General features: G+C 37.9%; 2 protein-coding genes across 4 annotated transcripts in view; one reads left to right on the forward strand and one right to left on the reverse strand.

The window, feature by feature from the left end:
- Positions 1 to 10,926: 10,926 nt before the first annotated feature.
- On the reverse strand, positions 10,927 to 37,376 carry drd4a (dopamine receptor D4a). Its single transcript, NM_001012616.3, has 4 exons — positions 36,919 to 37,376; positions 27,879 to 27,991; positions 20,639 to 21,213; positions 10,927 to 12,500 (listed from the first exon to the last, which is right to left on the reverse strand). Exons 1-4 carry the CDS (start codon positions 37,159 to 37,161, stop codon positions 12,289 to 12,291), a joined length of 1,143 nt encoding a protein of 380 aa, NP_001012634.2. The 5' UTR covers positions 37,162 to 37,376; the 3' UTR covers positions 10,927 to 12,288.
- A 27,580-nt stretch (positions 37,377 to 64,956) lies between these two features.
- Positions 64,957 to 72,089, forward strand: part of cdhr5b (cadherin-related family member 5b) — a 22,325-nt gene continuing 15,192 nt past the window's right edge. The window contains exons 1-9 of one of the 3 annotated variants that reach the window (XM_017354261.4): positions 64,957 to 65,157; positions 65,817 to 65,998; positions 66,468 to 66,530; positions 66,642 to 66,731; positions 66,844 to 66,933; positions 70,345 to 70,446; positions 70,567 to 70,749; positions 70,915 to 71,005; positions 71,094 to 71,191. In XM_017354261.4, the coding sequence (XP_017209750.2) occupies positions 65,076 to 65,157; positions 65,817 to 65,998; positions 66,468 to 66,530; positions 66,642 to 66,731; positions 66,844 to 66,933; positions 70,345 to 70,446; positions 70,567 to 70,749; positions 70,915 to 71,005; positions 71,094 to 71,191 (981 nt within the window). In that variant the 5' untranslated portion in view covers positions 64,957 to 65,075. The remainder of the gene's footprint in view (positions 65,158 to 65,816; positions 65,999 to 66,467; positions 66,531 to 66,641; positions 66,732 to 66,843; positions 66,934 to 70,344; positions 70,447 to 70,566; positions 70,750 to 70,914; positions 71,006 to 71,093; positions 71,192 to 72,089) is intronic. The other 2 variants (XR_012400180.1, XM_021470603.3) reach the window with 2 other exon arrangements.

Genomic DNA, 72,089 nt, shown 5'->3' on the forward strand with positions numbered 1-72,089 from the left:
CCAAAAATACCCTCGCGAGAATCGATATGTCTGGGTCAAACTGAACAACATTGCAGAAGTTACGTCGTTATTTACCTCACGTATCATTTGCGTTCGTCTTCCGGCGTCATACTTTATCATCTTCAAATGTGTTTAGATAAGTTAATAAAGAATAAAAATGCCTCTAAATCACCTGTGGTATCTGAAATACCAATAATAGTTGTTCTAGTATGTTATTAGGACATAACGTCATCTGACTAGCACGTTTGCCTCAAGTTATTCGCGCCATTTATGTTGGTTCTGTTGTGGCTAATTCTCATGAATACGTTTGTGGCTAAGGAAAGTTGGATTTGTAGACATACTGTATTGGTAAGTGGCATGCTCACTTAATCTTCTCGTAAGTAAACTAGAAGAAATACTACTTTAAAACGTTTTTAGATTTATTTTCTATTATTTTTAATATAAATGCACCTTATTCATCAATGGTATCTGAAATGCTAATATTTGGTATCTGATACAGTATTCGCCTGACTAGCATGACCTGATTTTTGGCGCCATGTATGTTAATTTGGAATTACATGTTTGTGGTTTTGTTAGTTTTTGTTTAGTTTTTGTTTTTAGTTTTAAACTTTATTACTCCAATTAGTAAATTAATAATAATCCAATTTGGGGCAATTCATTCCCTAGCCAGGCTGGGACCCCAGCCAAAACCAGCTATGTCCAGCTTAAACCAGGCTGGTCAAGCTGGTTTTAGCTGGATTTAGCTGGTCATTTTCCAGCTTGACCAGCTAAGACCAGGCTGGAAATGGCTTGAAACCAGCCTGGAAGTGGCTAAACCCCTCTAAAACCAGCCTGGTCGACCAGGTTTAAGCTGGATTTTTTAGCAGGGTTCCGACATGGTGTTGCTCCACATAGCCAACAGTATAACGAGAATGACACACTTAACACTATAAACATCAACACTTAACAACAGGTACAAAAAAACCCAATAATAATCCAATAACTACATTTATAATGTAACCTAATTGCTTCAGGCACAAAAGTAAATTTATAACGATTTGTAGAACATCTTATTGTCCTTAGTCGTCGACCAAGGGGTATACACTCAAAATGTTTATTTAGGTGGTGTGTGCTGTCTTCTATTATTTAATGTGCCATCCTCAACACCTGCTGTTTGTAATAGTATGCAAGACTTCGCAGGGGAACTCCCAAAATCTTTGAGCACAAATTAACGATGCCTTGAAGACGATTCTTGTTTTTTATCGACGGTGAAGAAAACCAGCAAATAAAGGAAAAAGACAAAATACTTTCAATAAATGAATTGTAAAAGGTCTTAAGAATAACTTTCTCTACATTAAAAGAGTTGAGATTCCACAATAAAAACAATCTTTGATGAGCCTTATTAATAATAGTATGTGTATTTTGATCAAATTTCAACCTGTTGTCAATTATTGTTCCTATAGGTACCTATATTCCTCCACAATCTCGAGCTGTGTGTCATTGATTAGCACCCTTTGGAGAGCAAATGTTTTTTTTTGCCAAAGTTAATGAGAGTTTTTTTTTTTTTTTTGGTTTTTGACACATTCAGGTCTAGTCTCCTTTTATTACACCTTGAGATAAAATAATGCAGGACTGAACCATATTCCTGGTCTGAGTGAGTAGGAATTCGGTTCAGTCCTGCGTGATTTCATCTCATGGTGTGATAAAATGAGACTAGACCTTAGGAAGATTAATTTGGAGCTACATAAAGGTAAGTAGACACATTCTTTATCTTTTCCTAAGTAAATTAGAAAACACCCAAGTTAAAATGATCTACCTTCTGTGTAACTTTCTAGACTTATTATCTGCACAGACAGAAGATTCGTTGGATAGAGACAAGATTAATTAAATATCAAGTTTAACAACTATAGTGAGACGCGATCCAGCAGCACATCCTTGATAATCTGTACGACGTGCACTGCTCTCTGGGGTTTTGTGCTCAAAGTACCCAATCAGGGTTCAACGCTAAGGATTTTTTCTACTGATCTGACCGGGCCAGTGAGTTAGATTTTTACTTGCCCTGCCGAAATTTTTACTGGCCCCACCAAAAAAAAAGAAGGGAAGTTAATAGCTTTTTTTAGCCACATATATTAAATGATGTGTCAAAAATAACGTCTGTGAATCTAGCATTTCAATACTTAAAAAAGTTAATAAATGGTTAATGAGCAAAATTTTAAGTGTTATGCAAACAAACAGAGCCGTATGGCAAATGTGGAGGGGTTTCATTGCAGTTCGAAATTATTTAACAAAAGGTGGCTGACTTGCCAAGCTGACGGCAAACTGTGCAAAACATCACTTCATTTATTTGTCGTGTTAATCCCACGTAAATGTCTGCTTCCAAGACGTCAGGAACATGACATTTTCTTTTAGCCTTATACTGTGATGTTGTCACCATGTTGCCGTTTCTTCGTTGTACTGATTGTCACCAGGTTATGGGGAAAAACAGCATGCTCAAAACATCGAGAGGAACCGAAAAGCAATATAGTATCTATGACATCACAGAGAAGATAGCATTTAAAGACTTAAAAACACAAACTTAAAAAGCACGCAATTGACAAAAAGTTGCAGGCAAATTAAACTTTAGTGACAAGGCAGCACTGTCCCATTCGGGCCAGTAATGACCCTGTCTACTGTCCCAGGTGTCTCTCACGCTGGCCCTAGGCCACCGGGCAGTCCTTATTGTTGAGCCCTGCCCAATAATACCCAGCTGACTGCTCAAGCTCAGATGCGCTTGTATGCTGCAGCGCATGCCTTTCTGTGTGGTCACGTGATGTGCGTTTTCAGCAATATACTGTGGAGAGAGGGTTTTTCAGAAATGCTAGATGAAACGCCAGTGTGAACGTGGATCGTTTTCATCCTAAAATGCCGTTTTAAAACTAAGATGTATTAGTGTAAGCGGGGCCTAATGTGTAATCTCGCGAGCGGGTTGCTACTGCAACGGGGGCGGGGCAGAGGATCGCAATGCCGGCTCAGCATCGTGATGATGGCATCAACTGTCGACCCAACCCTACTAGCAAGTAATTAAGGTGGCCGTTATTTACTCTTGTGACTCGTGTTGTAGTTAACGTTAGTTCATCGTTAGTACGTGCCTTAACTTATCATTAATTCATATTAATGTTTAGTTTACATATGAATACATCATTATTTATGTACTGTTATTGTAAAGTATTACCGATAACTCTCATGAGAATGCGTTTGTGGTTTAATGAAATTGGATTTGAAGCAGCATTAAGGTAAAAAAATAGACATTTATCTTCTTGGAAGTGAACTCAATTCACTCCCTTTTGTGTTTAACTTTATATTTAACTTTTTTTTTCACACACCACAGCAGGAGCTCTTGGAGAAACCGGATTTTTTCTTTCTTCTTCTTGTTTCTGACGAAACCTGTTGAGATGTGACATTTTCACGAAAAGCTTCTTTCTTTTTTTTTTTTTGGCATTTCCTTCAAAGGCCTATTCACCAATGTTATTAACGAGGGCCGTTTTAAGCCCTTGCTGCTGGTAAATTGGGTTTTCTGAAAGGAGATTCCTGTGTGTAGAGTCTATTTTGGGAAGCGGTGGTGACCCACGAGTAGGGGAATGACAGGAGGGTCGTTCTTCAAGGAAAGAGGTAAAAAATATAACCTTTTCATACATCACAGAATAAAAGGATTCATTACATTATGATTTGGGAAAAACCAAGGAGGATCCTAACAGAGGTTTGGAGGAGAAGCTGTTCTAATCACAACTAGTAAATAGTTGGTTTTAGTACCATAGTATTAACTGCAACCATAAACAGTGACTACGTTTGCATGGATATCAGTAATCTAATTATTTACCTTAATCTGAATAAGACTATAATGTGATGAAGGTGTTTGCTTTTTGAATGTTCATTTCATGATACTGTTTTACATGTTATAGCACATATTTTGATTAATGCCATTGCGTCACTGCATTATCCACGTTTCCTCATGTAATTTAATGGTGTTTAATTTTTAGCTTCTCGACTTGTATTTATTTACTTATGCTTCAACACCAGCCTTAGACATTTGGGGTCGTAACATAAATTGGGGGCTCATCCGGGATATGAACCCAGGACCTCTAGTTTTTCCTGGTAGGAAGAGGTCAAATTTGAATTTTTACTGTTGATCATGAGTTACAGTGCAAAAAGTTTATAGATTTTATTTGGAGTATAGTGTGAGAGTGTAATGCTGCGTTTACACCAGATGCTGAAGGGCGGATAAATCGCGCAAATCGCTGCATGAAAATTTTGAGTTTACTCACTTCACACGTCAAATCCGCTTCATTCGCGCATCAAATTCCCCTAAGAACAGACGCGGATTCGCGTGATGGGCAGGGCTTCTGTCTGCCCGGTGACTCTAGCTTCATTGCTAAATAGCTCGCATGGATTTTATGAAGAAAATAACAGTGTTTATATGTTTTATGAAGGCTGAAAAACAGTGCCGATACGTTTTGGGCCGTGTCTGAGTCCACTACATTCTTTCAGAGGTGCATCCAGCTCTGTGAGCTAATAACTCCTCCAGAAACTTAACCTGGATGATGGAGGCTTTCAGCGGTGCTTCTGACTGAGCCGAGCCCAGTTTGATGAACTTTTTGTCGGTGTCAGCTGTAGGATTTCCCCCGGGACACCGACAACAGGCGATACGTCACAATCATGCCCCCACAACAGCAAGCTCCTGATTGGTTAACGCGGCGCGAATGTCCGCTGAAGTTCAGATTTTTGAACCTGAGTAATTTGCGCGAAACGCGCGTCAAGCGTGTCAAACGCACAAAATGCTCAAATTTGAGCCGCATGTATCACGCCATTCGCACCACGCAATTCGCGTCATTTGCGCCGCTCCATTCACACATATTGCGCCGCAGGATGTCTATTCGCACGTTTGCATTGACTTAACATGTAAATCACTTGCGCTTGACACGCGTTCCGCGTCTGGTGTGAACGAGCATAAGAGTGTTTGAGAATATCAAAATAAGCAGCTCTGGGGTCCGGTCTTCGTATGTGGATTACTCAGTTAGCTGGATTTGGTTATTGACGATTTGACACAATCCAGGATCGTTTTGTTCTTCAAAAATGATCCGAGACTTGTTGTCATAGCAACAGTTCTGTTAGCTCATTTCATATAAACAGGATTAGATCCGGTCAGTTCAAGCAAAGATAATACTGAAAGTATGTACCGAATACTGATATTTTCTTACAGTAGTAGTAAATAGTAAATAAAATAGTAAAATAAATAGTTTTTACAGTAGGAAAATAGTAAATATATTTTTAAAGTTATTAAAAAGTTATTAATAAAACTTGTGCAATCTGCAATCCAAAATAAAAGTATAAAGACTGCCACCTGGTGGTTCAAAGAGAACATTTATTGATATGAACTTTTAGATCGCTTTAGTACAATTTGTGTGTAACAGACATGCACAATATGCGACTTTTTTTTTTTTTTTAAAGCAATAATACATATGCAGTCATGAACATGTTTTGCCAGCTAATATGATGGTGATTTGATGTAGAGATCTGTGCGGGACTAAATTTTGAATCCCGCTCCCACCAGGTTTTAGCCCAAACCCGACCGCTCCCGCTTATATTCAGCATTTGTTGTCCCGCTGCCCGCCCCACCCTGTTTTCTACCCACCGAGCCCTGTTCCCGCTAACGAACGGGGGGAGAACAAAACCGAAAACCACCCAGCTATACAGAGTCCAGACAGCCTATAACAAGCTGTCTGTATAAACACACACACACACACACACACAGCAACAAACAAGCTAAACGCAGCATCACGCTGTCTCATTCACTCACATACCTACGCTCACTCGCTCACTCTGGAGTCGGGAGCTATATTGCTAGACGGCCCGATCCCGTCCAAAATTAAACCAGTTACCGAGTGCTCCCGCACTTTATTTGGAAATTTATTCCCGTGTTGCAGAAATCTGATCAGGTCCCGCAGTACAGCCGCGGGAATGCAGACCTCTAATTTGATGCTTCACAAAAGTTGCAGACACCTTTACCAATATCAAAATGCTTTTGTAAACATCCAGTTATTTCTTACACCGATGAAGAAACCGGCTACTACAATACTATGACTACTATAATAAAGAAAATCCACTCTAACTGTAAAACTAAATAAATTGATAAATACTCTTGACACATGAAAGTGTAACGCCTGCAGCCCACAACAAAGGTGGAAAGTTATTGCGTATCATTTTTAGCTAACCGTTTACTATGAATTTGATGTAATTTTGCTCACATGCATAATTGAATATTAATCAGATGATGTCATTACGCTGCTGTGCTGTCAGCCAATCGTTGCATTGCATGACACATGCAGGGTTCATCCAGACATTTTAATCTGCCAAATCATCTTAGATCATTTAAGCGAGGTACGAAGAACAGACCCCAGCTCTCAGAACATAGTAAGTGTATTTATGCACACATAAAGGGTTAATACTCCAACAGATGATCAGCTGTAAAAATATCTAACAGAAAAAAAACACCAAAAATCAAGACAGCATAATTAAATGGCGTCAAGGCTTTGCAATCAAAAAAAGGTTGCTATAATGTATGTCAATGGGGCAAAAACAGCCCCCAACATAACGAAAGAGATGTCAGTTTGAACAATCCACAAGGTTTAATAAACTAAGTCTACCTTGAAGAAAGTAACGCCTCAGTTTTGTCTCCTAAAGAGCAATAATTTGATATGGAGGTCATATAGAAACTAAAAAATGGTTATAAGGAGGTGCATATGCCACATTTGTGCTCATGTTTTGGTCATTGTCAGAATGCTTGACTGTCTTACAGCTGTCTCTGGTGTTGTTTGACAGGTCTCCGTCCTTTTTCCCTATTTGGAGAGAGTGGGCGGAATGAACCCGGACAGGCTGTGGTTTTCTGAGCATAATAAGTTTCGACGTGTCTCATTTTAAAAGCATCAGGAAATGCCCCCCCCCCCACCGCGCCACAGAAGGACACACGTCACCATCTCTGCATGACCTTCGTATCTTACATCCTACTTTTAAGGTAATTACATTTTAATGTTTTTGGAATAAAAAAAAATTCCTTGCATAAATAATGAGGGAGGACATATTAAAGAAGAGGTTGATGACATTTCATCGCAACGAATACCTGCTTAGTCATGAGCATGCGAGGAAAAGCCCTTGTTATGTAAATCTGACAGACTGTAAATAATTGAGTGATGGAATATTCTTGCTTTAATAATGCACATACATTTAATTACCTGCTGTCTTACTTTCCTCTTGGTCATAGGTTTCTGAACTACAGCCTCTTTGTATATTCAGCAAGGCTCATTGAAACCTTTGAGATTACTACTCTATGATCAACTCTTAACTGAAAAAAGTTTTAATTGACCAAAATCAGCAAGCTTATCATTGACAATGTGGATTTGGCAGTTAAATTAAGATGTTAATTGCATAGAAATAAACATAAGAACAAAAAAATCCTATTAATCCTAAAGTTCTTGCAAAAACATTTTTAAAAAATGGCGACAGTATTTAATTCCAATGGTTTAGTATCTACATTGGAGATTAATTTGTGCTTGAAAATAAAATGTTAATTTCAAAAGTTCACACTCAGCTGATGGTTGATTATAAAGTTTGTTTGGCATGCTGTCCCGGGAGAGAGCACTGAGCTCATAAGATCCTCGAGCCCGGGGCTCCCTCCCATTTGCAAGGCTAGAGGGGAGTTTGAGCTTAGGCAGATCTTGAGAACTCCCTTGCTGTAGTAGCTAGTGAACAGATAGTGATTGCTTTTAAGCGATAACTACTTACAAGGAGCATGTCTATGGTGCCGATTTGGATTAGTTGATTACCTTAAGTTGCATGTTTTTGGACGGTGGGAGGAAATCGGGAAACAGGGGAAATCCACGTGAGCACAGGAAGAACTTGGTAAGGACTAGAACCAGTGACGTTTTTGCTGTGAGGCAGCAGTGCTAACCACTGGGCCGCTGTGCCACCCATCTAGGAAAGGAGGAGGAGTAGGGGTAGAAGGGGGATTCTTCAAAACGAAGATGGCTGTTAAATGGAACTCAGGGTATTTATAGTGGCTTAGGGATTGCCCGATTGGTGAATCATACAGGAGTAATGATGTAATGGTGGATCAGCTGCAAAAAATCATAAGCACGTGATCATCTTCAAATTAATTATAAATAAACTTTACTTATTTTCCCAGAGATGGCTGGAAGGGATATCAGCAGACTGTGCTCTAGGCTAGTTTTTAACAGCAGATGATGCTCTAGGCCAGTTTTTAACAGCAGACAGTGCTCTAGGCTAGTTTTTAACAGTAGATGGAGCTCTATGCTAGTTTTTATCAGCAGACTGTGCTCTAGGCCAGTTTTTAACAGCAGACTGTGCTCTAGGCTAGTTTTTAATAGCAGATGGTGCTCTAGGCTAATTTTTAACAGTAGATGGCGCTCTAGGCTATTTTTTATCAGCAGACTGTGCTCTAGGTTAGTTTTTAACAGCAGATGGCGCTCTAGGCTAGTTTTTATCAGCAGACTGTGCTCTAGGCCAGTTTTTAACAGCAGACAGTGCTCTAGGCTAGTTTTTAACAGTAGATGGAGCTCTATGCTAGTTTTTATCAGCAAAACTCTAAGCCAGTTTTTAACAGCAGACTGTGCTCTAGGCTAAATTTTAATAGCAGATGGTGCTCTAGGCTAGTTTTTAACAGTAGATGGCGCTCTAGGCTAGTTTTTCTTTAGCAGACTGTGCTCTAGGCTAGTTTTTAACAGCAGATGGTGCTCTAGGCTAGTTTTTAATAGCAGATGGTGCTCTAGGCTAATTTTTAACAGTAGATGGCGCTCTAGGCTATTTTTTATCAGCAGACTGTGCTCTAGGCTAGTTTTTAACAGCAGATGGCGCTCTAGGCTAGTTTTTATCAGCAGACTGTGCTCTAGGCCAGTTTTTAACAGCAGACAGTGCTCTAGGCTAGTTTTTAACTGTAGATGGAGCTCTAGGCTAGTTTTTAACTGTAGATGGAGCTCTATGCTAGTTTTTAACAATAGATAGAGCTCTATGCTAGTTTTTATTTGCAGACTGTGCTCTAGGCTAGTTTTTATTAGCAGACTGTGCTCTAGGCTAGTTTTTAATAGCAGACTGTGCTCTAGGCTAGTTTTTAATAGCAGACTGTGCTCTAGGCTAGTTTTTAATAGCAGACTGTGCTCTAGGCTAGTTTTTAATAGCAGATGGTGCTCTAGACTAGTTTTTAATAGTAGATGGTGCTCTAGACTAGTTTTTATCAGCAGAAAGTGCTCTTGGCTAGCTTTTATCAGCAGATGGCGCTCTTGGCTAGTTTTTAACAGCAGATGGCGCTCTAGGCTAGTTTTAAACAGCAGATAGTGCTCTAGGCTAGTTTTTAACAGTAGATGGCGCTGTGTGTTTTACAAATATCTGTACTTTAATTGCATCCAATTTCTTAAAAATACCACCTGTAACCTAAAATAATCATTAATAAAGTTAAGAAAGGTTTTGTGAATAATTAATCACATGGCATAAAAGCCAACATACATGACCGAACCATACATGACTCTTCCCTGTGAGCTTGTGAGTGTATGATCAAAAACTAGCCTTGACAATGGACTTTTTACTAGGTGGCATTTATGTAGTAGTTCACACCATGTTGAATGTACAAAAATGTATAACTTTTTGTCTATTGTAATTTATCTGTGTCTCCTCCATTAAAACTCTCGTCCACAATCTCATTAGATTTAGGCATTTTCCCCAATAAAAGTGAAAAACAAAATTCTACACATATTTGTATTAAAAGACATTGACTCTATTGAACATTGAATCTCTGCACGTCTTCACAAAGTAGTTGTGGTCTGTGAAAAAAACATTTATTTCTCAGATGAAGGTCAGTGCAATCAAATACAAAATGAACGCACTAACATTGACTGTTCATAGGCTTATGGGTCACCGGATGAGCTCGTTCACGTATTACGTTAAGCAGTAATAGCAAAGAGAAATCATCGTAGATGGCAGACGTTCCACAGACATTCCTGTCATTAAGCTTCAAAGCATAAACCGGGCCTTATCCAATAAACACTAGAGGAACAAAATGTGTAAATTGTTCGTAAAACTAATTTTAAATAGTTCTATTTGATGAATGGGAATATCATACTTGTAGTTTATGATTGCGAATTATACAATGCTAGCTTTACACGGATGTTATGCTAAGCTGCGGTCACATTAGAGTTTGTGCATGCGAAATTCTGTCTTACAGTGTTGCGAAAAAGGGCGGGATTAAACAAGATAATTAGACATTAAACAAGTTTAAAGACATTAAAGATTGGTCTATGTTTTAAATTTCTGTACTGAGAGGTCATGTTTTGATCTTCGCTTGGTCTCACGCAGTCACATGATGCGATTCTGGAGGTCAGATTTCATCAAGCTTGAACTTTGCAACACAACGGCTCGTAAACTTGTCGCACGAGCTTGAATTTCCAGTCTGCCACATTCGCATGCGTTGGAATGGAAGTCTATGGGGCGAAAAGTGCAGTGCGATCGTGGCTTTATGTCGTAAATAAATACAATGCAACAGTTCGCATTTACACGTTTGGAAATATGACAATTAAAGAGTTCAAAGACACGTTTTAACATTTTCAAAAATTTGCATTTGTATTTTGTAGATGGCGACGTCACATTGTGTATGTAGTAGATTTTATCAGAAAATCAAGTTTTTGCGGTACTGATTACACAATTGTTTTAAAAACATTTGCCTGCAAAAACATTGTATTTTGTATGCTATACCAGTAGATGGCGATGTCACTATGCATGTAGTGACATTTTTCACAAAATCAAGTTTTTGCGGTGCCGATAACACAATTGTTTTCAAAAAATTGCCGACAAACACATTGTATTTTGTTTGCTTTATCAGTAGATGGCGATGTCACTGCACGTATTGACTTTTTTTTTTTTTTTTACAGAATCTATTTTTTGTGGCGCCAATACCGCAAATGTTTTTAAAAATTTTGGAAGCAATACCAGTAGATGGCGATGTCACTGTGCACGTGGAGAAAGTTTTCACAAAATCAAGTTATTGTGGTGCCGATAACACAGTTGTTCTCAAAAAATTGCATACAAAAGCACTGTATTTTGCATGCTATACCAGTAGATGGCGACGTCACTGTGCACGTAGAGAAAATTTTCACAAGATCTAGTTTTTGTGGCGCCGATAACACAATTGTTTTCCAAAATTTGCACACAAAAACATTGTATTTTGCATGCTATACCAGAAGATGGTGTATCACTGTAAATGCAATGACATTTTTCACAAAATTAAGTTTTTGCGGTGCAGAAAACACAATTGTTTTCAAAAAATTTGCCGACAAAAGCACTGTATTTTGCATGCTATACCAGTAGATGGTGATGTAACTGTGCATGTAGTGACATTTTTCACAGAATCTAGTTCTTGTGGCGCCAATACCACAATTGTTTTCAAAAATTTGCATACAAAAATATTGTACTTTGTATGCTATACCAGTAGGTGGCGATGTCACTATGCATGTAGTGACTTTTTTCACAAAATCAAGTTTTTGTGGCGCCGATAACACAATTGTTTTCAAAAATTTGCCGACAAAAACGTATTTTGTATGCTATACCAGTAGGTGGCGATGTCACTATGCATGTAGTGACATTTTTCACAAAATCAAGTTTTTGTGATGCCAATAACACAATTGTTTTCAAAAATTTGCCTACAAAAACATTGTACTTTGTATGCTATACCAGTAGGTGGCGATGTCACTATGCATGTAGTGACTTTTTTCACAAAATCAAGTTTTTGTGGCGCCGATAACACAATTGTTTTTCAAAAATTTGCAGACAAACACATTGTATTTTGTATGGTATACCAGTAGATGGCGATGTCACTGCATGTAGTGAAAGTTTTCCAAAACTCACATTTTTGTAGCGACAATAACAATTGTTTTCAAAATTTTGCATTTGCAAACCATAAAAACACCATTGTTGGATAAGTGAACAGCAAAATACATTGTGAACGCGCCTTTTACAATACAATCATTTCATGAATTCACGCGTGATTTACGCATTTCACTCTGCTTGTGTTTCTTAAATAAGGCCCTTTGATGTCAGCTCTTGAAATGTAAACATACAAAATTAAAACACACAGTAAACACGTAATGGCAGCAAACATCTTAGTGCATTATTATCTCACAACATGCTGTATTTACACGCAAACGTTTTTAGTTCTTGTTTATTTACACATTTTTTGGGTATGTTTTGTTCGTAAACCCTTTTAGCATGCTCAGGCTAGCAGCAGCCAGGCAGCGTCGGCAGAAACTTCCGAAAGAACTTCCTGAACTCCGTGTTAAAGACGGTGTAGATGATTGGGTTGATGGCGCTGTTGACATAACCCAACCAGGTCACGATACTGGTGACGCTGCCAGGAATTTCGCAGTCTTCGCAGAGAGCCCTCATAGTGTGCACTACGAAGAATGGTGTCCAGCAGAACAGGAAGGCACCTGGAGACGAAAGAATATCAGGTAAGATTCAACAGATTGATATGAAGGTACAGACTGAGAGTGTTTTTTGCATTCAACAGAGCAAGGAATTTTTCACAGTATTTCCGATAATATTTTTTCTTCTGGAGAAAGTCTTAAAGACTTAAAGAATAAAAGCAGTTCTTATTTTTTTTTTAAAGATTCAACAGATTGATATACAGACTGAGAATGTTTATTGTATTGTAAATATACATGTTTCTTATTGGTTTTGCTATTGATTATCATTTATTTTATTTGGTTGAATCAGTTTCCAAAAGGATATTGGTTGCATTGAAGTGTTCTCACTTTACCCTTGTCCACTGTAAAGTCATGAGGTAAATTGTAGTTGGTGTTAGTATTATTCATTCATTTGCCTTCGCTTTAGTACATTATTTATCAGGCGTCACCACAGCAGAATGAATCGACAACTATTCCGTCAAATGTTTTACACCAGGGGTGTCAAATCCAAACTTGGTAAGGGCCGAACTGAGTGTTGTGAATAAAGTCAGGGGCCGTACATACACATTTTTAAAATGTATTTATTGGAGAAAATAAAAGTGTATGAACAACTCTAACATCTTTATAAACCTTCATTAAACCACATTTATTAAAATAGTAAGGTTTTATATTTAAATTTAATTTGGACTGTATTTGTGTCACAGCATGTTTTATCTCTATCAAAACATAATGCAGCATAAAACAGTACAGTCGGCTAGCATAGAACAGTCTACTTTAAAAACAATTTCATATTCAGAAAAACTGATGATAAAACAAAAAGCCAACAACTGATATACCACAAGCAACTGATGGCAACTGATATTATTGAACTGATTCTTTTAGCCTTAAAAAGGCAACCTAATCATGAAATGATTCATGCCCACTGCTGATGCCTACAACTGAACTTGTGGATTTCAGAGGGGAAAATAATAAAGCAATATATTTATTAGTAGGCTATTGTAGATAAATGGTGGCCTGTGTAAAAAAATCAATGGTAAGAAATTGTATTATTTAGATTATTTTGCTCTAAAGGACACTTGCACTGAGCTTATATGCCAAACCTAAAAAAAAAATGGGATTTTTTAATTCTTACCAGACACTCTGCATTTTTTCATAGAAACAATCTCATCTACTCTAGGTGTAATGTCCCTTGCCATGGCTACTTTTATTACAGACATAATCTGGTGGTCTGTGAGGCGGGATCTGTCTGATGTTTTGGTCAGCTTCATTATAGAGAACATTTGTTCACATGAGTATGTGCTTTCAAACATAGACGTTGAAGCGAGTAGGTTGAAGCTCGACAGCACCTCCCGTGTCTTAATATTGTAATTGTCACAGACCTTATATTTAAAGCGAGCGCGGGCCACTTGAACTTTATTACCAAACCTTGTTGTCGGGCCTGATTAAATGTTTTGACGGGCCGCATTTGGCCCGCGGGCCTTGTAATTGACACATGTGTTTAACACAGAGGATGCCCTTCTAGCTGCAACCCAGCACTGGTAAACACCCATACACTCTCATATTCCCACACACATACAAAATGGCCAATTTAGCTTATCCAATTCCCCTATAGTGCATGTGTTTGGACTGTGGGGGAAACCGGAGCACCTGGAGGAAACCAATACTTTAACACTGGAATGAAGCCATTGTGACGTCTGTTCACACCAAACATGGTAACTATACAGTTCTAGTGTATAGGAAAGTCTGCAACTATGATAATATTGAGACAAAGGAACAGTATTAGTGGTTTGCCGTCTAAATAATGAATGTTAAAATGCTGTTGTCCGTTTGTATGTGCGCAAATATAGTTATGGTTATTTATGAACAAGCCTTAAGTCTAAAGGTTTGTCTCTACCATTCATTCAATCCTTTTCCTTTGGCGTAGTTCCTTATTTTTTAGGGGTCGCCACATCAGAATGAACCGCCAACTATTCCAGCATAACGCAGCGGATGCTGTTTAAGCTGCAACCCAGTACTGGGAAACACCCATACACACTCATATTCACACACTCATACACTACGGGCATTTAGTTCATCTAATTTCCCTACAGCGCATGTGTTTGCACTGTGGGGGAAACCGGAGCACACGGAGGAAACCCACACCATAACGGGGAGAACATGCAAACTCCACACAGAAATGCCAACTGACCCAGCTGGGACTCGAATCAGTGACCTTCTTGCAGTGAGGCGAAGGTGCTAATCACTGAGCCACCCCACTATAATTCTAAAGTTATCCTTTTCAGTGACTTTCAGCCATCTTTCTCTCCGTTCCTCTCACTTCTGACTGATGACAGATCTGTGATAGCCAGCAGGAGCAGGACAGATAGGTTGCCAGGTCATATTTCATATGCCTCTGATAACAGCACGTCTGTCTGCATCCTCTCAGAAGAGATGTGAATCGAATATTTGATATCTCTGATCTGCTGAGATGATGCTGATGCCTGCTCAGTCGACAAATTTAGTTTAGTGAAACGACTCACTGCCTCCAAAAATGTAAAAGTCTGGAAAGCGAAGAGGACGGGGCGAGGAGATGTTCAATGTGGCGAAGCGTAAATGTATGGAAGTTTATTACCTCTGTGGAATAAAAAAGTAATTACATTTAGTTTCCTGCAAGATTATATATCATAACTCTCTAGATAAAAATATTCTAGGTAAAAAGGAGAGAATTGCAAGAATACACGAATATATAACTTGCAATTGCAACCTGGGATATGCTGTATAAGTAAAGTCAGTCATTGATTCTCCTTCGGCTTAGTCTTAATGTCAGAGGTCGCCACAGCGGAATGAACCGCCAACTTATCCAGCATATGTTTTACACAGCGGATGCCCTTCCAGCCACAATCCAGTTCTAGGAAACACCCGTACACACTCATTCACAGACATACACTTCACATACAGACAATTTTAGTTTATTCGATTCACCTATAGCGCATGTGTTTGCACTGTGGGGGAAACCGGAGCACCCGGAGGAAACCCACGCCAACACGAGGAGAACATGCAAACTCCACACAGAAATGCCAACTGACCCAGCTGGGACTTGAACCAGCGACCTTCTTGCTGTGCGGCAACAGTGTTAACCACTGTGTCACCCTTGATTGTGCATATATAACTTGCAAGTCTAAGATATGCTGTATATCCTCCTGAGACCCAAAGAATTTTTTTTTTTTTTTTCTGTGATTTCCTACATCTTTTGGGTTAAAAAAATCCTACAATTTATAGTTTTTACATTTTGTTTTTATTTTAAATTTTACAAAAAAACAAACAAACAAACAAACAAAAGCCATTTTTTTCCTTTTGTATTGACATTCCTAAAACAGTTTAGTCTGAAAGAGAGCCGAACTCACAAAAAAAGAAGAAAAAACTGTGATGCTAATCCAAAACATATTTAACATAAAAGCGATTTAAAACTGATTTTCATTCTCTAATTGTCTGATTGTCAGACTTTAAATCAGAGTCTCCCTCAACTAACTTATAAAGAATCCTCTCTGCTTCAGTTCTGCCCTCTACAACATGCAGTCATTAGTTACATTAAGATGGTCCTGGTGTCCACTATAGTGGACATTTAAAAAATAATGATATTTTGAAAGAAAATGAATGAATGAATAGTATTCAGCTTAAAGCGACATTTCAGGCCCATAGCCAGGGGTGGTGGTTCGGGTGGTTCGGAAGACCACCCCTCACTGACAAAGGTCCGGAATTTGACCCATACATGAGCTCATTTGTCCTATTTTGACTGTTATTCCATAATAAATTGTGAAAATAACTCATCGAAGAAGGCTTTAAGACCAAGCAAAATCCTATGTTGGCTGTCGGTACAGAATTTGGAACGCTGAATTTGGCATCCCAAATTCTGACTGAGGAAAGTTGAATCTGCTGGCCAGTTTATTTGCCTAATAAATGACAATAGGCTACAGTTTATAGTTTAATACTTAAACAGTCTCCTCTTATTTTCGAGTGATATATAATGTTATAAATTTGTATTTTAAAATTAAGTATTGCTTTCAAATTTCTTTATTCTAAATATTTGGAAAAAATATTTTGGTACATTAAAAAGTGTGGTTACTGTGACCATCCGACAAGCTAATTCAGCTAGAAATAATGCTTAAAATGTCACTAAAATGCAATAATTAAATAGAAAATGAGGCAAATAACTGCAAAAAGGTCTACTTTTTGAGTAAAAAGGCTGGCTACGGGCCTGCTTAACTAGGTTAATTAGGCAAATTAGGTTAATTAGGCAATTCTGGAGACAATAGGAAAAAATTATTGTTTAAAATGGTTAATAATGTTGACCTTAAAATATTTTTTTTTATTTATTATAATTTTTTTTTTAACTAAAAACTGCTTTTATTCTAGCTGAAATAAAACAAATCAGACTTTCTCCAGACTAAAAAAATATTATAGGAAATACTGTGAAAAAAATCCTTGCCTTGTTAAACATCATTTGGGAAATATTTGAAAAAGAATCACAAGAGGGCTAATAATTAAATATTCAATGATGTGAACTATCCCTTTAAAAACACGATTAGCCACATGCATTGTGGGAATCCTGACCTTTATCTCTCTTTCTCTCTCTCTCACCCTCTTTCTGGTCTGTCCTCAAGCTGACATGGGCTGAAAGGGATTGACGTGTGGTTAGCAAAGTACAAGCACGTCTGTGACACGTCTCACAAGAAGCCGTGAAGAGGATCAGAGCTCGTCTTAACGTGACGCTGCCCTCGACTCAACTGAGGCTTACGTCATAATCCGATTGGAGGATTGGTGAGCGATGATTAGCCAATGAGGGCCAAAGGAGTTCCTCGTTTCAGCACACGTAGGAACTGTTTGTAATCACTCCTCTAAGCCCAGGTTAGGAGCGAGAGGCTTTTTTCACTTTGTTTTTTCACTCAGAAAACCTCCAGACAGACATGAACAGAAAGCAGAGGTGTTTTTATGGATAAATCAAAGCTACTATTAATAAATCCAAGGCCTTAGTGTACATAAATGTGGGATAAATGAAAAGAGGACTTGAAAAACGTACCTGGATTAAGTGTTAACGATGGCATTTCTTCTAAATTTAAAATATAAAAAAATGTATAAAATACTATAATAAAATATGAGTAGTCAACATGACCGCACGGTGGCTCAGTGGTTAGCACTATTGCCTTACAGCAAGAGGTTCGCTGGTTTGAGCCCTGGCTGGGTGATTTCTGTGTGGAGCATGTTTCCTCCGGGTGCTCCGGTTTCCCCCACAGTCCAAACACATGCACTATACAGTTGGTAGTGCTGTGCAATTAATTGAAAATTCGGTTTTGATTTCGATTTTGTCGTCTAACGATTATAAAAAAGCATTAATCAAGATAAATGATTATTGCATCATACACCGCCCCCTTTCCAGTTGTACACATTTGTTGCTCTGCAAAGCTCAGTTTCACGTGAAAATGACTGAAAGCATGTGCTGTAGTGTAATGTTTGCAGCACAGGATGCGCATCATTCATTGACGTACGTTCAAATCATTCATGAATTTAAAAGCGCGAATGAGATCGCACGCTGTTGTGTGTGCGCGCGCTCAGCCTCAGAGACGAGCAGAGCACACACATCTGAAGTCATTTTAATGTGAGCGATATAACGGTCAAGTTGAGAATCAAAAGACTTGTGAAAGAGAAACCATAAACAGAACCGTACCGCTCTTAAAGTCACAGCGCCCAATAATCCTGCTGCAGACTGTTTTCGTTCATCAACATTAATCATTAATCAACATTAATCATTGCATTAATCAATACAATTATGACCAAAATAATCGTGATTATGATTTTTCCCATTATCGAGCAGCCCTAACAGTAGGTGAATTGAAAATTCTAATCTAAATTGAACATAGTATGATAGTGTGTGTGAATGAGTGTACTGGATTGCGGCTGGAAGGGTATCCGCTGTGTAAAACATATCCTGGAATAGTTGGCGGTTCATTCCACTGTGGCGACTCCTGATAAATAAGGGACTAAACCGAAGGAAAATGAATGAATGAATGAAAATAACTTAAATTTAACATCTAAGACAGCCATTTATTTATTTATTTGATATAATTTTCAGTTCTATAACTCGTCACATGCTACAGAAGATAGTCCAAAATGATTAAAGATTAATTAACTTTCATCTATATGATCGTCAGTTTTAGTTACCGAAAATGAAAGATAGTGTATGTGACGCCACATCCGTTAACTTTCAGGTGACTTAATTTTAGGCCGGGACACGACAAGTCACATCACAGTTGAATTTTGTATGTGCTAGTTCTATGGTGTCGGCTCTAACTGGTCTAAATTCTTTTCTTCCTAATTTCCAACATTTTTGCACATAATTTTTTACCTATTTCAGCTCAACCTGAACAGCCCTGCAGAAGTCAGAATAAACCACTGTTGTCCAATTAACTTCCTAATTAACCAAACTTACCTAGTTAACCTAATTAACTTAATGTCTGTTACTCACCGCCATAACCCCCCCCCCCCCCCCCTTTTTTAGTTTGTGATTGCTTCCCCCAACCAACCCCGTCTCCCCAGCTCTACACTTTGTCATAGCTGTTCCTCCACCCGCTCTTCAGTTTGTAATAGCTTAGCCTCCCCCCGGTCATCAATTTGTGATGCTTTGCCTCCCCCCGCTCTTCAGTTTGTGATCGCTTTTCCTCACCCTGCTCTTCTGTTTGTAATTGCTTTGCCTCCCCCTGTTCTTTAGTTTGTGATCGCATCTCCCAACCAACCCCATCTCCCCCGTTCTGCAGTTTGTGATCGCTTCCCACAACCTCCCCTCTTCAGTTAGTGATCGATATCACCCCCCCCCCCCCAATTAAGCAAATAACTGCTCATTAATGTGAAACTCTGAATCAGCGTCTCATTTCGGAGTCTGCTACTGTCTGCTAGGTCTCACTTTGATCATAAGCCCCTTTCACACATACAGACCTTTCCGGAAAATTGCCGGCAATTTTCCGGAAAGGTTGTATGTGTGAACAGGTCCTTTTTGAAAATACCGGTAAATTCGTTCTGGCTATTTTCCGGAAAGAGAAGTTGTAACATTACCGGCAATTTGCCGGAATGCTGCGCTGTGTGAATGCAGAAGGAAGATTGCCGTAATAAGCGCGTCCACGTCTAGAACGTGCTGACGTGAGACGTCTGCTTTAGCCAATCACAACAGTCAGACGCATTTACGTCCGCGCGGTTTATGAGAATAAAAACCTTTGAATATTTTTCCAGACACATTTAGCTGCTAGAAGTTAGTCAGATCACGTTTATATGTTCTACTTAATGCCAACTGTGTAAATAATCATCGATGAGATGCTTATGATAAGCCGTTGTTTGTTTACCTTCAAGCTTTGCGTGTTCCTGTGAAACAGCCTGTGAGCGCCTGCACACCCACATATTATGAACATCTCGACATGCGAAAGTGATCCTGCGAAAGTTGTTCACATTATTGATCATCCACAGAGTTTGTAATTTAGTCAAATGTTTACAAATACAAGCGCAGCCGTTTAAAGCTCATTTGTGGTGAATCATGTCAGAATTTACCGGTATTTTGGAATGGATGTGTGAATGCTCTTTTCCGGAAAATTTCCGTAACGTCCTCGCCTGTGTGAACAGCGCTTTTTTGAATAACCCGGTAAAGTCGTTCCGGAAATTTTCCAGATATTTACCGGTATCACTGTGTGAAAGGGGCTATAGACTCATGCTTTGAGAGCCTTGCTGACCGAATGAATGAAATACGCGTTTTTTAAACAAGGCAACCCGGGGTGCTGAAATATGATTGGCTAAATTGGTATTGGGCAGGTTAAAAGGCCAAAACCAAAACAGACGCAGCCATTCTTGCAGTAATGCACATTTTCAATAATATCTGGCTTCAGCATTGCTTTTCAGATAAACAAGAATGTTCACGTAGCATGTGTGCTAAATATCCGCAAACATATTATGGTATTTTTATGCTTTAGAAGAGTCAAAATCCTACATACAGCACCTTTACGCTGAATACTAGTAAATCACTGGTAAAATATCATGATGTCAAAGACAAAAATTTTTTTAAAAATGTCAAAAAAAAAAAATGGAGGAGAGCAAAGAGTTTTCCCTTCACCTGTATCTGATTATAAACCCACAACCAACCAGCGCACCTACTACAACCGGAAGCACCCTCATGGCTTTCCTCTCTCTGCCGTTGATCTTGGCCCGCTTCCGTTGCCGGTTCTGGTTTTGATCCTGATTGTAGCCTCCTCCAGGATACGCCAACATGGACACAGGATCAGGACTGTCGGGATCGGGATAGTGATCTTGGTCCAGCTCCTCCAATGTAATGTCTTTCTCTATAACAGGCGGGAGCGGCGGCGGCAGGCCAGACAGCGGCTGGAGCGACGCTGCGGCCTCCTGAAGCTTTCGGCAGGCCTCCATGTTGCTCCTTAATTTAGCTTTCCGAGCCTCTTCCCAGTTCCTCAGGCCCCGGAACATTCCGCAGTACAGGAGCAGCATGATGGGGCACGGCACGAAAAACGAACAGACGGAGGAGTAGATAACGTAGTTGTTGTCCTCCAGCTTGCATTCGCTGTGGTCCCGGTTGGGGACGTTGTTGATGCCGAACATCACGGGGGAGGCCACGGCTAAGGCCAGGATCCACGTGGCGGAGAGCAGGACAATCTGTCGCTGGTCCACGTGTTTGCGGTTGTAATTTAGAGGGATGGAGACGGCGATGAACCTGGAGACAAAAAGATGTAAAAAATATTTTAATGTAACAAAGACTGAAATTTAACATGAATTTACACTGTTTGTACCCATATTTTATGGTAGTCCTTCAGTTTGCCCCTTATAATGTGGGTAATTCTTTCCAGTGCAATGTAATACGACAAATCTTTCAACCAGTGGTCAGTGGATGGACTTTCTATATTCTTCCAACAGAGTGCAATCAAAAGACTTGCAATAACATTATTATTATTATTAATAGTAGTATTAAAGGGATAGTTCACCCAAAAATGAAAGTTCTGTCATCATTTACCCAGCCTGTATTTGTTTGTAAACCTTTATTAGTTTCATTCTTCTGTTAAACACAAAAGAAGATCATTTGAAACATGTTGGAAAACTGTAACCATTGTCTTCCATAGTATTTGTTTTTTGTTTTCTAGGGTTTGTCTTTGGCTGTAATTTAGTTTTCATTCATTCATTCATTTTCTTGTCGGCTTAGTCCCTTTATTAATCCGGTGTCACCACAGAGGAATGAACCGCCAACTTATCCAGCAAGTTTTAACGCAGCGGATGCCCTTCCAGCCGCAACCTTACACTACAGTCATACACTAAGGACAATTTAGCTTACCCAATTCACCTGTACCGCATGTCTTTGGACTGTGGGGGAAACCGAAACACCCGGAGGAAACCCACGCGAAGGCAGGGAGAACATGCAAACTCCACACAGAAACGGCAACTGAGCCGAGGTTCTAACCAGCGACCTTCTTGCAGTGAGGCGACAGCACTACCTACTGCGCCACTGCCTCGCCCCATTTAGTTTTCAGCTTTCTTCAAAATATCTTCCTTTGATCGTTCATTTTCATTTATTAGGGATCGCCACAGCGGAATGAACCACCAACTATTCCAGCATATGTTTGTCACGTAAGAATCCTACTGTGAGTGAAGACGTTTAATGAAGTACAACTGAATATCATAACGTGCTCAAAAAGAGACAGAATGTCCAGAACAGATCCAAATGAAGACGTCATCCGACGGTCTAGGCTAGAGAGAAAACCTGGGCATTACTCAGACAGGAACATGAAAACCAACAACAACGGACTGATAACCAGCAGTGAAACACAGACTGTTATATAGCCTGCAAAACAGGCATCAGCTGGGACTCTGATTAGGTCAGCTGATCAGAACGCACGCTACCATTAAAAGGTAAACAGACACACTGACCACGCCACACGCCACAACACATACATCATAACTTACAGGAAGAACAAACAGACCCATAAACCATGACAATGTTTTACACAGTGGATGCCCTTCTGGCCGCAACCCAATACTGGGAAACACCCATATGCTCTTATATTCACACACACACACTCATACACTACAGCCCATTTAGTTTGTACAGCTTGTCTTTGGACTGTTGGGGAAACCAGAGCACCAGGAGGAAACCCACACCAACACGGGGAGGACATGCAAACTCCACACAGAAATGCCAACTGACCCAGCTCGCACTCAAACCTGCAACCTTCTTGCTGTGAGGCGACAGTGCTAATCACTACGCCACCATGCCGCCCTCTTCCTTTGTTGTTCAGCAGAAAAAGAAACTCTTTGGAATCACATGAGAGCGAGTAAATTTTCCATTTTTGGGGGTGAACTGTCCCTTTAAGACTGTCCCATCACAACTTCTATTTCTTGTTGACTTTTTAACCAACGATGAAACTTTCCTGACCCTGATCAACAAGCTTCATGTCATCATTAGATGCTAGTAAAGCCACCAGGCGAATGTCTTATTCGCTTATTGAGTGTTGACCCAATTATGTGTTGACCCGATATTCCTCTGAACCCTCGACTGCTAATCAGATAATATTACTCATATCCAACATGTGTGTGTGTGTGTGTGTGTGTTCAATAATGTGATTCAACTGAACAGAAGATATATGTGGACCTCAAACACTCTCAGGAAGATATCTAGGTTAATTATAGTTAACTAAAACCCTAAAACAAGACTTTATAGTTATATATAACAAGACTTAAAATGAAATTATATATATATATATATATATATATATATATATATATATGTGTGTATATATATATATATATATATATATATATATATATATATATATATATATATATATATATATATATATATATATATATATATATATATACTTACCGGCCACTTTATTAGGTACACCTCTCCAACTGCTCGTTAACGCAATTTCTAATCAACCAGTCACATTGCAGCAACTCAATGCATTTAGGCATGTAGACATGGTCAAGACGATCTGTTGTTGCAGTTCAAACTGAGCATTAATGTGGAAGAAAGGTGATTTAAGTGACTTTGAACGTGGCATGGTTTTTAGTGCCAGACGGGCTGGTCTGAGTAATTCAGAAACTGCTGATCTACTGGGATTTTCACGCACAACCATCTCTAGGGTTTACAGAGAATGGTCCGAAACAGAGAAAATATCTAGTGAGTGGCAGTTTAATGGGCGCAAATGCCTTGTTGATGTCAGAGGAGAATGGCCAGACTGGCTCCAACTGACAGAAAGGCAACAGAAGCTCAAGTAACCACTCGTTACAACCGAGGTCTGCAGAAGAGCATCTCTGAACACACAACACATCCAACCTTGAGGCAGATAGGCTACAGTAGCAGAAGACCACAACGGGTGCCACTCCTGTCAGCTAAGAACAGGAAACTGAGGCTACAATTTACACAGGCTCAGCAAAATTGGACAATAGAAGATTGGAGAAACGTTGCCGGCTCTGATGAGTTCTATTTCTGCTGCGACATTCGAATGGTAGGGTCAGAATTTGGTCTCAACAACATGAAAGCATGAATCCATTCTGCCTTGTATCAACAGTTCAGGCTGGTGGTGGTGGTGTACTGGTGTGGGGGATATTTTCTTGGCACACTTTGGGCTCTTTAGTACCAATTGAGCATTGAGTTAACGCCAACGCCAGTATTGTTGCTGACCATGTCCATCCCTTTATGACCACAGTGTACTCATCTTCTGATGGCTACTTCCAGCAGGATAATGCACCATGTCATAAAGCGTGAATCATCTCAGACTGGTTTCTTGAACATGACAAAGAGTTCACAGTACTCAAGTGGCCTCCACAGTCACCAGAGCTCAATCCAATAGAGCACCTTTGGGATGTGGCGGAACGGGAGATTCATATCATGGATGTGCAGCCGACAAATCTGCAGCAACTGCGTGATGCTCTTATCTCAATATTAACAAAAATCTCTGAGGAATAATTTCAGTAGCTTGTTGAATCTGTGTCACGAAGAATTAAGGCAGTTCTGAAGGCAAAAAGAGGTCTAACCTGGTACTGGAAAGGTGTACCTAATAAAATGGCCTGTGAGTGTATACTGCATTATTATTTTTTATTTATAATTTTTTATTCCAGCCAAATCAAAAGTAAATAAATAAGGCTTTCTCCAAAACTAAACAAAAAAACAGGAAATAACTGTAAAATACTGCCAAATATTAAAGTTTGACTATTTTGATTTTGCTATTTAATTTACTACTTGTTTTTTATGAACTAACCTCCTCCACAAAAGCCCCATATCATCTCCATATCAATCATAAAACCCCAAAGTGCCTTTATTATTGTCCGAGCGTGTTTGTAAATGGGAGCTTGAACCCTGCGGCGTCCCACAACTCATGTTTCACACAAATCGCGCACAAAGCGGTGGTTGTGTATCCGCTCTCCACACTCTGCTTTTTCATGCTGTTTTCGCCCACTGTTGCGTTCACAGCCTTTCCCTGCATAACAAGATTCCTGCTGTTGTTCCTCCAGAGCCCGAGCTTAGATCTCATTAATCTCTCCAAACACCTTCTGCTGAGCCACACAGAACGCCAGGAGGAACTTAATGACCACCAAGCTTGACTCCTATCGCCGGGCCAGAGACGACAGGACGGGCTCAAATGAGGAATTCCTGCAACTCAAAGCCAGTTAGTGATTCCGCACACATTTGTTCTGTCTCCGGCTTTTCTTTTAATCATAGCAGGAAGCCACTTTTTATTATAAATGCTATTTCATCGCGCCTTCAAACAGAGCCACAATTAGGAAGGTAACCCGCTGTGACCCTTAAAGCTCGCAAAGCGTGAGGCTCACAGTGCAGAAATTGGTGCACTGCATGAATTTGGTTCATCGATCCTTTGGTCACGATTCCCTTGAGTTCGAGGATTTGACTTGAAAGGGCTGCTTTACTCATTTTTATGTCTGCCTTGCAAAAAACACAGACATACATTAAACATTCAGACAGCGTTACACCAACTCTGGACCAGAACTCAAGTGAATTCTGGGTTGCTGCTATTTTTGCATTATTATGGCTATAAATAAACAAAAAATGGGTACAAACTGCTTTAACATAGTATTCATTCATTTTCTGTTCGGCTTAGTCCCTTTATTAATATGGGGTCGCCACAGAGGAAGGAACCACCAACTTATCCAGCATATGTTTTACGCAGCGAATGCCCTTCCAGCTGCAACCCATCTCTGGGAAACATCCATACACACTCATACACTGCGGACAATTTAGCTTTCCCAATTCACCTGTACCGCATGTCTTTGGACTGTGGGGGAAACCTACGCAAACGCAGGGAGAACTTGCAAACTCCACACAGAAACTCAACATAATATCTAATCAGCAAAACCAAAATCAGACCATTTTTAAAACTAAAGTTTGTTGTTGCTCGTAATACATGCAATTAAAGTAAAGTTAAATCATAAAAGAATCTATCGGAAATCCCACATGAAAAAATACTATGGTCATTTATACAGTGTTTTAAACCATGTTCTAGTAAAACTCTTGAATTAAGCTGTCAAGGTAATTCTGTAGTGGTAATACAACAACCATAAACAAATTACGCAACAGTGCACTATGGCTGCGTCTGAAGTTGCCTAATACTTGGAGTAGGTGCTACGTTTGAATTTGATTTTACTACACGACCATCACAAAAGTATGTTCTATACAGTATGAGTGTGAGAAGTGTGAATGGACGTCAGGTGCGTCGCTTCACTCCCAATTATGAATTTTCTAGTGTGGCGTCATGTGATAGCGTAGCATCCATTGAATACACATCAGAATCTCAGAATCTACAGTGCATCTGGAAAGTATTGATAGCACTTCAATTTCCCCCCACGTTTTATGCTACAGCCTTATTCCAAAATGGATTCAATTTTAAATTTTCAATCACAACAAATGAAATATTTGTTATTCTGGAGGGAGGGATGCTTAAATTACATTATTTATAGTTGGAGTTTGGAAGAAATGTTATTGGATTTAAATGATTAAAACAAATATTATTGTTTCACTCAAACTAATTAATCAAAACCTAATTAATCTAGTAAATCCAAGAAAATTGAAAATTACTTTTTTCCCACCATAGATCTACATTTGCCTATACACCTTCCCTCTAAGAGGAATTAAAATTCCAGGTGTGAACAGGAATGAGTTTCCCAGGGCTACTTGTTACAGGGTATCTGCGGAGTCTTAAAAAGTCTTAAAAAGTCATAAATATCAAAAGCTAAATTTTAGGCCTTAAAAAGTCTCAAATCTACTGAAATATTGTGTTGTAGGTCTTAAATCTTTCTTAACAGGTCTTCATTTTCACTTGTTTAAGTATAGCTAACCAATCTGGTCATTAACACCCAATGACCAACAATCCATCTCAATAAAACTTTTGACTTTTTATTTAAAAATAGCATCTAATTACTTTCCTTACAATAACATTTGCTTCAAAGTTCTCCGTTTATTTACTGCTGAGGAAACTGACCTGATTTTCTGTTATTAAATTATTATTAATGTAGACTGAAATCATAAGTTTTGTTCTATTGTTGGTTATAAGGTTTGTGACTGAAAATATTAAAAAAATAAAATAATATATATATATATATATATATATACATATATATATATATATATATATGAGCAATATCACACTCGTAGCAGTGCGATATGGCTTTATATCGGCACTGGTGGGAGGCGTGCGTTGGTGAGCCTTAGTGCCCCCACCAGTGCCGATATACAGCCATATTGCACTGCTACGAGTGTGATTTTGCGTTTATACAACAGTTTGACGGCATAATTGTGTATATAAAAACAAAATCAAACATGAAGAGTCTCAAAAACCCTTGTCTATGAGGAACTACTTTCTTCCGGATTCAAATCACAAGCTGACAGTTAAACAGTTGAGCGTGCATCTTTTAAACGTCAGATCTGTAGTGTCTGCTTTTTGCTGGCTGTATATAGGGGGAGTAATACACAAAGGGTAAAGAGGCTGTAGGAGTTCTGATATTGCAGAATATCGCACGATATCAGGCAATCAGATTTGAGAACTATATATATATATATATACATATATATATATATATATATATATATATATATATATATATATATATATATATATATATATATATTATTATTATTATTAATTAAATTTGATAATTTTTTAATAGGGCTAGTGAAAATTTTTTCCAACTGGGATATTATAAAAAAACATTAGCATTTAGCCCTGTATAAGTCTAAATTTTAATTTAAAATGGTTTTAAAAAGTCTTAAATTAACCTTGGTGAAACTTGCAGAAACCCTGTTGTTAATGCCCCTCTATACCACAGAACTAGTAAACGTTTTTAACATACAGTGTGTTCAGTCAGACCTACCTGTCTATGCTGATGGCGCAGAGGTTAAATATTGAGGCAGTGCAAAGCATGACATCCATGGTCATCAGTCCATCACATACGGTCATATTGAGGGACCAAACTCCATCCTGAAACTGAGAAGAAGAGAAAAAACATCATGGCTCAAATTTAAATGATCTGTTTAAAGTGACTCAATGATTCAAATGATTATTCAGAGCAGGTCTCCAGTTAACTTGCTGATTCAATTGATCTGTTCGAAGTGAGTCTGCAGCTAATGATTCACTTATTGAAAAGATTACTTTGAAGCGAGACTCCAGTTAATGACTCACTGACTCAAATGGTGAATTCAGTGTGAGTGTACAGCTAATGATTCACTGATTCAAATTATTAATTTGAACGAGTCTCCAGTTAATGACTCACTAACTCAAAGGATGCATTTAAAGTGAGTCTACAGCTAATGACTCACTGACTCGAATGGTGCATTCAAAGTGAGCCCACACTTGACGACTCACTGATTTAAGTGATTCATTTAATCAAGTCTACTCACTGACTTGGTCTGACCGAGTCTCCAGTTAATGATTCATTGTTTCAGATTATTCAGTAAGAAAGAGGCTCCAGTTAATGACTCGCTGCTTCAAATTATGCATTGAAAGTGAGCCTACAGTAACGACTCTCACAGCTGTAAATGAGCCAGTCAGAATGTATATCCATTTAACGACTCACTGATTCAAACGATTCAGTTAGAGCAAGTCTCCATTTAATGACCCACTGCTTCAAATGATTCAGTAAGAACGAGGCTCCAGTTAATGACTCACTGCTTCAGATGATTTAGTATGAACGAGGCTCCAGTTAATGACTCGCTGATTGAAATTCTCTTTTAAAAGTTAGTCTACAGTTAACGAATCACACTGCTTCAAATGACTCATTTAGAGTGAGTCTACAGTTAACGACTCACTGAATCAAATGATTCTGTTAGAGCTAGCCCCTAATTAATGACTTACTGCTTTAGATTATTCATTCAAAGTGAGTCTACAGCCAACTACTCAATGATTCAATTAATCTGGTCTGAGCAAGTCTCCAGTTAATGACTCACTGATTCAAATGATTCAGTAAGAATGAGGCTCCAGTTAATGACTTATTGCTTCAAATCATGCCTCCAAAGTAAGTCTACAGTTAACAAACCACAATGCATTCAAATGAGCCAGTCAGAATGAATCTCCTGTTAACGACTCACTGATTCAAAGGATTCAGTTAGAGCAAGTCTCCAGTTATTGACTCACTACTTAAAAAGATCCATTTAAAATGAGTCTACAGCCAATAACTGCTTCAAATTAACTTGTATGAGCGAGTCTGTAGTTAATGACTCACTGCTTCAAATGAGCCGATCAGAATGAATCTCCTGTTAATGACTCATTGATTCAAATGCTTAAGTTAGAGCAAGTCTCCAGTTATTGACTCACTACTTAAAATGATCCATTTAAAATGAGTCTACAGCCAGCGACTGCTTCAAATGAACTTGTATGCGCGAGTCTGCAGTTAATGACTCACTGCTTCAAATGAGCCGATCAGAATGAATCTACAGTTAACAACTCACTGATTCAAATGATTCAGTTAGAGCAAGTCTCCAGTTAATGATTCACTACTTAAAATGATCCATTCAAAATGAGTCTACAGCCAGCGACTGCTTCAAATGAACTTGTATGAGCGAGTCTGCAGTTAATGACTCACTGGTTCATATGAGCAAATCAGAATGTCTCTCGAGTTAACGACTCACTGATTCAAATGATCTGTTTAAAGAGAGCCAAAAATATGCTTATTAGTGGAAACTGTATATTTTGAAAACTTATATCTAAAATGTACAAAAATGTGACAAAATAACTCATATTTTATCAGGGTATCTGTACTTTGTACTTAGATTTGTGCCTGTATAATCTATACAGTAATTCCCATGGCTCTCTGACCCCTCTGACCTTCTCCTAACCTCTTGTTCTTATTGCCAACCGTACGAGGCCCTAATTTCCCTATTATCCGCTTGGCGTTGTCACAACAACTGAGCCAAACACACACTCACACACACACACAGATGCTCCCGGTCTGATGGTAATTCACTACCTGATGGTCTAAAAAAAAAAAGATAAAACAGCAGAGAGGAGGATTTAATGGCATTTTAATTATTGGCCTGGAGAAGAGGACAGACTCTTAATTGCGTTTTTGTAATGGCCTCTCTCTCATGCCAGCGAGCCACACTCACGCTACAAGTGGAAGCCAGGAGATGGTAGCGAAGGGGGCTCATGTAAAATTGTAATTAAGCCACAGCTGACTCACTGGAGCTTATTTTCTCCGTGTCCTTAGCCTAAAGAGCCAGCCAAAGCGTCACGGGCCATTTGCTCCGCTCCCGGTGACCTTGTCCCCGCTGTCTGGGGGCCCCCAGACAGTTCCCACAGGTCATCATCGGGAAAATTGTGGAATTTTAAAAGCTCTATTCCAGACATTGAAAGTCAGGGAATTTTATATTTGGTTTTCTTTTCTAACTAAGTCATGGAATATCAGGGTATTCTGGTGGTCGTTTTAAATTTTACTTAACCGTTTATTAAAATGCAGTTTGTCTATATCGTGTTTTTAGAAAAGACAGAAGAAAGAAAAAAACAATAACATCAGAACTTCCATTTCTCCCAATATTGCAGCTATTTGTCCATGTGTAGTTTTAATGAAAAAGTCGTCCTCTTTGAACTTTAAACGCGATATCCAACCATTCAGATTTTGTAGAGCAGGGATGTCCAACCTTTTTGGGCCGAGGGACATATGCAAAATAAAAAAAATAGTTCTCCCGGGCCATATATTACATACATTAAACAGACACGCGCATATATATATATATATATATATATGTGTGTGTTTATGTATATGTGTATATATGTATGTATGTATGTATGTGTGTGTGTGTGTGTGTGTGTGTGTGTGTGTGTTATGGAATTATTTTAATTTGTTATTTTAATTTATGTTCCAACTGTGTTTCTAGAAAGACTTTCGTTTTCAAAATATTGAATCTTCTCTGGGCAAATTACACTTGCAAAACTCAACCTTTATAAATTCTCCTTCAGTGAAAGGTTTCCTGTGCTGTGCGATCAGCTGGACTACATCATAACTAGCCAGCGTAGAATTTTCTTGCACTTTATTAGCACGAAAAAAAAACTGCTGTTGTTGAGCTGATAAGCCAGCTGCTATTTGTTTTACTTTTTGATCTCGTTCGGCACCAGTGTAAGAGCTGAAGGCCTGATGTTTTATTTTATAATGTCTTTAAATATTATATTCCTTCATTACTGCAACTGATTCCTGGCAAATTAAACAGACACATATTCCACTGACCTCTGTGAAGAAATATTCTTTGCCCCATTGTGACTAAAATTTCCTGCACTCACTGTTGATTTTCCTTTATCTTGCTTGTGCCATGGCTCGCCAAAACGTGATTATGTTTCTTTCAGTTTTTTTCGGTTCGTTTTACTTCATAACAGGAACTGCTGCCTAATTGAAGGCATGTAATAGCGACACCCGGTGGTTATTTATTGAATTACGCTTATTTTTGTATAGCGTGCCAGATTCTTTAATATTCATAAAAAGCCTCCCGGGCCGCCACAAAACTGATCGTGGGCCGCGGGCCGTCGTTTGGACACCCCTATTGTAGAGGGTTTGAGTTGTAGCCACTTTCGAGTTACAGTTTTCTTGCTGGTTGCTAGAAGTATTTTTAATAAATATACTGTTTTTCATCACGCTGTATCACATGTTTTGCCTATTGTTATAGTTAAACTATTTTTTTTAAGGGGTTTTCACTTTTATTTGTATAGGACAGAATAGAATTTACAGAAAGGAATGTGTGAGAGCAGAGATCAGCAAAGGGCCTCGAGCTGGGATTCGAACTCAGGTCGCCGTGAGGCTATTGGTGCGACATTAAGCTATTTTTATTGGTATTTGATCAACTAATCCCTCTTGGATTTTGCGGAAAAAAACTCTGATTACTGATTTTGTGATGACTCAGGATCTGCAGCAATATTTAAGACATTTCTTGCATTAAAATTATATACAGATTTACTTATATTTTATTTACTTTTTTTGACCTCTAGAACTAAAGTCTCTGTTGTCTATGACAACTCAAGGTATCGCACACCAGATGAGTACTTTCTATACACAAATATAATGTTGCACTGTAAAATATGCTGCACACAATTCCTTTGTTGTCCCAACACAAACTGATTAAGTTCACCTAATCATTTGTACAAATGTAAGTAGATTAAACATAAAACTATTGAGTTGTGCCAAAAAAGAACTTAAAGGACCACAAAACCCCCATGTTTCAGCAGGGTGTTTACACACCTCTACTTTGGAAAAAGTCAGGAAAGTGGGCGTGTCAAGCTCTGTTTAGGGGGGAGTGTCAGAGGACGGAAAGAGGAAAGCTACATAAAAATTTGCATAAAAATTGGAGTTTCGGTTTGGGCATGCACTGATTTTCACAGAGGCAAAACAAAACGCAGACGCAGAGGAGAAAGACAGTGACTGTGTTTACATGGACATCAGTAATAAAATTATTTGCCAAATTATTTAATGGTGGACTTTAACTGCAGTTTGGCTCTTTCATTCAGGAATTTCATTCATGCCCCTCATGACAATCGAGATATTTGATTCGAGGAACTGCTGGAAGCGTGTATTTTTAATGTAATGTTTGATACCACACGGTGAATGAGAGAAAAAACTTTCTGCATTTCTCTGTAACTTAGATGCACCCGGCAGGTAGTGTCAGAAAGCCGTGTGTGTTATTCCTGTCTCAAAATGTGGCGAAAATCCTACACGATGGTAAGTTTGATTGTGGTGTTTACATGTTTACACTCGGGAGAGCAGCATTTACAGCAGATCTTTCAGTCCATAATATTGTAGTGATATTAATGTACTGTAAACTTTAGTAACTTAGAAATCATTTGACTAAGGTTCGTCTTTAAACACTGATAGAGTACTGCTGACTATACCAACTAACTTTGCCTCTGAATAAACAAACAAAGACCACCGATTGCTCACTTACCAAATCTGTAGAGACAGGACAATCAACACCAACTGGAGTTGCATCTATATTAAAAGGGGACAAGCAGCAAATCCGGATTTCACCATTTCCAAATGTGAAAAGCTCTCGGGTAAAAATGTTCCTTAAACATGTATTTCTGTCACGCGTCGCATGCACTGTAATCCACACGTGAGTCCAGCTGCGCTCTCATAGCGGGAAAATGAAAGCAAAAACCTTCCATGCAGCAAATTATAAAAGCAACACTGACGACTCGTATCTCCAAACAATTCTTCTCCCACTTGTTTTGGCAACACAATGTGGCGTCTCTCTGCCATCTAAACACTGTACGGGTACAGTCTTCGAAGCTATCATGCATATTAATGAAGTTGCAGCGCATACACAATAGAACGTGCTGATTGGTTTGAACCAATTCTTACTCATAAATGAATGCAGCACACTCAGAGACGTCTCAAAGTACTCCCAGGTACAGACAGCCAGTCTCCACGCTGGAATACACGCAAGTATCTAATCGGCGTGACGCAGCTTCAAAAATTCGTTTCAAATCGGAAGAACGAATTTGCTCGAAATGGCGCAAAAATTGTCACTTTTTTGTTCTAATAGTGTTATTAGCAGCGTGGGACACATATATGACTCTGTCAACAGCTCAAAAAATGTGTTTTGGTGTTTCGTGACCCTTTAAGAATTGAGTTAATTCAACTAATTTAAAATAAGTAGTTTTAGAAGCAAAAGTCATTTTTGAGTGTATTTAACAATGCAGATGGTATGGCCGGAACTTTAACAGTGTCCACACTGGCCAAAATCTGCAGGGGAAAAAAATCAAAAGGTCTTCAAAATTGAGCTCAATTTGCTTGATTTTTGCGTTAAGTTTAGTGTTTGCAGAATCACAGAATTCTGGAGGGACTGCTCAACACAACATCTGCATGTTTTACTATTCATTTATAGGTCATAGAAATTCAGTAGCAATAGTCAGTGAAAATCAGGGAATTTCACATCTGGCTTCAAGTGGGAACCCTGCCTGTCCCGTCATGTCGGTGCCAATGGCATAGTGGTTAGTGTTTCGACACATGGCACTCTGGTGCTCATGGTGACTCCAGTTTGGTTCTCACCTCGAGGACCTATGCCAATCCTTACCCTCTCTCTGCTTTTTTTTTTAAGTGATCCATTCAAAGTGAATCTACACCTAACGAATGATTTAGAAAAAAAAAAACATTATTCATTGGAGTAGCGCAGTGGGTAGCACTGTTGCCTCACAGTAAGAAGGTCGCTAGTTCGCTCAGTTGGCATTTTTGTGTGGAGTTTGCATGTTCTCCCCGTGTTGGCGTGGGTTTCCTCCGGGTGCTCCGGTTTCCCCCATAGTACAAAGACATGCGTTGTAGGTGAATTGGGTAGGCTAAATTGTCCCTATAGTGTATGTATGTGTATGAGAGTGTGTGGATGTTTCCCAGTGATGGGTTGCAGCCGGAAGGGCATCCGCTGCGTAAAACATATGCTTGATAAGTTGGGGGTTCATTCTGCTGTGGCGACCCCTGATTAATAAAGGGATAAGCTGAAAAGAAAATAAATGATTCATTGGATTTACTAGTTTTTAAGGTAAGTGTATGCAAACAATTTATATGGGTTGAATTTAAATAAATTAAATTTAGTAATGGTCAACTTGTTTTAATTCACCCCATATAAATTGTTTGCTTCCACTTACCCTAAATAAAAGGTAGTAACTCAGATGAATCATTTTCTTTCAGTGTAGGGGACATGGTAACTTGGCACGGGCCCCCAGAATGGCATGTCCGATCACTGGATACTCTGTAGGCTTGGCTCTAGTGTTAGTGTCTCCATTCTTGTGGGTGGCAGACAATGCGTATTGTGCGATGTGTGTGTTTATGATGCGTGGCTCTGGCACACATGGATGGTCTCAGCAGGAGAGGGGCCGGATGAATGCTCGTCTGCAGAGTTTTTCATGGAAGAGTAACAATCGGGCATTGATGAGGAGCTCGCGACGCACTTTTGTGGAACGGTTTCATAGAGTAGGTGATGAGATCGGTTAAGGGCTTAATTGCAATTAAGTAAACACATGAAAGATTATAGGCTGCTGTTACCATGGTTACCCCAGAGGATGACAGGCCAGTGCTGTTATGGTTGCTGCATTGCAATGAAACCATCTCAAGTTTGCCTTTTTCTACATTTTAGAGTAAATATACACACACTCAGTTTATTTATTTTTTTATTATTTATTTAGATGTTATGATTTTTATTCAGCCATTTTATCAATTTCTATTACATACATACAATATATATACACACGTGTATATTTGTGTGTGTGTGTGTGTGTGTGTAGATAGATTCAAAAAAATTCTGCTTGTTCAAACTACTTATTTAAAGTCACCTAAATCAACACAATTCTTGATATTTTTTGTACAACTTATTTGTTTTGTGTTCAATCAACTTAAATTTGTATAAACAATTAAAGTTTAACTTAATCTATTTGTGTTGGTACAACATGAAGGAATTTGTGGAACCCAGCATGTTTTTATGGATGGATGGATGGATGGATGGATGGATGGATGGATGGATGGATCGACAGACGAACGGGTGGACAGACAGACAGACAGATACAGAAAGATACACAGGAAGTTAGATGGATAGACAGACAGACAGACACACAGATAGATAGATGATAGATAGATAGATAGATAGATAGATAGATAGATAGATAGATAGATAGATAGATAGATAGATAGATAGATAGATAGATAGATAGATAGATAGATAGATAGATAGATAGATAGATAGACAGACAGAAAGACAGGAAGATAGACAGAAAGGAAAATAGATAGAAAGACTAACTCAAAAAATATGCTGTTTGTTCAAACTACTTATTTAAAATCACCTAAATCAACACGAGTCTTGAGGTTTTTTTTTTGGACAACTTAATTGTTTTGTGTTCAATCAACTTAAATTTGTAAAAACAATTAAAGTTTAATTTAATCTATTTGTGTTGGGACAACATGAAGAAATTTTGGAACCCAGCATGTTTTTATGGATGGATGGATGGAAGGATGTGTTGATTGATTTTTGTTTACCAATTTCTCAAATTATTGCTTATTACACCAACACAGATCTCTGTAGTACACTGCTATGAGATAGATAGATAGATAGATAGATAGATAGATAGATAGATAGATAGATAGATAGATAGATAGATAGATAGATAGATAGATAGATAGATAGATAGATAGATAGATAGAACGATAGACAGACGGACGGACAGATAGATAGATAGATAGATAGATAGATAGATAGATAGATAGATAGATAGATAGATAGATAGATAGATAGATAGATAGATAGATAGATAGATAGATAGATAGATAGATTGATAGATAGATAGATAGATAGACAGAACGATAGACGGACGGATTCCTTGGATTTACTCATTTTTTTACGTTAAGTGGTTGTAAACTGTTTATTTGGGCTGAATTTAAACTAACAAATTAAGTTGAACTATTACATTTAATTTGTTCGATTAAATTCAACACAAATAAATTGTTTGCAGCAGTTCTGCATGCAACACTTTTTTTCAGATAGACAGTCAAACAGATAGATAGATAGATAGATAGATAGATAGATAGACAGACAGACAGACAGACAGACAGACAGACAGACAGACAGACAGACAGACAGACAGACAGACAGACAGATAGATAGATAGATAGATAGATAGATAGATAGATAGATAGATAGATAGATAGATAGATAGATAGATAGATATCCATCCATCCGTTTTACATCCTAAAATTACCCCGAAACTAGCCAAAACTTTTACTTGTACGAATAAGGGTTTTTTCAGGTCATTTAGGATTATCCGGCAGAATCAGCCTAATCAGCTTATAACTTTAAAGGGGTTTAAAGTAAATGTGTGGTTTTAGGGCATCATAAAAATACAAATAATAAATTACACATATGAAATTTCAGACCTTTATCTGAGTCTTTACTCACCTCCGCATACACAAACAGCGGTAAGACCAGCACAGCTAACAGCAGATCAGCCACAGCCAAACTGACTATGAAGTAGTTGGTGGTGGTTTTCAGCGCTTTCTCCGTGTAAACACTCAGACACACCAGCACGTTCCCGCAAATGATGATTATGATCAGTAATATCCCGAAGATGAGCGCTGGGAAGTTGTAGTTCGTGGTGTGGGTGGAGATGGTGAGGTTGGCTGGCATGTCTGCCTCTACCATAACCTGTCATCTGGAAATCCTTGGAGAAAAAAAGCCCGTTTCTTCTTTGCCATTATTTGAGCGTCTCTCCAAACTCCGAGCGTCCCGCTGAACTCTGCGCTTTCCGGAGCCCAGTACTGTTGTTTTCAGTCTGTGAGATGGGAAAGAGGCTGAATGTGGTTGCAAGTGGTAAAATCATCGCTGTTCATTCGGTGTTTTTCGACGCAAAAGTTTTCTGTCAGGTTTGAAGCGCGCGTCCGTGCACCTGCGCGCGCGCGTCTTAAAGCGGCTTACAGCGGCGCGCCGTTAATATCTGAGGCTTTCATTATATTACCTTGAGGTTATTACTAACGCTTGTCTTCCTTATAACATCACATTGTTTAAGTTGGTGAAATTGAGGTTAATAAATCCACTGACTGACGTGGACGTCCCACCGGTTTCTTTCCGATTCAGTTTCACCGTAACAGTCCGCGCGGGAGTGATAATAATCTGACGGTGGGTGTGACATTTTCCACGAGTGTATGAAGTATGGGGGTTTAAACTCTAATATATTAAAGCGATAGTTCACCTCAAATGAACATTTACACTGTATTAACTCACCTTCAAAGTGGTTTCAGAGCTTATGAGCTCTTTATACCAAAGAAGATATATTGAAGCTGAAAACCATTGACATGTAGTAAAACAAATATGATACTATGGATGTGAATAGCCACTGGTTTCCATCTTACTTCAAAATATAATTTTTGTTTTTACCAGAATAAAGAGCTTATGAAGCATTTTGATTTCCCAGAGATCGGTTGCGGCTGGAAGGGCATCCGCTGCGTAAAAACTTGCTGGATAAGTTGGCGGTTCATTCCGCTGTGGCGACCCCGGATTAATAAAGGGACTAAGCCGACAAGAAAATGAATGAATGAATGAAGCATTTTGAGAGTGAGTAAATGCAGTGTAAATGGGACACGATGACTGTCCCCTCACAGCAAGAAGGTCGCTGGTTCGAGCTGGGTCAGTTGGCATTTCTCTGTGGAGTTTGCATGTTCTCCCAGTGTTGGTGTGGGTTTCTTCTGGCTGCTCTGGTTTCCCCCCACAGTCCAAACACATGCACTATAGGTAAATTGAATAGACTAAATTATCCGTAGTGTATGTGTGAATGAGTGTGTATGGATGTTCCCAGTACTGGGTTGCAGCTGGAAGGGCATAAAACATATGCTGGATAAGTTGGCGGATCATTCCGCTGTGGCGACCCCTGATGAATAAAGGGACTGAGCCGAAGAAAAATGAATGTTTTTAATGAAGTTAATTATCCTCTTAAATTCTTTATATTGTGAGTGGATAATATTATTTCAAGTGCAGTAAATCAATTAAAAAAACAAATAACATTTAGACAATTTCTGGGCACCATGAAATGTCATCTCAAATAATTTTCATGTGATATCTTAATATCATTATAGCCTCTATCATTCAGTATTTGTTAGCTAGTGATTTTGAATCTATTAAATCTCATTTATATCACATTTAGCAAACGCTTCTTTCCAAAGCGACTTACGATTGAGGAGGCATTCAGCGATTCAGCAAAAAGAGACAATACACACAACAAGTGCTCATTATGGAACTGTAAGTTCTCGGGGAATTAGGTGGTAGAGTAAGAGAGAGTTTAGAGAGAAAAGTGTTTCTACAGGTGGTTTGTCAAACCCACTCACCTGTGTGAAGCCCACTTCGTAAATGCAGTGTTTTAGTGATGTTGAGTGATTGTAGGAAACTGTCTGGTGCAAATATGCAAAACTGGTCCAAGTGTCGGTTAAAATGACAGAAAGATGAAAGAGTGTGTTTTCAACAGGTGGTTTATCAAGCCCACGCACCTATGCGAAACACACTCAGAACTTCATCATGTCTTAAATGTCAAATTGTAATTTGGATTCTGCATATTTCACAATAATTGTTTCCATGGGTGGTTAGCACTGTTGCCTTACAGCAAGAAGGTTGCTGGTTCGAGCCTCGGTTGGGTCAGTTGGCATTTCTGTGTGGAGTTTGCATGTTCTCCCCATGTTATTGTGTGTTTCCTCCGGTTTCCCCCACAGTCCAATCACGTGTGCTATAGACCTTTTTCATGGCTGCTGCATGGAGGGCGCCATAGCGACCAGCGTCTTCCGGTAGAATGCTAAAAACTTCCGTTTACAGCGTGTACAACTGGTAATTTGCGCTCCGAAAATGGGTTTCAATGACGTTTTTAAAAGATAACAGAGTGTTTTTGTGACACACAACTTAGAAATGTGTCTGTTAAAGCCGTTATAATCTGTCACATGTGGTTCACGCGCGTCAGAAATACGAGAAAAAAGTTCTCCTAGTTCACGTGTCTGCCGTCAGAAATAGTGTTAGCGCAGCGGCTCTTTAACACACATACACAGACACACACACAGAGAGAGAGAGAGAGAGAGAGAGAGAGAGAGAGAGCAAACCAGAGAACTGGCATGAAACTTAACAGATATGTAAGTCATGCAATTTACAAAAATGACCAATAAAAGTCTGTTATTGACACTCTGCTGGCTGATTTGCTGTTCATTCTAATCGCGAGCCAATTGTGTTTTTTTTACCACGGTTTGTGTTTTTCTGTCATTTCGAAATGACACGCCTGTATTTTCACTTTGTCACAGTTATTAACCCTGCTGAAAAATCCAGCTTAAACCAGCCTAGGCTGGTTGGCTGGTTTTAGCTGGTCGACCAGCCTGCATGGTTTTAGAGGGGGTTTTGGCCATTTCCAGGCTGGTTTCCAGCTATTTCCAGCCTGGTCTTAGCTGGTCAGGCTGGAAAATGACCAGCTAAATCCAGCTAAAACCAGCTTGACCAGCCTAGTTTAAGCTGGATATAGCTGGTTTTGGCTGGGCTCCCAGCCTGGCTAGGCTGGTCAAACTGGTTTTAGCTGGTCATCTCCCAGCCTGACCAGCTAATACCAGGCTGGAAATGGCTGGAAACCAGCCTGGAAATGGCCAAAACCCCTCTAAAACCAGCGTGGTCGACCAGCTAAAACCAGCCAACCAGCCTAGGCTGGTTTAAGCTGTTTTTTCAGTAGGGAAATCAGTGTGTCAGTGGCACAGTACAGGCTACGTGTGTGTGTCAAACATTTTGGTGAATTACATTTGTTTGGGCTGGTTATATATTTGAAAGAAAGAGAAACTGTTGACTTTAGCGATGACGAGGCTTCATTTAAACTGCAGAAGATACCGTCTGACAACGAGGGGAAAACGCCACACAGCAGCTGTTTTCCATCCTATTAGATCGCATTTCTTTAAATGATCAGTCCAGGAGATGGTGCTGATGGACAACAGTATTAGTTCAAAGAGGATAAAAGCAGGTAAAATAGATTAAAACTATCGTTTCAAAGCTGTCCAAATGTGACTGTTTACACGCATTAGCTGCCGACCGGAAGTTCGGTTCGGTTCATTCTCCTTGCGCATACACGCAAAGCATAATGGGTAATTTTTCGTTCCAAGAAAAAGGTCTATAGGTGAATTGGATAAACTAAATTGGTCTTCAAGACCTTCACATGCTGTCCCAGGAGAGAGCCCTGAGCTCATAAGATTCTCAAGCCAGGGGCTCCCTCCTGTTTGCAGTACGAGAGGGGAGTTTAAGCTCAGGTAGATCTTAAGAACCCCCCTCCCCCCAGCTACTTAAGGATTGCTGTGAGAGTATGCTGCTGGTGAAATTCGTCAATTGTGCTGATTTAGTTTAGTCAATTTACCCATGTCTCATCTTTTGGACTGTGGGAGGAAACCGGAGAACCTGGGGTAAACCCACGGGATGAACATGAACTCTGCGCAGAAATGTGAACTGTCCGGGTAAAGACCCGAATCAGAGACATTCTTGCTGTGAGGCAACAGTGCTAGCACTGGGCCGTCGTGCTGCTCCATAGAGGAAAAAGAGGAGGAGGGGGGTGGAAGGGGGGATTCTTCAAGACGAAGACGACTAAGGTAAGATGCTTTGGTTATTTATACTACGTTAGGAATCGTCTGATTGGTGAATCATGCGTTAGCTAACGTAGGGCCAGCCGTGTAAATCATAACATAAGCACAAGATCCTCTCGAAATTAGTTTAGAATTAAACTTCACATAGAGTATGAGTGTGCATGGATGTTTCCCAGTACTGGGTTGCAGCTGGAAGGGCATCCACTGTGTAAAACATATGCTGGGATAATTGGCAATTCATTCCACTGTGGCTACCCCTGATGAATAAAGGGACTAACTTGTATAATTAATAATAATCATTATTATGTCATTCAAAACCATTTTTTGTTACGGCAGCGGCGGTCTGTGTGCGTTTCTCAAAGCACCGCATTGAAACAATGGTTTGTGTGTTTGTGGTTTGTAAAATGGGCAGTTAAGCATTTGTCTAAACAAATTAGCGCTGCGTTCATTGTGTGCAAGTTCACGCAGGTGTCTGGTGTGTCTCTTTGTGTCTGAGATCCGGTCTTTGAGTGCCATTCATTAGGCACAGTGGCTCATAGTACAATAAATCGACAGTGTTTTGGTTACAATGGCCGGTGCAAAACAAAGGACGAAATCCCACCCCCCAAAAAGGTAGTGAAATTAGATAACGCATGCATAATTTGTTAGTCATTTTTATTAGGATTGGCAAGCCTCTATAATCCATTCCAGCTAAGTAGTCACTGATGACATCATAATCATAATCAACATTGTCATCATGATTAGTGTTCACTCCAGATCAGGGAACGGTGGAAGCTGCTTTCATCCAGAATGGCTTTCAGATTTGACCAAATGATGCTAAATGTTGTCATCTGGCTTTTTAATTCAGGTTTGCGGTTTCCAAGACCAGCATTTTTCTATCCCATATGGCCGGCGACAAGTCGTCCGGTAGGCAGCCAGTGAAAAGCGGCCTGTGTGGCGCCCTGCACTGTGTCATAATCTGTTTTACGGATTATCTGTGTAGGTTTCATCTGCATTATAATAAATCTTTGAGCAACGCTTTGACCTTTTCAGGTTGGAGAGACGGATTAACCTTTTAGATATAAAATTTCTGCTGATTTGTAGAGCCAAAATGTAAATAACATTTACTAATTTGGTGCATTTTTTTAATAATCTGATGTGTGTATTGATTATATATTTGCATTAATTGCGTTTGTTTCTCTTGCACACCATTAGTTCACTGTCAGTTATTGTTAAAGAGGATTATCTGCACAAGTGGCTTTTTCTAAAGGATTTATTCTTATTGTTTTGCATTCTAAGGGTTACAATTTTTTCTAAAGGTTTGATTGAAATTTTTTAAATATAGAAATACATTTAATTTTGTCTAAAAATGTCCTTATTACGCAATAGGTTCAGATATGAAGTCAAAAAAACACTTTAATTTCTTATATTATAAATTGGAGCATCAGCTTTTTTCTGATTGGTTTAATGCCCCAATGCTCTGATTTTTCATATTGTCTTTACTCTTTTCTCATTGGTCAGATGGCCCCTATACTTTGCTCTGATTTGTCATCATATGGCTTCTGCTTTGATTGGTCAGATGGCCTCTGCTCGACTTTTTTTCTGGTCAGATGACTCTAAAAATTGGTCTGATGGCTCCTACTCTGCTCTGATTGGTCAGATGGGCTTTAATCTGCTCTGATTGGTTAGATGACCCAAATATGTTTTTCCCTGATTGTCCAAATGGGTCCAACTCTACTCTGATTGGTCAGATGGCTCCCACTCTGCTCTGATTGGTCTGATTGCTCCTTCTCTGCTCTGATTGGTCTAATGGCTTCTAATCTGCTCTGCTTGGTCTGATGGCTGCTACTCTGCTCTGATTGGTCAGTTGACTCCCACTCTGCTCTGATTGGTCTAATAGCTTTCACTCTGCTCTTATTGGTCTGATGGCTCCCATTCTGCTCTGATTGGTCTGATGGCTCTTAATCTGTTCGGATTGGTCTGATGTCTCATACTCTACTCTTATTGGTTAGATGGCTCCTAAACTGTTCTGGTTGGTCTGATGGCTCCTTCTCTGCTCTGATTGGTCTGATGGCTCCATCTCTGCTCTGATTGGTCTGATGGCTCCTTCTCTGCTCTGATTGGTCTGATGGCTCCATCTCTGCTCTGGTTGGTCTGATGGCTCCATCTCTGCTCTGGTTGGTCTGATGGCTCCCATTCTGTTTTGATTGGTCTGATGGCTCCCATTCTGCTCTGATTGGTCAGATGGCTCCTAATCTGTTCTGATATGTCTGATGACTCCTACTCTACTCTGATTGGTCAGATGGCTCCAAAACTGTTCTGATTGGTCTAATGGCTCCTTCTCTGCTCTGATTGGTGTGATATCTCTTTCTCTGGTCTGAATGATATGATGGCTTCTACTTTGCTTTGATTGGTCTGATGGCTCCCACCCTCCTCAGATTGGTCAGATGGTTCCTAATCTGTTCTGATTGGTCTGAAGGCTCCCACTCTGCTCTGATTGGTCTGATGGCTCTTACTCTGCTCTGATTGGTCAGATGGCTCCTACTCTGCTCTGAGTGGTCAAATGGCTCCTAATCTGTTCAGATTGGTCAGATGGCTTCCACTCTGCTTTGATTTGTCTGATGGCTTCTACTCTGCTTTGATTGGTCTGACTGCTCCTATTCTGCTCTGACTGGTCAGGTGGCCTCTACTGTAATATAATTGGTTGGCTGGCCCATATACTCTACTCTCACTAGTCAGATAGCCTCTACTCTTGTTGGTCAGATGGCCTTTGCTCTGCTCTGATTGGTTAGATGGCCTCTGCTCTAATCTGCATCTTCTTGATATCTCAGCAACAAAATCTCAACTCATCTAATCTGACCAGGTCAAACTAGATCCTGTTTTATATTAACATACATCTGTTGTGCATCTTGGTTTTCACAAAATCTTTCTTGTAGTTTACATGGATTTAAACTGGCACTTTGAAAGTTTGGCACATTTTAAAGAGCCTGTATGTTTCAATCCCCCATAATGTTGTGTAAAATCTGCCAAAACATATACAAATTTTGACATTTATTTTGTTTAAAATGGTGTTGTGCAAAAATATCTAAAATTTTTTTTATTATTTTTTTTATTGGGACAATATTGAGTGACAATTTAGCACATTTTGCATGTATTACAGATGGAACTGATTAGTAATTTACAGAATATTAAAGTAAAACTGTTCTGTGTATCTAAGATGGTAAAACCCTTTGATGTGTTCAGTGACTGTAAGCATTAGCTGTTTTTCACTCTAGACAGAAAGTAAACGCCACAATTATAATCTTGACATTTTGATTTTGATATTCTACTTTGAGTCAGAGGAAATGCAGCATAAATTGCTGTGTTGTTATTAAGTGACATATGAAGCTATTTTTTATCATCTGCGCAATCTCATTTCCTTCTCATTAATGTCAGATTAAAGCTTAAATAGTGTTCTTATAAAAACACTGACTGTCAGCAGGACAATAACATTCAATCTAAACGTCAGGAGAAGACTGGAAATAAAACACACAGTTTCATCAACACAGAGGAAAAGCTGCAGTTTAAATTGAGCAGGGTTGCTAATGCTTTTAATAAAATTTTACTATATAATTCTATTTAAAAATAAAGCTTATCAACATAAAAAGCTATCTTTAAAAACAATAGTTTTACTAATTTTAAAGGCATTTTTTGGTGCAAAAAACTAAATCCCATTACTTTAAATCAGTGGTCACCAAACTTGTTCCTGGAGGGCCGGTGTCCTGCAGATTTTAGCTCCAACCCTAATCAAACACACCTAAACAAGCTAATCAAGGCCTTACTTGGTATACTTGAAACATCCAGGCAGGTGTGTTGAGGCAAGTTGGATCTAAACCCAGCAGGGAAACCGGCCCTCCAGGACCGAGATTGGTGACCCCTGCTTTAAATTGTTAAAATATATGCCAAAAAAAAATTTAGTTTACTAAAACCTAAAATTAAAACCATGTTTACTTGAAATTTAATATAAAATGAAAAAGCACATGAAAAACTATACATAACATTTAAAAAAATGAACTGTTAAATGTATTTTTTGGTGCAAAAAAAAATAAAAAAATAAAACTTGTTACTTCAAATTAAATATAAAACTGTTATGAATATATGTAAAAACTTACTCAAACTTTTATTCATTAATTCATTTTCTTTTTCGGCTTAGTTCCTTTATTAATCCGGGGTGGCCACAGCAGAATGAACCGCCAACTTATCCAGCACATGTTTTATGCAGCGGATGCCCTTCCATCACTGGGAAACACCCATGTACACTCATTCACATACACTACAGAGAATTAAGCCAACCCAGTTCGCCTATAGCACATGTCTTTGTACTTGTGGGGGAAACCAGAGCATCCGGAGGAAACCCACACCAACACGGGGAGAACATGCAAACTCCACACAGAAACGCCGAAGCTGGAGCCAACAACCTTCTTGCTATGAGGCGAACGTGCTACCCACTGCGCCACCACGTGCCCAACTTACTTTAATAAAAAATATTAACACACACATAATATATATATAAAATGTAAAAAAGTGATGTATTTTGTAATTATTGTACTTTAAAAGGCACATTTTTTTATGCAGATTGGTGCGAAAACACTAAAACCTGTTCTTCAAATTATATATAAAACTGCCAAAATATATGTGCGTAACGTTTAATGAAAGTTAAAATTAAGACAAATTTTACTTAAAATTTAATATAAAATATAAAACACACACATAAAAACTCATACATAAAAAGTAAAAACTAAAAAGTTTAATTTATTTTATTTCAGAAACAATTCTAGTCTGACTCGGGAAAATTAAAGCCAATATAAAATGTATAAAATCTATATAGACATTTATATAAAGTCTATAAAAAGTTATATTAAAAAAAAAAAAAAACTTCATGGCACAGATTCAACAAGCTACTGGAAATATTCCTCAGAGGTTTTGCTCCATATTGACATGACAGCATCACACAGTTGCTGCAGATTTGTCGGCTGCACATCCATGATGCGAATCTCCTGTTCCACCACATCCCAAAAGGGCTCTATTGGATTGAGATCTGCTGACTGTGGAGGCCATTTGAGTACAGTGAACTCATTGTCATGTTCAAGAAACCAGTTTGAGATGATTCACGCTTTATGACATGGTGCATTATCCTGCTGAAAGTAGCCATCAGAAGATGGGTACACTGTGGTTATTAAGAGATGGACAGCAACAATACTCAGGGTAGGCGGTTGCGTTGACACGATGCTCAGTTGGTATTAAACGGCCCAAAGTGTGCCAAGAAAATATCCCCCACACCAGTACACCACCATCACCTGAACTATTGATACAAGGCAGCATGGATCCATGCTTTCATGTTGTTAACGCCAAATTCTGACCCGACCATCTGAATGTCGCAGCAGAAATGGAGACTCATCAGAGCAGGCAACGTTTCTCCATTTTTCTAATGTCCAATTTGCTGAGCATGTGTGAATTGTAGCCTCAGTTTCCTGTTCTTAACTGACAGGTGTGGCACCCGGTGTGGTCTTCTGCTGCTGTAGCCCATCTGCCTCATGTTTGGATGTGTTGTGTGTTCAGAGATGCTCTTCTGCAGACCTGTACGGAGTGCTTATTTGAGTCACTGTTGCCTTTCTACCAGTCTAGCCATTCTCCTTTGACATCAACAAGCCATTTGCGCCCACAGAACTCCAGCTCACTTCTTATTTACATTCTCTGCAAACCCTAGAGATAGATGTGCGTGAAAATCCCAGTAGATCAGCAGTTTCTGAAATACTAGCAACCATGCCACGGTCTCTTAAATCCCCTTTCTTCCCCATTCTGATGCTCGGTTTGAACTGCAGCAGATCGTCTTGACCATGTCTATATGCCTAAATGCATTGAGTTGCTGCCATGGGATTGGCTGACTAGAAATTCGCGTTAGCGAGCAGTTGGACAGGTGTACCTAATAAAGTGGCCAGTGAGTGTATCTCGAAATGTTTTGTTATTTTTCAATATGGAAAACAATGATCGAGTTTGCATTTGTGCCATGTCGCCCAGCCCATAGGTTGCTGCCAATGTCAAAGCAGAGTCCTGAACCAAAATGAAGAATTACTGATCTGCGTTACTAACCGCTCGGTCACGGGTTCAAACCCCTTTAAGCTTCAAGTGAGCGTCATGAATGCTGAGCGAGCCACCTGTTCCTGAGCGGACGTCATCTGTGTGTTTGCGTTATGATGTGTGTGAAGGAAAACACTCCTAACTGAGCGATACACTGTGCTGTGTGTTTTTTGATTGCGTTTTTGTGTGTGTGTGTGTGTGTGTGTGTTCACAGATGGCCGACGGCACCGGTGCAGCTGTTGTGTTCGTCTGCTCTGCTACTCTTACCGAGATTGGTTTTGGCTCAGCCGGGGCATTTATACGACAGCAGGAGGGCATTATGGGTAAACGGTCATGTGGTGGGATCTGTTGCATGAACATCTTTCGCTGTGCGGGTGCTTGTTTATTTGTGTCGTGGTGTAGGTTTTGATTATAGGCTCTTTTGCAGACACACACACTGATAGACATACACACACTCACAGACACGCACACACTGACAGATACAAACACATACTGACAGACACACACATTCTTACACTCACAGATGCAAATACATACACATAAATGCTCACACACACACACACACACACACTGACACATACACAACTGCACTCACACTGACAGACACAAATATACCCTCATTCACAGATACAAATACACACACATACACATAAACGCTTACAAATACTCACTCCCTCTTACACACACACACACACTGACAGACACTCACATACCCTCATTTACATACTCGTACACACACAAATACATATACACATAAACACTCACTCAAACAGACACACATAAACACTAACTCACAAACACAAACACTCGACCACACACACTGACAGACACACATCTTACTTTCAGACTCAAACACGCGCACACACACACGGAAAAGCTCACACAAAAACACTCACAGCCACACAGATACCCTTACTCAAATACACTTAAACACACACACACAAGATACACACACGCTAACTCATTCACACACACACACACTCAAGCCCACACACAAACTCGTACACACACACATAAAAGCTCACTCACACACACTGACAGCCACACACATACCCTTACTCACATACACATTAACACACACACACACACAAAAATACACAAACGTTAACTCATTTACACACACACGCTCACTCATTCGAACACACACACACTCACACACATAAAAAACTCACTCACACACATGACAGCCACACACATACCCTTACTCACATACACATAAAGACACACACACACGCACAAAAATACATAAATGCTAACTCATTTACACACAAACACACACAAACACATATGCACACACACACACTCACTCAAACAGACACACACACACTCACTCAAACACACACACACACACACACACACACACACACACAAAAGCTCACTCACACACACTGACAGCCACACACATACCCTTACTCACATACAGAAAAAGACACACAAACGCTAACTCATTCAAACACACACACACAAACACATATGCACACAAACACAGACACTCTCATCCCCCCACCCTGCTTTTCATAAACATCACGCTTCAACACCAACCCACCCCACCATACCCCCCCCCCCCACCCCAATAACTTTACCAGGTTGAAAGTGCTGTCCCAGTCCACTCCTGCACTCATACACATACTTACGCACTCTCTCATATACACAGACATACACACAGACACACAAAAACACTGATTCAAACACACTATCTCTCTCACACTCTCACTCAATAGTACCTGGATGCAGCCATTGTGAAGGCCACAGCCATATCATCCTACAGCCAGAGACTGGTCAGTACCTGTCACATGGGAAAACTAGGTTGCTGTTTATAAGTAGAGTTAGTGAGGCCAGCAGGGGGCGCCCAATCCATGGTGTGTGTGAGTCCTAATGGCCCAGTATAGTGAAGGGGACACTATTCTGTTAGTGAGCGCCATCTTTCAGATGAGATGTTAAACCGAGGGCCTGACTCTCTGTGATCATTAAAAATCCCATGGCACTTCCCGTAAAGAGTAGTTTACCAAAGGAAAAACAAACGGGTGAACAAAACCGAAAACCTCCAGTGATACAGAGTCCAGACAGCCTATAACAAGCCCTCTGTATAAACACACACACTCTTAGAGACACAGTACAAGCAAGTGACACACAGACAGCATCACGCTCTCTCTCATTCACACACATAGACAGCACCAAGCTCTCTCTCTCTCTCATACACACATACACACACACATAGACAACAACAATCAAGCTAAACACAGCATCACGTTGTCTCATTCACATACATTCATACGCGTGCTCGCTCGCTCAGGAGTCGGAAGCGATATTGTTAAACCACCCAGTCCTATTCAAATTACACCAGTTACCGACCGCTCCCGCCAGGAGCAAATATTCAACAACCTTAACAGTATTACATGTCTTAATAAAAAAAAAAAAATACAAATAATAATGATAATAATCACTCAGATGAGGATCAAACACGGGTCAGCAGCGTCGTATCTTAACACACTAACTTTTTTTTTTTTTTTTTACTGAAATAATTTCAATTACAATCTTATACAGTAAATCATAATAAAACAGACATTAAAAGATCATTTCATATTCAAAACATTAAAACTGTGGTAATTTCCAGTTCATTTCTTTAAAAAGTTTACATGCTTTGTCCGTCAGATATTTGTGCAGCTCACTCAAAATGTTCTCGTTTTTATAATATACATAGTTATTCCACATATCTTTCCATTTTCATCTTAAAAATTCCCCATACATTCATCACCATTTTCTCTTTTTTTGCCACAATTCTCCTTTCCCACATTGCATTCTTCATCAGCGTTATACATAGATTTAACCACTAACCACTGGACCACAATGGTGCTGTTATGAAGGAGAAGTTATGTGTTTCTTATGTCGTCTGTTGTTCATTGAGCAGGTGTAATATTCATTGATATGAATTATTCGAATTCTTTTATTCACTAAGGTGCCGCTGTTTGGGGTTGAATGATAGTTACGTCATCATTAACCTGCAGCCTGCATTTTGCTCACGGGGCTGCGAGAAAAAAAACAAAACAAAAAGAGCGGAGCTGCGGCAAAATAATGAATAAAAAGAGTGAGGCTATGGTCAAATAAAAAACTGCTGACTGCTGAGAGTGCAAGCAGCTACACTAAAAAAGTGTTGCATGCAGAACTGTTACAAACAATTTAGTTGCGCTGAATTTAAACAAACAAATTAAATTTGATAATGTTCAACTTAATTTGTTTGTTTAAATTCAGCCCAAATAAATTGTTTACAACCTCTTAACGTAAAAGAATTGAGTAGATCCAAGGAATCGTCTTTGAATAATTTTTTTCAGTGTAGGTACACCAGCCCTCGCGGCCAAAAAACGGACCGGCCCACCAGGAATTCTCCCGCTCCTCCCGATTAGCCAATCCGGGCCCGGCTCCCGCGCTTTATTTGGAAATTTATTCCCGCGCCACAAAAAAATTTGGTCGGGTCGTCTATTACAAACCACAGGAGAGAGCAAATTCTCCAGACATGAACATTATTGAACATGTCTGGGGTAAGATGAAGGAGGAGACATCGAAAGAATCTTAATGAACTCTGGGAGTCCTGCAAGAATGTCAAGAACGAAAAAAAACAAACAAAAAAAAAACCGGCAAGAAGTCAATATATTGACTTCCAATATATAAAATATATTACTGATTGTTCAAACTACTTATTTAAAAATTAGCTGAAACAACACGATTCTTAAGGTTTTTTTGGGGACGACTCAATTGTTTAATGTTCAAACCGCTCAAATTTGTTAAGTAAACCTAATCGATTTGTGTTGGGACAACATGAATGAATTGTTTGGAAGCCAGCATTTTTTACAGTAAATAGTTTGTTTCTACTATGGATTTCAATGTCTGCTTTTTCCCCAAACCACCTTAAAAAAATATTGTAGAAATATATGTTTTTAAGTGGACTGTCCCTTTAGGACATATATGCTACTGAGTATGTATCCAAATTACTCTCGATAAAGATCCTTCATCGAAACCTTCACTTAAACTGAATGAAGTGAGCTCAGCCGGTCGGAAATGTAAAGTGCTTTATTCCATTAAGACATCGGCTCAAAATGACGCTCAACAATCATTCTGAAGTACCACAATATCCATCTCCAAATGTGTCCGTTCAGGCTGCCCTTTTCATTTCCATCTCTCACAAATGATCATCTGGAGTCTCTCTGATTTACTGGACGCTCAGGTTTCAATCAGCGTTATAATTACCACAGTCTTCCCCGGTTCACCAACCGCTTTTTATCTCCTCTAATGGTGTATTATTAGGAAATATGTCTAAAGATTTATAAAGAGGTCACGCCAGCTGTCTCCGCGGTTTATTATCTCAATCTTAACAGAGACGAATGTGTTTAATAACCTCTGGGAGAACTTTAGCGCTCATTATTTCCTCATGAAATAAAGATAGTGAATTTGTGAACCATCAAATTAGAGTCCAAAATTATATGCTTAAGAAAGTAGCTGTGGATAACTTAGTGAGTGTTAAAAAGAAGAGAAAATATGCTGTTCTTCTTTACAAACTACTGATAAAAGGTATAGTTTGTAATATGTATTTATTGTGCGCAGGGCCGGATTAACCAATGGGCCTTATGGGCACAGGCCCAGGGGCCCGTGCGTACTAGGGGCCCCTGCGAGGGGGGAGAAAAAAAAGACAATTTCGGAGTGTCTTTTTAGGCTAATTGCAAATAGCGCATCTAGTTGGACTAAGCTATTCAGCGTTTACGCCCATCGATGCCTGATTGATAGAGACAAGATGAGTAAAGAGCGGCGGACTTATATATCTTCAGTGGCGCACCTTGTAAGGCACACGGCATCATCTTTTGACGCGATTAATCATAACATCGGTTCGAATCCACCATCAGTTGAACTCGTGCTACTTTTTTTCTCCCCATTACATATCAGATTGGAAATATATTTATTTTTAACAGGAAAGAAACATTTTTTAAAAATAATGCAAATGTGATATAAAGTCACAAGTGTCTCGTGGGTATTTAATAATGTTTAGCCTTATTATAGGCTAATTATCAAAAACTATATTGCTCAGACAACTGTATTTCCTCTGAGCAAAAAATCGCGGTCACATATTAATATTATTATTATATTTAAATTGCCTTAATTTCTTTAACTAAACAGAATGCTGTAATTGGTCAAGCGCGGAAACGTCAGTTTTGTAATAACCCGCACTAAACTGAGCGGACTTTAGTGTAACGTTATATCTGTCATAGATCAAAAATGAGTGGACAAGTGGATTTAGCAAACGCGAGAGAAAGAGGAGAGGAGGCATCTTTATTGAGGCATTTTCCATACACACCTTCTTTAAACAGACCCGTGATCAGGAGAATGAGGGTACAGAAGAAGACGTTAACTTTAAATGATGAGTAGCTAGCATTAACCAGGCGGAGGAGGCTAACGGCAGCGCAGCGCGGACTGGATTCATCGTGTGAGAGACAAACAGAAAGGGAGAGAGAGAGGGAGAGAAAGGCCCAGAAGAGGAGAGAGAGAGGGGAGAGAAGAGGTATAGTGTGTGTGATTTCGGATACTTTTAGGTTTATAATCAAGTCTTCATCACGAGAAGAGTAGAGAAAATACAGAGAGAGGAGGAGAGAGAGTAAATCAGTGTTTGTATTATGAAAGACTCAGATTCATAGAACTGGATTGGAGAAGCATTGTGCGTTATATGCCATGGCAATAATATGCTTTGTAAGTTTGTAAAAGCAATACACTAAAATACCCTTAAAATATATATATATATATATATATATATATATATATATATATATATATATATATATATATATATATATATATATTGTAAATATTTATTGCAAAATATATATATATGTAGTTTTATTAGTATTTTTATTTAATGCTTTGAAAAATAATTTAAATCTTTGCAGACTATAAATACATATATCATTTATTTAAATATGTGGGCAACAAATTATAGATTCATTTTATTTAAAAATTATTATATTATTCTTATTTTTTAAATTCAACTATAGGGGTGCGGCCAGGTAGGGGGCCTTACAAGATAATGTGCCCAGGGGCCCCTGAGTTCTTAATCCGGGCCTGATTGTGCGATACATCAGGGCTAATTATTAATAATAATGTGCTGTTTCCTAGTTTACCTAATATATATAACTTCACAGCGCCCACTACTGGGTGTTATGAGACTGTACATGTGGATTTTGGTTTTTGTTACTCTTTTGAGTGTGTAAATTCAAACATTTGCAAGCGTGAATATTTTTCATAATAAGTTAGAAGTTATATTCCACTTTCCTACAACATTTTGTCCATAATATTGTCTAATAACTGAAATTATTCAAATCAACCTGCTAAGCTAACTCTCAAACTTTTGTTTTTCATTGACACAATCGTCTTTTGAACCATACACTGGTGAATAGATGATGTCAAAACTTTGTTTGGCTTAATGTAACCCTGCTAATATTTTATTTGTGCTACAATGCTAGTTTGGGGTTTTTAATGCTACAGTTTATATGTTTCTGAGTATTTCTTAGTGTGTTGCTTTGTGTTTGCTAGCGTAATCTGAGTATTTTTGTGTAGATAGGCAATTGCAGTGTTTGTAGTGTGTTGCTGCGCAGTAACAAAGGTGTCCCTGCTGAAAAAAAAAGCTAAAGCCACCTAAGGCCAGTAAGACCAGCCAGCCTGACCAGCTAAGACCAGCCTGACAAGCTAAAACCAGCTTGACCAGCTAAAACCCACTAAAAAAAGTAGCAAAAACCTCTCTAAAACCAGCATGACCTGACTAAAACAATCTTGACCAGGTAAAACCAGCTAAGACCAGCTTGACCAGCAAAAACCGGAGAAGACCAACCTGACCAACTAAGACCAGCTAAAAAATGAACAAACCCCTCTAAAACCACCCTGACCAGCTAAAACCAGCTAAGACCAGCTAAAACCAGAGTGGACCAGCCTGACCAAATAAGAGCAGCTAAAAAGTGACTAAACCCCTCTTTAACCACCCTGACCAGCTAAGACCAGCTAAAACCAGAGTAGACCAGCCTGACCAAATAAGAGCAGCTAAAAAGTGAGCTAACCCTTCTAAAACCAGCCTGACCAGCTAAAACCAGAGTAGACATGCCTGACCAAATAACTCCAGCTAAAAAGTGACCAAACCCCTCTAAAACCAGCCTGACCAGCTAAAACCAGAGTAGACCAACCTGACCAAATATGGCCAGCTAAAAAGTGACCTTACCCCTCTAAAACCAGTCTAACCAGCTAAGGCCAGTTTGACCAGCTAAAACCAGCTAAAACCAGAGTAGACATGCCTGACCAAATAACTCCAGCTAAAAAGTGACCAAACCCCTCTAAAACCAGCCTGACCAGCTAAAACCAGAGTAGACCAACCTGACCAAATATGGCCAGCTAAAAAGTGACCTTACCCCTCTAAAACCAGTCTAACCAGCTAAGGCCAGTTTGACCAGCTTAGGCCAGTTTGACCAGCTAAAACCAGCTAAGGCCAGTTTGACCAGCTAAAACCCGCTAAGACCAATTTGACCAGCTAAAACTGGCTAAGGCCAACCTGACCAACTAAGACCAGCTACAAGGTGACCAAACCCCTCTAAAACCAGCCTGACCAGCTAAGACCAGTTAAAACCAGCTTGACCAGCTAAAACCAGCGACGACCAACTTGACCAACTAAGCTAAGACCAACCAACCTGACCAACCAGCTAAAAAGTGTCCAAAATCCCTCTAAAACCAGCCGAACTTGCTATGACCAGCCTGGGAAACCAGCTAAAACCAGCTTGGGTGACCAGCTTAAACCATACCTGCCAACACTCCCGTTTTTCTCAGGAGTCTCTTGTATTTCAGACCCATCTCCCATTTTGGTCTGTCTCCCGGAACACTCCCGCTCTTCAGTTTGCGCAAGTTTCCTCCCACTCCCTGCTCTTCAGTTCGCAAACACTATGTGGTCAGGTTGGTCTACTCTGGTTTTAGCTGGTTAAGCTGGGGGGGGGGGGGGGGGGGGGGGTTTAATTAGTTACGTAAAAATATGCTGGAAAAGTTGGCGGTTCATTCCACTGTGGTGACCCCTGATTAATAAAGGGACTTAGCCGAAAAGAAATGGTGCTGGATGATGCTCAAAGTAATTTTGAAGTAATAAGTAAAAAATGAAGTAAAAAAGTAATAAGACTGATTCCTAGTTACCAAGCAGTTCACTAGAGCCTTAATCACATTTACCACTGTCGTTCATTCACTAAAGCGTGTGTGATTGTACGTCCTCATCTTTATATATCACACACACACTCACACAATCTTTCCTTCCTCATTGATTTATTTGCAATCTGCCCTTCTCAACCGATTCACCGCTAATTTAGGAAGTCAACACTGCTAATCATATTTATTTTTATTAGCATGACCGCGCACATCATGGTTGTCACAGTAAGTGTAAGAAAACCGATGACAAATAGCAAATAGTCAGACCAATAAAACTAGCTTTAACTTCACGATGACGTTTGGCGATCAATGACTTTAGGGTTACAAAAAGGCTGGGGATAAAAAAAAACAGAGAAGAGCCACTGGACGATTACTAAAGGGACAGCGGAGCATCAAACTAAAGGGTGAGTGAAGTTTCCAACCGAGAGTCTGTCTCATATTTGAGTGTCTGGTTTGTCTTTCACTACTAAAAGTTCTCATCTTTTTTGAAGGTACGGAAATGTCTGTTCTCACAACTCTGACGCAGGTTTCCATCCTGGCGATATTTCTCATCCAGTGTGCGGCTAGCCTTCCAGTTCTGGGCAGGTCAGTTCTCGATTAACCTCAGAAATACTCTCCTGAATATTACACCTCCGTGTGATCCTTTGCGGTTTCTCAAATAAAAAAATGAAACTCAGAAGTTCTTAACTTTGGCTAGTCATGCGGTTTCAGGCCTGTCGAGTCTTGTTAGATCTTTATCTCCTTGTCCTTGCTCGATTTTCTCCTGTACATTTTGTTTCTTCATCCCACTCCTCCTCTGTTTCATCTGGAGGTGATAAGATTTTCAATTTTCTCGTGTCATTTCCTCTGAAACATGCTCAACTTTTTTTTTTCTTGCGTTGATAAAGCTTCAGGAGAATCGCCGGCTGATTTATGCTTTGTCTTTTTATCATCGCAGGTATCTCGGAGAAGAGGACAGCATTTTAAATGCGGACATCTTTTCTCCCAGAAAGCTGTTGTTTCCTAGAGATGCTGCAGATGTGTTTGTTGCAGACCGAGACGGGTGGGTCTCATCGATTTTATTAACCATTTGATGCACAAGCTAGAAAAACCTCTTCTAATGCACAGCATGGGTCTCAATTGACCCATATTTATCTTTATCTTTTGGTCATTGGATTTTTATTTTAAAAACAGATATTGAAAAATGAGCCGTTTTTTGATTTTCGTTTTTGAATTTTAAAACAACCACAAAAAAAACGGCTCGTTTTTCTTTTTCATGGTGAAAAACGAAAAAGCTAAATTCCAAAATTATTTAATTAATTTTTTTAATTTCAAATAACAAAAAATAAAATCACCAGAAATAAATGTATCTTTTTTGATTTTCGCTTTAAAATTAAAAAACGAAAACTGAAATTCAATACGTTTTTTGATTTTTGGTTATTGAATTTTAAAACGAAAATGAAAAAAAAAAACGGCTCGTTTTTCTTTTTCATGATGAAAAATGGAAAAGCAAAATTCAAAAATTATTTAATTTTCATTTTTCATTTTGAACAACAAAAAATAAAATTACCAGAAAACAAAATGAATAAATGATAAAAAATGAATAAATGAATAAAAAATAATGTTTTTTTAAATTCTGAAACCAGACAGGCCGCAATGCTTATTTTTTTTCCACTTGAATATGTTCTAAAATCTTTTTTCTTGCGATAACGGGATTTTGTTAATACATATTTTCCTCATTGAAGCCGGCTATGTAACAACATAATTGATGATATTTGCATTATTTGCATTGCTGAACAGTTTTCTGAAAATAAAGTTTATTGTTGAAATCACTTCCTCTTTAGGAGTGACACCAGCATTGGACATTCGTTTGGAATCATTGCTCATCTCTCCGTCTTATAGTTTTATATATATATATAAAATCTGCTGCTATATTTGCACATGGCTATATGAAATTATGGACAGACCCACTATCCATAGTGGGTTACAACTCATCTGCAAGCTTTAGTGATAGTCTGTTTTTAAAAGACACTGGATGGTTATCAGGGTGTTTGCGCATCATGCCTCCTTTCAGATTAAATTAATTGTTCATTTTTATTTTAAAATACTATGAGTTATTGAAATGTGCATAATGAACAACTGTATTAATGCCTCCCTCACTTGAAATGACTCGTGATTAAACTTCGAGAAGTAGAAGTATTATGGTTTCAATAATATTTAAACTTTCTTTTCAGAAAAGTTTTCAGTAAAGCAACCTAATGCTTGCATGTAATGCCAAAATAAAGATTGTTTCATGTAAAACATGCTAACAAAAAATAAATATATAGTCTATAATCGGCCCTTATATGAGAAATACGTTGTCTTAATGAGGAAAATATGTCCAGTTATAACAAGAAAATACCTTTTATAACTTTATTAAGTGGGAAAAAATAATAGCCTATATAGTAAGCTAGCAGGTCAGCATTGCGTCACCGTGAATGAGTCTATCTGGTTTTAGAATATAAAAAAACAAGTCATTATTCGTTTTTGTTTTTTGGTGATTTTATTTTTTGTTTTTCAAAATAAAAAAATAAAAATCAAATCATTTTTGAATTTAGCTTTTTCGTTTTTCATCATAAAAAAGAAAAACGATCAATTTTTTTCGTTTTAATATTCAAAAACCAAAATAAAAAAGCATTGAATTTCAATTTTTGTTATTTAAATTTTAAAACAAAAATCAAATAATGACTCATTTTTCAGTTTTCAACATCTGTTTCTAAAATAAAAAGATACAGTGACCTATTGCCTTTTATCTATCTATCTATCTATCTATCTATCTATCTATCTATCTATCTATCTATCTATCTATCTATCTATCTATCTATCTATCTATCTATCTATCTATCTATCTATCTATCTATCTATCTATCTATCTATCTATCTATTCGTCTGTCTGTCTGTCTGTCTGTCTGTCTGTCTGTCTGTCTGTCTGTCTGTCTCTCTCAAAATATATATTTCTATCTATAAAATAAATATGCATATGTAAAATCTTTTTTTAAATATACTTACAAGCATCGAATCAGCCATGTTTAGTTGTGAAATGTGTGCCAGGTGAACAGTGTTTAGCAGTAAATGCATTCCTTTTTGCAGCAATTACACTGTAAAAAAATAAAAAGTTGAGTTAACTTGAAAATTTAAAGCAACCAGCTGCAAAGAAATGTCGAGTCTATTAAGCTTTAGTGGTGGAAGTTGTGCCTAATTATCTTTTTAAGGTTGACTGTAAAGGCTGGTTTAAGTCAAGTATATTTTAAGGAATCATTTGGCACAGCTTCAACCACTGAAGCTTAATAACCTCAAAATTTCTTTGCAGCCAGTTGCTTTAAAGTTTTAAGTCAACTCAACTTTTTATTTTTTACTAAACGCTCAAATGAAGAAATCAAAATGTAAAGGCTCCTCAACAGAATTTTTTACTTTCTTTGAACAAACAGTTCCAGCATGCAGTTAAATCATTTTTACGAGCAAATTTAACTCTGATCACAAAAATATGTCCACCTGACTTGCGATTTTAATCTGAGTTAACAATTTGTAAATTGGATTTTTTTTACAGTGTAGGCAACAGCAAAGGTTCCTATATGGGTAATTTAACACACTTATTTTAAAACTGATGTACAAATAAAATAACTGTACTAAACATAAATATTTGTGTGAGTTTAAAACAAGATATTTCATGAAAACCAGTAAATATAAACAACAAAATGCATTTAACTTTAAGATTCTGCCCAAAAAATGCTCAGCCATGACAGAAATAACACAGGAAAATAATATGAGTCAATTTAGAACCATGGTGTGCATTAAAAGGGTAGTGACAGTGGGAATGATTTCTATTCAAATTGTTAGTAAACCAAAACAATACGGTAACACTTTACAATAAGGTTCATTAGTTAATGCATTTACTAACATGAACTAATCATAACCAACACTTGTACAGCACTTATTTATCATAATTGAACATTTACTAATGCATTATTAACATTTAAGTTCGTTAACATTAGTTAATGCACCATAAGTTAACGTGAACTCTCAATGAACTACTGTATTTTCATTAACTAACGTTAACTAACATGAACAAATACAGTAGTAAATGTGTTGTTCATTGTTTGTTCATGTTAGTAAATGCATTAATTAACATTAACTAATGAACCTTATTGTAAAGTGTGACCAACAATACAAGGCTTTGAGCTGATGAAAAACAAGTTTATCTGAGAATTACTAGAATACTAAGTGATTAAGTTAAAATCTTGCAAAGATTTAGAAAAAATAAACTTAGTCTGGTCACTTTAGACCCATGTTGTGCATCAAAGGGTTAATAAACAACTTTTGTAGCCTTGTCACGATTAGTTAAGGTCCTGGAGGGCCGGTGTCTACTGAGTTTGGTTCCAACTTGCTTTAACACACCTGCGAGGAAGTTTTTAGTAAATCTAGTAAGAGCTTGATAAGCCGGTTCAGGTGTGTTTGATTAGGGTTGGAGTTAAACTCTCTATGACACCGACCCTCCAGGACACCCCTGAGTTTAGTGCATTCTGCCCCCTTGTGGACAACACTGGTATTTCCCCGATTGTCTCTTGTAATATCTACTTTGGAAATGGTGTTTTAATTGAAAACTGTGTACACAAGTTAACATTTAATTACTGAATGCATGTGTACAGGAGATCTGGGCTTCAGACGAGGCAGCTGGGGGATATTGAGTTCACAAACAGACACGCCGAACTCTTGAAATCCAAAGCTAAAATCACATCCATCTGCTCTTACTTGAAACACAAGGAGAGCAGCAAGAAAAGGTAAAGCAGGCTGTCCTCAGACCTGCCAGCGCTAATACATAACGTATCTGTAGATTGGAATGTCTAATATACACCACATAGAAATCTGATATGGCAATATATCCAAATAGCATATATGACGTACAGGTTTATATTTGGATTTTTGATGTAATATATATTTTGAAATATTTAATAGTTTCATTTGTTTTCAACCACTGGACTTTAAAAAATGTACATATATGTTTGAATATATTTGCTGTATTATTATATGTGTTCAGAATTCAGACTTTACAACTCAGAATTGTGACTTTATAACTCAGAACTCTGAATTTATAATTTTTTTATTATATATTTTTTTATTATGAAACTTTTTTCCAATTATTTTTTTAATAAATATAATATTAATATATTAACCTTTATATAAAAAATAAATAATAATTGTATTAATATCTATATATATATATATATATATATATTTAAAAAAAATATATATATATATATATATATATATATATATATATATATATATGTATATATATATATATCTTTATTCGTGAAATTCATGTCATGTCATTTGCATACATTTTTATTATATGCAATTGCTGCTGTGTCTTATATTTGTTATTTACACACATACATAATTTCCCTTAGCAATTAGCAAGCTTAATTATTTTTCACATATAATAAATTGATTGTAAACAAACTGAAGAGATCATTGCACTTTAGGTACAGTGCAACTTTATTATATTTTATTAATGTTATCAGAAACCCTTATGATACATAACATGCATCAGCTGTTAACATTAAATGTGTCAATGTAAACCTGTAACATTTTCAACAAATTGTTGTATATCAGGGGTGGCCAACCCTGTTCCTGGAGAGCTACCTTCCTGCAGATTTCAGTTGCTACCCATATCAAACACACCTGCCTGTAATTATCACGTGGTGTTCAGGTCTTAATTAATTGGTTCAGGTGTGTTTGATATGGGTAGCAACTGAAATCTGCTGGAAGGTGGCTCTCCAGGAACAGGGTTGGTCACCCCTGTTGTATATATATATATATATATATATATATATATATATATATATATATATATATATATATATATATATATATATATATATATATATATATATATATATATGACAAATCTACATTACATTTAAGCCTTTTTATTAGTACTTTATAATAACTTCACACTATGAATCAATTATTAGGCATTAGCAAATAATTAATTGATTATCTGTTAAGTATTAACTGTACATTAATAGACGTTAGTAAGCAGTTTATAAATGCATGTACAAATGCTGTGTTCTTGATTTAAAAGCACATGCATGATCTGGTTAATGAGTGTGTTTTCATACTTTGTTAATTTTTGTTTATTCTGAACGATCCTAAAAAGTAACTATTCTTTAATAACCCGATTGTAAATAGTGCAAAGGTTATTAATGAAAAGTGAATCATTAACAAAGCATGAAAACACACTCATTAAGCTGATTATATTTGTGCTTTTAAATCAAGAACACAGTCTATAAATGTAGAGTTATTGCTTAAATAATCAATTAGCTAAGGCCTAACAAATGATTCATAGTGTGTAGTTATTATAAAGTGTTACCAAGATTTTCTCTTTACAGTAAGCTTCTATAATGTTACCAATGTTTAATGTGTCACTAATCTGAGGATGATTTAAATTAAATAATCTTGCACGACTGACATTATAAACTTACATGTATAGTGTGTTTTATTTGGATTCCTTTCACAGTGGCGCTGGTGGAGATTCAGACGGTTTGATTTCCCTGTTGAGACATTCATGTCCAAACATGTACCACTGAAGACCAAAAAGTTTGAAGACATGCTTGAATGCACTTGAGATTAACTGTTTGTATATATTTGAATAAACAACTTTCCCCCTCCAAATGTCTCAAAACTGTAGTGTAAAGTAGTCATGCAAACACAATATCATGTGAAATGCAAATAAACTGTGGATTTGAGAACAGCCTCATGTCTTGTTTATGAAACACCACACCTTCAGCTCCTCATATGCACGTGCTGGTTCATATATTTAACGCTGGACAATAACTTAATGACTTTTTGTAAGAGCTTTTTTATAGTAGGCTACTAGGGAAAGCCCTTGGTCCGTAGTCTGCCTACTGAAAGTTTTCTGAAAATGTCAACAATTTTTGCAGTATTTATTTACAAATTTGGATTTAAACCGTAAGTTTATCCAGTTTTATAAATATTGTTATAAGATTTATGGCATTTAAATGTATTATTTTTTAAATACAAATGTATTATCATCCATCATTTACATAAAAATAGGAATCTGGTAAAACTTGTTTAAAAATAAATGCTGTAGCCTATGGGTAAATAAAAAACTGGCCAGCTCATTCAACTTTCCTCAGGCAGAATTAATAATTTAATTTGTCTTAAATCTTCTATCTATAATTTTCACAATTTATGATGGAAAAGCAGCCAAAAAAAAGGATAAATGAGCTTATATAGGGGTCAAATTTTGGGCTTTGTCGGGGGGGGGGGGGGGGGGGGGGGTCTTTCGAACCACCAGAACCCCCTCCTGGCTACGGGCCTGGACTTTATGACCAATGATATTGGTCTACTATCACAATTCAAGTGCATAGCCTACAAACACAACATTGTATTGTAGACTAGTATTAAATTGTATGTTTATTAAATCATATTTCCTTAAAAAGTGCTGTTTGAGATAAATTTGAGGTAAAATAACAGTGTATCTGAATTAAATCTGAAATAAGAGAGTCTGGTAACAATATGAATGAGAACTATATTGACTACTAGCCTATAAACTATTAAAATTCATGTACATAGCTAAGGCCTACCTGTCAACCCTCCCGTCTTTCCCGGGATTCTCCTGTATATTACAGGTCTGTCCTGCTATCATCCCGTAAAGGTATTTTCCCGTATTTCTCCCCTATTTTCAGTGTTTCTCTGAAGGGTGGCAAGAAACCTGTACGCAACCCATACCGCTGAACCACCAGGGGTCGCCCCTTGCTCTTAAATGTGTGTCTGTTCTGTGCTTTCGCTTTGTTTAGGCACGAAAACACTTTGAAATAAATATAAAACGGCGCGATTCCCTTTCCTTTTCATTACAGGTGCCGTCTCCCTTCCTATGCAATCCTCAAAACAGTCATATAGCAGTGCGTGACTGTCAGCTGACGCGCTCCATAGTGATAAACAGACGCTGTTTCCCAAACGGATTCTGTACTCGCAATTTGAAGCGGAGCAAAAGTCTGGCTTTTGGGTGCGTGTTTAAACAGGCATATACACATAATTAATAATAATAATATCTAAAGATGTCGATCTTTGTTTTGTTTTGTTTTTTCAAACACAACCAATTTCGTCTTAAATGTAATAATAAATGAAAAGTTAGGAAAGCAGTCGAATGCCTTCTTTATATTGTTAGATGTGTGCAGTTTTAAAGTGACACCTTATTAAATGTAATCAGATTCATTCATTGCTCTTTAATCAGAATATGTACGTTATACAGTGAAGAAACGGCTAATGAGATTTGATAGCTTGATTCTATTCCATTATAATAGCTATTAATTTTAATAAGCTGAACTGTTTGCTAATGTATTTGCTGCTAATGTATATAATTATTTTTTTCTATTGTAAATAATAATAATAATAAAACATATAACTGACCATTTAACTGTTTATTTACAAAGAAACAGCTCTAAGTGAACATATTTAGTAATTTGGGGATTTTTTTAAAGGAGGAGGGAGGAGGGAGGGGGGGTCCCTTATTATGGTGGGCATATCCCTTATTTTCACATCCCCATGTTGACAGGTATTAAGGTTACGTCAGCTTACAAATTTTGCTGGGTTGTCATAATAATTTGTGGTGGTCGTATATCTGAAAGAATATCTAAATATAGCCTTGATTATTGAATTATGAAATAACATTTCTTATCGTGTCTTTCGTCTATAATAAGTTGAAACAATACTACGTAGGTCCATTACGGTACATGAGAGGCTGATAAGATATCTTTGCTTGATGTTATCTGAAACTGTAATGTTAATCGAAACTAACGCATGTTGAATTTGTTTTTGTTTGTTTTGATTTTTACGCGCGCAGTTAGCATGTCTACTACTAGAGTCGGTCATAAACCGTCCTGAAAGCCACGTCAATAAATAATAATTTAGGATAATAGTCTACGAACTTCCTGAACCCCATAAACCATCGTTTAGTCGCAAAAACTGGAACTTTTGGATAGAGTGTGAGCTGATTTACAGACCAAACCATTGCTAAATTTAGAATATGAAATGACAGTCCCCTATCACAACGCCGTCCATTGCTTTTGGCACATTCCGTTCATAAATAAAAGCAGTTTTGCTAGATTAGATCTATTATCCCTGCTGGAAAAACAGCATTCTGGTAAGGTATGTTTTGATGCTGGTCTGAGTGCTGGTCCTGACCAGCAAGATCAGCATTGAAACCAGCTAATTAGTAAATAAATTAGCTGTATCTTCAACATCATGTAAATATTTCCAAGATTTCATCATTGTTACATTGGATGTCCAACTTTTAGGCCTATTCTTGCATAATATATCGGAAACAATAATTGATGCCATACAGCTTAAAAATATAATTTTGTAAACCACATTGTTCATTGTGAAGGTTTATGAGATGTACACGCACATTTAAAGCAGCTGTGTTCATGTGTACAGTATAAGGCAAAAGTCCACCTGTGCTCATCTTTATAGCCTATAAAACTGAGATAAGCCGGCGTCTATCTCAAAGGTTAGGATTGAAGTCTGTTTCGCACATCAGCTCACAAATGTCTGATGGGAATTTGATTCAGTCGGCGCAAAGGGATTCCTCTTCAGTATTCCTTTATTGATCAATCTTTTAAATAGGGAAATATGGATCTCAGGCCTAAAGGAGCTGCTGTTTTTATCTTTCTCTTGGTTATTTTCACATTCAGCAAATGTAGTGAAGCGCAAGGTAAGTACTTAGTTTTGTTTTTCTTAAAATGAGCTTATTTGTAAGCTCAAAAAGTTCAGAAATTCTATTTTTCAGGAGCTAAAAGGTTTACTTTTTACTTTATATCATAGGATTTAAAATTTTTTTTAAGATAGTTAATATTGAAAATACTGACTTTAGTTGTATTACTCATATTGTATGTGTGCTATTGATAATTAAATGACAAGACATGGCTGATTGAGGAAATCTGTCATGATGAATTGTCAATGTCTAGCTTTAATCAGACCTTTTTAACACGTTATTTTAACAGAAAACCTAGTCCATCTTCCTGTACTTTACCATAGATGCATATGGAATAAAATTATTTATAAATTTGCAACATTTCAGCCTTATTTGAGCTTTTATTCAGCCTTATTTTACCTTATAAAGTCTACTTTATGTAAATTAGAAGTACAAAAACACCTCAGAAAGGTCTATTTAATTACGTTATCATGAAAATTATTCCTTCATTTCAATGATTTTAAAATGGTTACATGTTGAAAGAAATTTCACCAAGATCGTTTGTTGTGTTTTCGTCTGTTTCCAATACTTTCTAACAGTCACTCTATTATTTTAAACATTTATTTATCAATGTCATTCATGAAAACATTGTAATTCTGATTTTTCTCCAAATGATGCAGATCTTTGTTCGGTGCCGTTGCCGTTCATTTTCATTAAGGAAAACAACACTATTGATGCCTTGGTCACAACAATCAATGCTGCCGAAGGAGTGACGGCTGTGATCACCGGTCAAAACCCACCAGATCTCTTCGACATCAATGATGAATACCAGCTCATAGCTAAAACCGTGATGGACTATGAGGTTAAAACATCTTATAAACAGTTTTGTTGTTGTGCTGCGTTCATAAATTGTGTTCATTTACAATCCCTTGTTACAGTGGATTGAAAGTGGATTACGTTTTTAAAAATGTTTGCATAAAATATATTTGGAGATAGTTTTTTTTTTATTCAGCATACCTTGATTCATTTATTTTTAAGTCTCTGTCAAAGACAATCTGGCAATTTTTGTAGCTTCGAATTGTAAAGAAACTGACTGACTTGTGCATTTTGTGCATCAATAAATTTATAAGAATGGAAAATTCCTTCTATTGGCATCAAAAGCTAATTTTGTTTTCAAGATTTAACACTCAAGAGCTGTTTTGGTTTGATAATTCAACTTTCAAGTCAAAGTCAGATTTGGATTAAGTGCTTCCTCTTTCAAAGAGACCAATTAGTTTACATCCATTGAGAATAATTCATTAACAAACACTTCTGTTTTGTTATTTTGACAGAAATTTGACAAGGACAACCCATATCTGGTCAATATTGAGTGTACAAAACCTGGTTCTACCTCTGTAAGTAAACTTTTATTAGCATTAAATTTTCTTTGTGCATTGCGAACATCTAACTTAACCACTGTTAGTACATTTGCTTATGTAGATGTAATATTTCATTTGTGTTTTTAGACCTCACTGCTTCTGAGGATCGTTCTCGAAGATATAAATGATAACCCCCCATCGTTTAAGGAGAGTTGGTACTCACTGGAGGTCAAAGAGGTGCGGTGTCAGGATCTTATTTTACTACTCAGATTACTCAAATTCGGTTCATTTTTAGATTTTAGTTCATGTGCATTTTCGAAATGTAATAATCTTTAATGATATTTTGTAGCTAACCAAAGTGGATACCAGCGTTGGCCTGATTACAGCAACCGATCCTGATGAAAGTGACAGACTTTACTATCGTCTGGAATCTCCTGAGGTACGAATGCTGTCTTATTATGGATTCATAATGGGACAGCAAAATTAAATTTGAATTAATGATTTCCATGCATATCGGAAACTATATGTGCGTCCAAATTTACATACTACCCTTCTATATAGTATGTAAGCTGAGTAGTAGGACCAAATTCAGAGTATTTGATGAACAGTAGCTGTGAAGATGACCTTATGGATACTTTACTGTTGTGGCCAACACAAACAAAAAATGCTTTGAGTTATTGGCTGCGTCCGAAACCGCATACTTCCATACTATACAGTATGCTAAAATTAGTATGTGAGACGAGTAGTATGTCCGAATTCATAGAATTCGAAAATCAGTATGCGAGAAGTACCAGGATGACTTACTACTTCCGGCGAGATTCTGGAGTGCGCGTCCCATGCATGCTGCGATATCCCATAATGCCCTGCAAGCGAATTCATGAATGGGAGTAAAGTGACACAAATTACGCAGGAACGTCACGTGACTATGTCAAAATAGTGGCTGTGTGTTCGGATTACACTCATGCTTTTCACATTCATACTGTATAGAACGCACTTTTCTAACGGCCGAGTAGTACGTTTCAATTCAAATGCAGGACCTACTGAGTAGTGGGCGGTTTCGGACGCAGACATTGTCTTAAAGCAGGATGTTAATGGTCTGGTCCACATCAATGAATTATTAAGCTAAACTAAAAGTGCCCCCAGCAGACCTGGAGATTGGCTAACTGTCAACTGCGCTTTAGTATTTATAAAATGAGGCGAGTTTAAAAACAAGTGGAGTGTTCCTATACGTTGCTGCTTTAGTTATACTTACATTAGGTGTTTTATAGCCCAGTTTTGTATGTTGGGCCTTTATTTGGTAATTCATATTAGTGTGATTTATTTATTTTAGTTATTTTTATTATAGTGTATGTCTGTTGTGAGACATATATTACTTTACTTTCTTTATTGTCCACAAGTGGAACTTTATCTTTGGCTTCACAACCACCTCAGTATTCACATTACACGCTTCACAGAAAACAGGCAACATAAATACATTCAATATGATCACATAAACCACATTAAAATCTCAATTAAACTCTGTGCATGCTTAAAACCCAGTATTTACAATTTAAGTGTCATCACAAAGGACATTTGATACACATTTGTCTTTACTTGAGGTTGCCTAAAACGTCTTTTTAAATGCAAAAGCTGAAAGTTTATATTTAAGGGATGGGAACAATCTTCAATAATGACATAATAATAAGAAATAATAAGTGTTTTCTGTTTAATTCTCATAATATTAATTTCATTCAGTTGTCGTTGTGCTTTACCTACAATTGGACTGGCAATTTTTACTACTCGCTATCACTTGAAAAGTGTTTATAAACTTGAAAGTGCTTCACATATTATTATTATTTTTGTAAGTTTTAAATAAAAAGGAGAGAAATAATGACATCTAAGTACATTATACAATGTAAATTTATAAATTAACTGAAACGACAGAAAACATTTCCTAAAATTTAAGAAAAATATTAGAATTACCATATTTTATGCATAACCTACAGAAGATAAAAAGTTTCTAGTCCAAATATCTCAAAATTCTTAAATCAAGAAGCATTTTCTATATACGCAAGAAATGTTGTCTTGTTTTCAGAAATAATATGTCAAAATTAAGTTAGTTTTTCCACATCAGCCAATGGGGTAAGCAAAATAATCGTATTTTTTGTTTTGACATTAGACTATTTTGCTTCCACCATTGGCAGATTATTTAGCTTGTTTTATTTAAGGAGAAACCTAATTTTGACGTATTATTCCTTAAAAAAAGACAATATTTTTTGCTCGTCTAAAAAATTATTCTTGATTAAAAAATTGTTCAATATTTGGACTAGAAACAAGACAAAAATTCTAAGTACGAAAAGCATTTTTTTTTTTTTTTTTGCAGTGAAAGGAGAGAATTTTTGAATGGAAGTCAAGTGGCGCAACTGAGGACTGTAGGTCATGTGATAATGACAAGATGGCAGATGAATTCAGTTCATACTGCTAACATTTATACTATATAGAACAAATATGCCCAAACTAGGGTGTAACACGTTGGCCCGTGTTAATTTTAGATTTGGCCCACCATCCCATCTGAGAAGAGAGGGACAATGCTGGGAATGGTCTATAGATTGTCATTTTAAATTGAATGTAACCTTTTGTTTGTTTGTTTTAATGTTAACCTACAAAAAAGCAAACTGAAAATTTCAATGTGTCAATTTAAATGCTGTAATTTAGTTAAAAAATGTACATACTGTCACCCGACAGATAAAGGACAATGCAGACACTTTGGTGAGCGAAGCAAGGCAAAGGCAGATTCTGCTTTTCTAGTATATTCAGCATTGAAATCATATTACGCCCCAAGTCTAGGGGAAACAAAAAGGGCATAATAAATGAAGAAAAAAAAACACAAATGTGTTGGGGTGGTGGATTTCCCAAACTAAACAAAACTTAACGCAAAAAGATTCCCTTCGGTCGACAACCAAACTCACACACTCAGTTGAGAGTATATATGAATAGATTTATTATAGAAAAATGTGGTTAATATAAATGAGCATTTCGTCAGGGTGACCATAGGCCAAAATAACAAACAAAAGAATCTATAAAATAAATCCACTAAATTACCTAAATTACCTATTACCTAAATACAAAAAAGCTTACCTACCTCCCTAAACATGAAGTCAAAAGTAATCAAACAAATAGGCAGGTCACCCCTACACGCTCAAACTCTCAAAAATATTTTAACGAATGATGGTCATCAGAACAGTGTTGATTGTTGGTAGCCGGCCGGAGGGGTGAGGGAAACCCAGGAGCTACACTCCAAACACCGAACACACAGAAATGAGCTCAACGATCCCTGCCGGAAGCTCCTTTTTATACATGCTTTTGAGACCAGCAGCCAATCAGAACAGGGAATCACGCCGGTATGGGAGCCTATGAGACAACAGAAAAACAACAAGAAGGCGGGACAAAAGAAAAAGACAGCGTACTAGCCGCAATAATAAATAAATAAATAAATAAATAAATAAATAAATAAATAAATAAATAAACTCCAGTCGTAACATATATATATATATATATATATATATATATATATATATATATATATATATATATATATATATATTTATCTTCAGCCTATGGCTCTCAATAATATTTGGTTTTTGGCTCTTCATACAAAAAAGTTTGGGCGTTCCTCATATAGAATGTAGTTATCTAATAATCATAAGTAATAAAAGTTTAAATTCAAATGAAGTACCTTCACAAGTAATATGCGATTTTGGACGCAGTTAATGTGTAAAATGTTGCAACTTTTTGGAATTTCAGAAATTCGGCCTTTGAATTCTAAAACTAAATTCCTAACTGTTCCAAATCTCTTCTTGTCCTCTCTCAGGGAGAGTTTGACGTGGAGACCAGTTTTAATCCCAACATTCTGGTGAAAAAACTTCTGGATTATGACAAAGTTAAACAAGTCACGATGACTCTATATGCACAGGTGAGTTTCTCTGATCTATATACAGTACATTTAAAAGGATAGTTCACCCGAAAATGAAAATTTACTCACTGTTTTGTTGTTGCTTCTACAAAAACAAACATTTATTTGATGGCATTTCAGGACACACAGATCGGATCTTCAGCTGAAGTTTCCCACACTGCCACAGCCACCGTTGTCGTCAACATCATAGACATTGACAATCGTCCGCCATGGTTCCAGCCCTGTACAGAATACATCTTTGAAACAAGCACAGTCTGCATAAATTCTGGCTATAATGGAGTTGTCACTTTAAAAGAGCAAGAAGTGAGTTTTATTAAGACCAATTTGAACTCCACAAACACCAAAGCTCATAAAGCTGGGTAATGGATGAAGGAATGCTTGAAAACAGCAAAACCCAACAAAAGTTACAGCTTGTTGGTGCATTGTGAATTTGTTGCATGTTAAACAGATCACCTTGGTTTGTCACAGACAGATCCTTTAAAACTGATGCCCGGTCCAGTTTACGGCATTGACGGTGACGCAGGCATTAAGGAGCTCATTGGTTACACCTTTATGGGAGGTGAAGTAATCCTTGTGGGTTGTTATTTTCTTTATGGTCACTTTGAGAAGAATCGAGAAGTTTTAAATAGTGAATTGTGTGTGTGCAGGAAATGAAGACGGGATATTTAATATCAACACGGACACTGGGAATATCACAATGCTGAAACCAGTAGACGTGGTCGGACCGTTTGTTCTTACAGTTATGGTAAGAAAAAAATACTGCATTTTCTTCATTTGACAATCACTATATTTATTCACTATATTGGCATTGATGGTTGCATTAGGATCCTTTAAAAAGGACTTATGATGCCCCTTTTTACAAGACGTAAAAATAAGGGCTCTATTTTGACGGTCCATGCGCAAAGTACAAAACGCAGGGCGAAAACGCTTTCAGGGCGTGTCAGAACTCGTTTTTGCTAATTTAAGGATGGGAAATCTGCCTTGCGCTTCGGTGCATGGGCTAAAAGGGTTGAGTTTATTTTCTTAATGAGTTATAGGTGTGTTTTAAGAATAAACCAATTAGAGTCTCATCTCCCATTACCTTTAAGAGTCAGCTTCGTCGCGCCAAGAGCGCATTCGCTATTTACAGAACGCAAAGTAAGTCTAAGTGGAAAAAATGAGCATTTCACAAGCAAACAGTTAACAGTTAACAGTTGACAGTTTTTTTTACCAGAAAACTGTTAAACAGAGCATCTACTGTGTGAGAATGAGAGATAATAGATCACTTTCACTTTCGCTCTTGGATAGGGAAACCTTTACGCACAGACATCAATTAGTCTATAAATAAATACTTTTGTTTGTTAAGCGCAAATATTCGTTTCAAAACTATTTCTAAATTCAGTTCTAATTTCCAGCAAACGAATAAATGAATAATAATAACCAAGTGTGGTCAAAATACTGAGTTGTATCCTAAAACACATGCTGTGCCCCATATGGTCTAAAACCTGACAGGTGGGCAAATCCAAGCTTGTTTTTAATAAAACAAATATAAATATGGATATAATAAATAATACTGCTAATAATAATAGCATTATACAAAAGCAAATTGTTATGAATGAACTGAAAAAGCCTCCCGAGATGAAGAAGACATAAAAGCAGTGATT

The sequence above is a fragment of the Danio rerio genome, chromosome 25 (genome assembly GCF_049306965.1).
Source record: "Danio rerio strain Tuebingen ecotype United States chromosome 25, GRCz12tu, whole genome shotgun sequence".
NCBI lineage: Eukaryota > Metazoa > Chordata > Actinopteri > Cypriniformes > Danionidae > Danio > Danio rerio.

Coding starts and splice junctions, on each gene's coding strand:
- drd4a (NM_001012616.3), bottom strand. CDS start 37,161: ATGGTAGAGGCAGACATGCCAGCCAACCTCACCATCTCCACCCACACC. Junction 21,214..27,878: donor TGCGCCATCAGCATAGACAG/GTAGGTCTGACT, acceptor TTTTGTCTCCAG/GTTCATCGCCGTCTCCATCC. Junction 12,501..20,638: donor GGTGCTTCCGGTTGTAGTAG/GTGCGCTGGTTG, acceptor TTTCGTCTCCAG/GTGCCTTCCTGTTCTGCTGG.